Here is a 69,594-nt window from a genome sequence, read left to right on the forward strand (position 1 = left end):
TCATGGCTGATCTTCTAACTCAACTCCACTTTCCCACACTATGCCCATACCCCTCAATTTGCTTAGTATCCATAAATCCAATTACTGACTTAAATGTGTTCAATGACTGAGCATCCATGGCTCTCTGGGTATAGAGAATTCCAAAGATTTACAAATTTGAATGAAGAAATTTCTCACCTCACTCCTAAATTGCTGACACCTTATTCTGAGTCTGTGATCCTGTGCTTTAGACTCCCCTGCCAGGGGAACATCTTCTCAAATCTAAAGTTGTAAAGCCCTCCAATAATTTTCTGTTTCAATTAGGTCAGCTCTTATTCTTCTCCAATCCAGGGAATATAGGTCTCACCCATTGGCCATGAGACCCACTCTGTGATTGGTCAGTGCTGGAGATCCAAGAGAAAGTCCAATTAAATACTTTGGGATTTGAAGTGCTTTGAAAACATTTCCCTCAAAAAGCAAAATTGTGATTTGCAGCTTTCTTAACAAATGCCTCACACACTCATACAAAGTTAATCTTTGCATTACTTTAACTTTTCAGATAATGACTGCTTGTCCACTGGAGATGGGAAAAATGACCACTATCTTAAACTCAAATGCTGCTGGATCCTTTCCAACCATTGCAGGGGATGTAAGACAAACATCTTAATTAGCAGCGCATAAAACAAGTGAGCAATATCTTGTTGGCCAGGCTAAGTTGCTTTATCGGATTACCCATGGAAAGTAGCCAACAGCACAGGAAACAGTTAACTTTCTCAGGGTGGTAGGTCTGCCCAAAATGATGGCACAAGAATGGTCACTTTGAATTCAGAATCTTCATGAACAGAAAACAGTCCCATGCCATTAATTTGCAGAACAAAGTTATTTATGATAACACTAGCTACCTTGTGGTGGTAGCCATTATTTTGTGGAAATCAATGGTCACCACTATTTGAAAAGCCAGGATAAAGTGGCTGTTTGGAGACCACAGATATCCTTGGTCATGACTGGCCTGAGACAATGAAACCCAAGAGCTGGGCAGTATTATGAAGCGCAAACAGGGTCTCACGTTTTGAGGGACAAGGCTGTATAACACTGGCTTGATCTCAAAGATCCTTGCAGTCTGTTGCCCGTAGCAAAATTTTCCTACAAATGAGGCAATACTGTGGAGGGGAAGGTCCAGCATTGGTGGTGGGAGATACTAAGGCTGAGCTTAAAGTCTTGTCCACAAAACCACAGCTGCTGATAGGAGGAATCTTAAGGTAGATGTAACCAACACAGGTGTCCTTGACAGGCCTGTGAGATCAGAAAACTCCCAGGTTATAAAATTGTGAAACTCTTATGAAGGGTCTAGGCCCCTAGTGCAGAACAGCAAGTTGAGGAGAAATCATCAAGCTTAGGGCTTAAAATGCTATGGACTGTCATAGGAAGAGGAGATTGAGGGTGTTATATATGTTGTATTATCTGCAAATATCTGTAAAGAGCTAGGAGCTAATTAGCTAGTAATTAATTATTATGTGTAAGTCTTCCAGGGGGCCACATGTCAGGGCTGTACTAGAGCCTAATGTGATGTGTAACAGAGCCAGTTCAATCTGGTCCTTCTTGTGCACAAAGCAGCATAGCAAGTTAAAGATAAATAATTCTCATCTTTCCAAGCTTAAAAGTGTGATTGTTATCAATACCAGGGATCCAAAAGACATCAAGAACACATAGCAGATGGTATAAGGAGCTCCATGATACTGGCTCTGGGAGAGACAGTAGGGGATGATGCATCTTGACTTCAGCACAATGATGGTACAGGGAAGAGTAAAAACACATGGACTTAACATTTAATCCTCAACCCAATACCTAAAGAAACCCCAGATCACCTGGTCATTTATTTTCATTGCTGTTTGTGGGAATTTGCTGTGTGCAAATTGGCTGTTGCAATTCCTACATTGGCTATGAGCACCTGCCTGTCACTGGGACCTTCCGGTCCCGCCGCAAGTCAGTGGACTCCTGGCTGGAGCGCCGCCTCACCCAGGGTGGGTCCCACCCGTGGCTAGGCTGGAAAATCCCCTCCTATATTTCAAAGGCAGTTCACTTGTTGCAAAGAGCTTTTTGAGGAGCTGAGGTTGTGACATGTGCTTATAAACGCAACTCTCCCTTTCTCACACATCATTAATGAATTAATGTGCACTTCCATGCCCACTTCCTATAATACATGTCAATGGCATTGGTATAAAATTATAAAAATAATGAACTTTCTAATAATAAGCAAAGTTGAAAGCTTAGAAATTGCATGGTGTAATAAAATCCAAAGCAGTCACATGAAGTGAATTCATTATTGTGTTAGAGATATGAATCCATTTAAAATAAATCATTCAGGGCATCCACCCTTTAATATCATGTAGAGTAATCTCTACGTTTTAAGTATTTAAACATATACTTTCCTTCCAAATCTCATTAAGGAACTTGTTTTGTAGCTCTACAGATTGTATCAGTCATCTTCTAATATTGATGTAATATAGTTCTGAATCTCACTGTTGAGCACAGTTCTAAGCACAGGAAAAGGAGTCTTTAGTTTGAAATGCTGATTGTACCATTGAATAATTCATGGCCCTGATGCTGCAGAAACTGATCCTTCCTGTGCATATGCACCGAATCACGGCAGATTGAATGAAAGCCAATCTTCAAAGTGCAACCTCATCCCATCCCTGTCCTTTTCCACCTTCAGCCTCTCCTGCCTGCAGACACTAGTCTGTGAACGTTTAAAAGGAGCCAAAAATCTGAGCCTTGTTTGCTCGACCCACAAGCTAAGAAATGCAACTCAACCTCAGGCTAAGTGGATGCAGTGACCTCAAAACCCTATGGTAGTAGCTGCAACATTCACTCAGAACGGAGGGGCACAGAGCTATGAAGCAGAGAGAAAAAAAATTGGCAAATGCCCAGGCCTGCCACTTCTCAGTCCCTCAATAAAGTGGGACTCACTCACTTTGATTTATAAGTGCCACCTATATTGATGTATCTCCCTCTTAAAAAGCTCCTTGTGTTAAATTGCGTGTGAGCTGCCTCGCTGTTTCTAATCATAAATCTCACTCTTGATTTTGGCTGACATTGATTGCTCGGTAACTATATGAAATAAAAATGTTCCAGGGAGGCTCCCTGGAGATAAAAAGCAAACTTCAAACGCTTTGGGTGTGTATATATTTTGGGACAAAGCATAACTTAGTAATTACCTAAAGATGTTAATTAGATTTGCAAAATCAATGCGTATTGTGGCTAAATCGCTGAAAAATCGGCCAACGCCCTCGCTTTAAACAGCAGCAAGCGGCTAATGTCCTTTATAATGCAGGTTCACTACAGATAGCTTCATTTTTATTCCTCCAGATGTACTGATTCTCTGGGAGCCCTCTGAAACCTCGCCTGAGCCATCATTCTTCATTTTTGCACTCCTTGGGGAGTTGCTTTGGCTTCCATGTAGTGACTCCAGAGGAAGTCTCGGAAAAGCTCCAGGGAAGTAGTGGGCCAACAGCTATGTCAGGCCCACACCTTTTCCAGGAATTTCTCCGTTGGCTTGAAAGGGCAGAAACATTCAGTTTGCCTCTCGTAATGATGGGCTGGAGCGGGGCCATAGCTAGGGATATCCCTAGGCTGAGAGTTTCTGCTCATGCCAGAAAGAAAGACTTGCATTTATAAAGTACCTTTCATGACCACAGGGCATCCAAGCACTTTGCAGCCAATGAAGTACTTTTGAAGTGTGGTTACAGATATCATGTAGGAAATGCAGCAGCCAATTTGCGCACAGCAAGCTCCCACAAACAGCCATGTGACAATGTCCAGATAATCTGTTTTTGTGATGTTGACTGAGGGATAAATATTGTTTGGGACACCGAGGATAACTCTCCTGCTCTTCCACAAACCAATGCCATGGGAAATTTTTGTGTGCTGCTGAGAAAATAGACGGTCCTCGGTTTAACGTCTTATTTGAAAGAACTGTGCAGCACTAGGAGGCCAGTTTAGATTTTTGTATCAAATCAAGGAAGGGAAGCAGACGAAGAGGAGGATGGAGTTAGGGAAGGAATTCTACATCATGGGCCTAGAAGGCTGAAGGCACAAACCCTAATGGTGGAGTGAAGGGGCAAGGGGATCTATAGAGGGATGCACATGAGGTCTGGAGATTTTGGGAAGGGAAATAAGAACCCTCAGTTCTCTGCAAGAAGAAAGAGATTTTAGTTGAAAATGCAGAACGAGTTGCTGGTATTTAATTTGTCTTTAATATTGCAAAGACAATTATATTTATTGATAAGTAATTCCACTTGGATAAGCAAATAGTAACCCTAATAATACTCAAGGAATTTTGGAGACTAACTGCACCACAGAAGGCATTTGGAGTCTCAGTGATGGCCAATATATCAAGTGGGGGAGCAGTGGCAACTTACACAGGGTCCATTCAGGCTCCATCAAGGGATTCAGGCCTCAACCTCCAAAGAGCAAACGATTTCCTTTCACTGCACAAATTGTTCAATTGGTGTTTTTTTGCCCATTGACAATTTGGGACGGTTTGGGGAATTGGGCTGAGCTGGACAGCCTCTCCATTCAGGTACCAAATGGCCAATTTTCCACTGGCAGATATGCTCGTGGTGCTTGTGCCCACCTGCTCCACGTAGGAGTCCTCTCATTGACTCAGGGGTCGCCACCCGGGCAAATTGGCGGTCAGGCTTGGTGTCAGTAGACAATTCAACCACAGGTTGCAGGAGAGGACCCGATTCCTTCATCACTTTCCAGCAGGAGTCCCTGGACAATGAATCTTGGCAGACTTGCTTTTCTTAATCCAGGATTACTGAGGCTGCCTGTGACAAAACTACTGCCCCTGGCTGTTATCCAACAGCCCTACAACCTCCCTGGTCAAAGTGGCTCGCTCAATTCCACCCTCACCAATAAAGCTGTCAGGAGATAAAAGATTTTTCAGTGTTGTGGGAAATATTGATCCTGTGCTCAATGGTTAGATAAGATCTAACACAAAGACGATCAAACATGCACAAAGCACATGTTGAGAAATTCACAGCTCAAGTAACGGTATTAGTATTTTAGGCAATTTTATTGATTCAGTTAAACCTAGCTAAAGATATCAGGTTGATAAAATGTTAAGAGGCCAGAGTGTTTCTTTATTAAAGTCATTAGTGATATATAGCTTGCCATATTGAATGAGGCATGAGATCAGTCATTTCCCATGGTGTATCCTTAACACTCATATTGATGGATAATAAAGCAGTTGGGTGTTCAGTTTAACCCATACAAGTTTCAGCCTTGCTGTATCATCCAATTATAACAAAATTGAATCCAATGAAACTGCTTTTCTTTCGGAGAAAATGACAATCTAGTCTTGTGTCTCCATGCAATATTATTGGAACTTCAAGTAAAACATTACTTACTGTGCTTTTTCTGATGGGAGTCAGTTCTGAAAAAAAATCCATTTCATACTTTTTGCTCCTGATCTCAGTATTTTAACACACATTTAGATCTGTCAGCCATGGCTCAATGGGTGCCACTCCTGCATCGGGGTCAGAGAGTTCTGGGTTCATGACCTACCCCACAAGACCAGAGTACACGATCTGCATCGACATTCCAGTGGAGGTGTTATCTTTCAGATGAGATATTAAGCTAAGCCTCCATCTTTATTTTCTTCTTTCATGGGATCTGGGTGTCACTGGCAAGACCAGCATTTAGTTGCCCATCTCTAATTGCCCTAGAACCGAGTGACTTGCTCGACCATTTCAGCGGGCAGTTAACAGTCAACCACATTACTGTGGGGTCTGGGGTCACATGTAGGTAGACCACATAAGGATGGCAGATTTCCTTCTTTAAAGAGCGTTAGTGAACCAGATTTTAATAACAATCAGTAACAGTTACCATGATCACTATTACTGAGACTAGCTTTACAATTCCAGATTTATTAACGGAATTTAAATCCCACCAGCTGCCATTTTGAGGATTTGAACCCACGTCTCCAGATGATTAGCCTGGGCCTCCGGGTGGCTGGTTCAGTGACATTGTCACTACACAACCATTTCCCCATCTACTCGCTGACTGATGTGAAAGATTCCATCACACTTTTTTGAAAAAGATCAGGGGAGTTCTCCCCAATAGCCTGGTTAATATTTAATCCCTCAATCTACTTTGCTACAAATGGATTACCTGGTCATTTATATCCTTGCCCTTTGTGGGACCTTGCTTTGTGCAAATTGTCTGTCACATTTCCAACAGGAGTGACAACAGTTCAAAAGTATCTTATTAGCTGTAAAGTGCTTTGGGAAGTCATGAAGGGCACAGGATAAATGCAAGTTTTCCCCTTCTTCTCTCCCCCTACTCCACACTAGTGAGAAAGGGGTTGGGTTGATTAATTGGCAACAGATTAATTCCTAAAGTTGGCAGCCGCTGGAATGGCCACACATACACTGCGTTACATTGAAGCTGGAGTACCAACTCTATTGTGGCTCCATTACCTGCCGCTGTGAGATTCGCAATAGGAATTAATGTGCAATTTTGCAAAGATATTTGCTGTGAAATGAGACTCCAAATTCTAATTATTTCCACAATTTACAACTGCGTTCGGTAATGAAATTTGAAAAGGTTGCGTCTTCATGAAGAGGATTCATTAGTGCCGAGGCTTATTGGTTGAGTTCAAGCTTCTAGTCTTTGATGGACTGGATCCGAAACAAACTCTAGAATTTTGAGTCCACTCTTTCCTTCTCAAAAAGCCCAGAGTAGCAGTGAAATCAGCATGAAGTCAGCTGACTTACTTACTGGCCATTGCTTAAGCCTTCTCTGAGCTGAAGTTTTCTGGACAGGGCTGTGGAAAGTGCTTTGAACAGCAACTATTCCCACTCCCTCTGATATTCTTTCCCTTGTAATACAAATGTTAGAGTTCTTCCTGTTGTGTTTTATGCCTTGGAGGTACTCAGAGATGACACCAGTTTCTACATCTGCATTGGAGCTTTAGGTATAGTACTATTAAAATGTCTATAGTCACCAGCTTCTAGCTTCTTGCTTTAGGTTTTGATTCTCTTTCGCAAACCACACCCACAGGCTTGACTAGCAGCACAGAGAGCAGTCAACAGACACATACCATTGTTATGACCACAGTCGGTATTGATTGTTGCGCAAACCAAATTCCAGAGGAAAACTTGGCTTACCAGCCATACCCTTTTTTTTGTATTCTGAAAACGAGAAATCTCAGCAGTAAGAGGTTCAGGAATACTTTTGGGATTTAAAAAATTAAATGTAAAAGATTTATTAACAAGAATAAAAGAAAACTTAATCACACAAGATTACAATTGTACAATTAAAGTTAGTCCTACAAACATTCCCCCGACAAAGACTCTCCACCTGGTCAAATGCACAAGTGCACCTTCCATGCAACACTTTCTTATAGATATATAACTTTAAAAATCCAGTAATATTACCCAAGGCAAACTGCTGTAGCTTCAATAAAGGCATACCAAATGACCTGTAACTCATTTCCACTCTGCTGTGGAAAACCAAACTTCAGAATAAAACTGCTTTTTGTAGCCCAAGACTTTTCTGACTTGGCTGGATGGTTGATTCAAACTGCATCTCCTCCCAGCCCAGAGCTAACAACTCCCAATTCAACAGGTCAAACAGCTCCAGCTGCTGATCTCACAGCTCAAACAGTAGCCCCAGCTATAGCTACTCCAAGCTCTCCACAGTAACTTAAAATACATTTTTCCCCTTTCATCTAAGGTTCCATTGTTCTCACACCTCTTTGAAACTCAAACCCTACCAAATATAAAATCTTTCTTGTCTCCATCTTGGTTTTGCTTTTGGGTCAATAAAATATAATATCCACACTTCCTGTTTGCCTATGAGACTCCTGCAAAATGCAAACATGTTTCTTGTCAGCTCTGATTTCCCTTTAATATTCGTAACAAATTCTCAACTTATCTAAAAATGCAAATGTTAGATCTAACCTATTTACTTGTATTTCAAACATAACACCTCTATCCTTTTCATGTTTTAACCTCCCCAGACAACCTGGCTCCTATTAATCTTTCCCCAGCTTAATGAAATCATACATATGCATACACAGACACACACAGCCTTTTCCACAGAATAACACATTCCCCCCAAATGTTTTAAAAATCCATTTCTCACACAACCAAACACTGAACAATTGGATACTACATCTTTTCTTCCTTGTAAAACTAAAAGACTTTATTTTAAATTAAACCACCATAAAGAACAATACGTACATTGAGCAATTTCTTAGAGAAAACGGACATGCTGAACTCTAAGTACGGAAATAATCTTTGAGATATGAAGGTTGTTGATGATGGTGGTGAGATCTACGAACTTGAAGTTGTGGTTCAGTGTGATCATCTTGATGAGGCACATGATCAACATCACAGTCACTCATCAGGAAAGGAAGTGTATCCTCACAATTATTGTCCTCAAAATATCCTGACTATCAAGCATCTTGCAATCCACTTTATGTTGTCATCCAACAGATAAGCATAGGTACCGAGCAACCATTTGATCTGCTTTGGTCCTAATAGAAGCAATGCAAGATTTGGGGCAGGATTTGGCCACTTAATGCAAACCTAATCTCAAACTTCAATTCATGGTCTCCTTGCACACGTTTGCTTGTCGAAGTATGCTTTTGCTTTACCTTGTTGCTTTGCGACTTCTCCTGCTTTTGCCTCAACATTCTCATCGGATAGCGATGACGGCTTAAGAATAGTCAGCAGCATGCGAAAGCCATGACCAGTCATAAGATTGTCTGGCGTCTTTTGGTTAGGGACTGTGGGGTGCAGAGTAGAAGATGAATGGATTATTCAAACATTTTTTCATTCGACTGACTGTCCTTGGTCACCCTGTTGAATCATTTGACACCACCATTTGATTGCGGGTTGTATTGCAATGTCAGATGGTGGTGAATTCCGTAGTTTGTGAGGAACTCCATGAACTGACTGGAAACAATTGTGGTCCATTGGTTGTGGTGGAAGTCTCCAGCAAACCCTATTTTGTAAACAACTTCTCTAGAATTTCAGTGACTGAAGTAATGGTTATGGAATTTGTTATAGTGATTTCCAGTCATTTGCTATGTAGATCATGAACAACAAGCAAAGAAATGTTGATTCCATTTCTTCAAAAACATCTACTTGGAGTTGTTGCCATGGTTTAGTTGGCAAAGGGTTTGGTTGTAGAGGTGTGCGACACAGTTGAACAGGTTTCTCATGAGTGCACAAGCTACGCAGTTTCTAATGGACTCTTCCATGCAGCCAGCAATAGATTGCCATCAGGCTGCTTCACGGGGTCTTGTTTTATCTTAATAATGCCTGGATGTAAGATGCAATATACATTGCTGTAGCACCTTAAGGATAACCACTTGAGTTCTGCATGCAATACGTTGTCATCAAACAATGTGAGCTCATTGCTTATTCTGTGGTATGAGATCAGTTCTTCTATTGAATGAGGACACTTGGTTTTTAGGTACTGGCTTTCTTTATGCAGTATGCTGTCTGTTCCCACTTCTGTCTTCAACTCCCCTTGAACAAGATTCCTAACAAGATTCATGGTTGATAGTAGTACGGCTAAGGATGGCAGCTACTCGGTTGCATAAACCTGAGAGATACTCAACTTCAAAGTTGCACTGATGAAGACATCTCTCGAAGGGTCATGAGGACTCGAAACGTCAACTCTTTTCTTCTCCGCCGATGCTGCCAGACCTGCTGAGTTTTTCCAGGTAATTCTGTTTTTATCTTGACCATCTGTTGGCCAATCCTGATGTGGCTAACAATGTAGTTGGTACTTGGTTGAATGGTACACAGAGTGAACTTTGTACCATAGAGGTATGTGTGGCAATGCTCAAAAGTGCAGTTGCAGGCTGTGCTTTCCATACCCCAGTAGAATATTTGCATTCAGTTTCTGACAATGGGCATAATGTGTAAGTGATTAGCCTTTCACTTTCCTCAATGTATTGTGAGAGCACAGCTCTAATCGTGTTTCCTGATGCATCTGGCGTGACATATGTTTCCGTATGTGGGTTGAAATGTGTGAGGCAGAGATGCTAGTTTCACCTTTAATGTGTCAAATGCTGTTTGCTGTGTGATCATTCATTCCCATTGTGCACCTCTACACAGTAGCTTTCGAAACGGCTCCATGATCGCTGCGTATTTAGAAACAAATTTGTGATAAAAGATGGTAGTACTGAAGAATGATGCCAATTTTCACATTAGACAGGATCAGAAGCGCATGAATGGCTTTGATGTTGTTGTGTGTAGGCTTCATTCCAGCTGCTGTTACTCTGTACCCTAGAAAGTCGATCTTGGATGCTGTGAATGTGCATTTGTTCTTGCTGAGCGACAAACTGTGTTGTCCAAGTCAAGTGAGCACTGCTGAACATATTCTGCTTTGTCCCTTCCGTGGACAATGATGTCGTTGAGTAGGTTAAGTGTCCCCTCAGTGTCTGAAGAAATAATCTTTTCGCATGTGCTATGTGCTGAACTTAGTCCATTGGGCATTCTGTGGTACTGAAACACACTTTCATGAGCAAAAAAAGCTGTACGATATCGGCTTAGCTCTGATATTGGTATCTGAAGATAGCTTCATCGCTTGTCAAGCTTTGTGAAGACTGTAGAGTCATGAAATGATGCCAATAAGTCTTGGCCCATAGGAAGTGGATACTTGTCTGGGATGAAAGCTTTGTTGACCGCCTTCAGGTTGATGCAAAGTCTAAGTTCGCCATTTTTGCACTGTGCAATGACTAGGTTCGATATCCACGGTGATGAGTCGATTCACTGAACGAAACCATCTGTTTCAAGTTGTTTCAGCTGCTGTGACACTTTGGCATGGATTGCAAATGGCAACCATCTCAAATTTTGTGAAACTGGTGGATTTGGCATGTTAATGCGAGGAGTGTGACAGTGCCCCTTAATCTCCCCAAACCCTGTAAAAAAGGAAGGATACTGTTGCGCATAATATGTGTCATTGATCACATTAATGTTTGCTTCAGTGGGGTCTCCAAGTTGAAGCCAAGCCTACCGAAAATGTTCACCCTCATAAGGCTTCTGCCTTTGGCTAAATAGATGTGAAGCTGTCAAGGGTGATGTATATGTAGCACACTGGAGCTGTGATTGTTCTGAAAACTAGAATAATCGAGTCATTGTAAGCTTGAAGAGTGTCTGTCACAGGGGTGAGGGAAAGTTGTAAAAATAACAATGGTTGAATTTTTTGCTCAAAATAGATACTTTCACACCAACATCAAGGAAAAGTGACACTAAAATGCCCATGATCTCTCTCAACTGAACAATCCTTAAAATGACCTCGTGCTTTATCTTATGTGATGGTATATACATACCATATTTCTCTCTTAGGAATAGATTCTGTCATGAACCTAACATTTTTTTTATAATACTTTTCTGGTTTAAAGTGAAGTAGATTTATGGGGGTAAATATAGTTGGGTCTTTGTGTGATTTAATTACATTTGGGAGTCATGTAGACTGCAAGCTTAAACCATCAAAAGAAGCTAGGTGCTTGACATGCTAATGCATAAATATGGATGCTGTCTTAGCATGTAAGGTGTGAAGGGAATTTTCATTTTTAGATAAGTGAAGGGATATTTGGATTTCAAAGGGATCTTAGTCTGTTTACAACTAGCCAGATAAGCAAGACTAAGGAGTGTGTTTATTTTTCCTAAAGGTTACTGGCAATATTGGCACCATGAAAGTTTTTATGTTATGAAGAAGATACAGTTTCAAAGACATTTGGAACAGTAGAATTTACATATTAAAAAGAGAGAAACATATATAAAGGAGAATGAAAGGCTATGAAACAGAAGGCCATGTAAGACCTAACAGGAGTATGTGAAATAGCCTTAATGTAGCCTCCAACATTTGTGCAAAAGTCTGCTGTCTAACTAAATTGAAGTTGGGGGAATGCCATTTGGAATTCCACTCTCCAGGGTATTGAGTTAACTTGCTGAATTTGTTCTAAATCTAAAATTTATTTTGGACTGTTGCCTTAAAGGGAGTGTAACTGGGAATAAGGTTAATTAGGACTTTTAAGAGTTATTATAGTAGTAATTGTAATCTTATGTATGTGCTTGAAATCTTTTATTTTGTTAATAAATATTTTAGTTTACTTTTAAAATCTCAAAAGGTCTTGGTGGACTTATTACTTCTGAATTCAGTGCACACTTCTCGTAATTATTGTAAATTGCAAAACCATTGTGACAGTGCAACCAAGTTTTCCCTCGTGGACTTGGTCCACCTGGCACACATCATTCGCTATGTCATAACAATTCCGCCACGTATTGAACCGATGAAGCTGTCTTCTTTGACATCTGTACACCTTTGTGAAATTATTCCACTTTAAGCAGGAGTTACACTTTTTCCCTCGAGCTGGACAAGGTGCTGTGAATCGATAAGCACCTCTGCCGTTTGGGCACAGTTTTGAGTGTATCTGACTGTGACAGGGTACGTGTTGATGAGACTGTTGAGATCTCTTTGCCTGTAATCCTTGCACTTGAGCTGGTTGGGCAAACTGTCTGCAACTCTGAGTCTGAGGGTACATTTCTGAATAACCTCTTCAAATCTAACATGGCAGATTTAATTTGGGCTGCCAAGGTCATGGCTTTTTCCAAGGTTAAATCATCATCTTCCATGAGGCATTCGCTAATCCATGGAATTGAAGCATTTTCAATTAATTGGTCACAAGTTAGTTTGTTGGTTAGTGTGCCAAATTTACCTGTGGAAGTCAACAGCAGTGCTGCCACATATTGTTTTTTGGGCTCACCATTTCCCTGGCATCTCTGGTGGAGTGTGTATTGTGCGATCATCACACTTATCTTTGATGCAAAGTGTTTCTCGTGAGCACTTGCCGCCATATCAAACATCGACTAGTCTTCTGTGAGCTGCTCGAATACTTGCTGGCCTTCTGCTCTGAGACAATATACAAGCATTGCTTACTTATGGAACGCTGCTACATCTGAACTGTCCAAACCCGCAATCAGTAAGTAGGTCTTGAACTCCGGAAGTTACTGATCCGATGGCAGAGGTGGATGTCTTGATGAAGGAAAGGAAAGTGGCTGAAGCTGGTAAATTTTCTCCATCTCGTCGCCAATTGCTGTGTTTTATGCCTTGGAGATATGCAGAGATGACACCAATTTCTATGCCTGACAGGAGCTTTATTTACAGTGCTTCTAAATGTCACAAGGCTCTAGCTTCTTGCTTTCAGCTTTCTTTCTCTTTGTCTAACCACACCCACAGGCATGACTAGCAGCATAGAGAGCTCTCAACATACGTACATACTCAAGCAATGAACAAATGAACAGTACACCTCCAATTTCACTTCCAGGAAATTCTCTGCCTCAAGACTAAAATCATCTGCCAAATTTGCAGTCAAGGTTACAATGAAATAACTTTAGAAAAGAGGAGATCCTTTACGGAGTATTTGAATTACCCTTTAAATCAATATCATTTGCTTAGTGCAGCACGCTGTAACAATATATTTCAGCAGGCAAACTTCTCCCAGGCAAGGGTAGGGAGCTCGAAACAAATATGAGAAAGCAAGTGTCAAATCAATATAATAATATGTTATCCTGCAGCCTCACCCATTATTTGTTTACTGTGATGTGGAGGGAGTCTGCAAGTAGCATTGCTTACAGCTTGTTTAGAAGTTTTTGGTATTAAACTTTGCAAGGTTCCATTAAAGCTGCAGTGACAATACATTCGTCAATACTGCGCTGCTGCTGCACATTTGCAAATTCAGTGTTCTGCTTGATCAGTCTGTAGACATCAGGTTGGAATAAATATCTGAAGCAATCAAGCCGACAGGGTTTATTTTAATAAGGTGCAGCTCTCTCCTCAGTGTTTGGAGTATCTTGCGTAAGGTGGCAATCTTGATATGGGAGCCTTGACAGTGATTCTTGACAATGTCCTTTCACTGCACGTCCAGTGCCTCAACACACAGGTACACATGCTGATGTGCAAACACACACAAGCACACGTACACTAACATGCATGCTCACACATGTGCACACATATACTTTCCAGCAGGATTCACTGATCCATGATCAGGAGCAGGAAACCTGACCATTTCCCACCCTCATCTCCCCCCTTGCCAGGGAAAGTTCTCATCCAGTCATAGCGTTATACAGCACAGAAACAGGCCCTTAGGCCCATCGTGTCCGTGCCGGCCATCAAGCACCTGTCTATTCTAATCCCATTTTCCAGCACTTGGCCCGTGGGGGGATGAAGGTGTTACTTCCCATGATGTTTGACAGGTTCTGCTTGTACTCATCAGCTGTAGGGTAAAGCTACACTGTGTCCATATTCACTGAGGATGGACTTTGCACAGCTCTGGTTATTTATAGATAGATGTTATCTGGGCCTCTGACCTCGGAGAGGTAAACACAGGAAAGAACACTTTACTTCCCCTCAGGAAATACCAGGGATTCCTCGTACATTAGGTTACGAGTGATACACGATCAGATATTGTTCCTCCAGCCTGAAACCCTGACTGAAACGCTGGGCTGTTTCCTTCAGTTAATCACACAGCTGTATTAGTAAACAATATACTCAAATACTCTGTAAAGGATCTCCTCTTTTCTAAAGTTATACAACACCATGATTAAAGGGCCTGCCCGCATTTCCCAGAGAGCACTGGAGGTAGAACAGTGCAGGTTAACGGAGGAAATAAAGCTGTTGCCGTAGCTACATGATCAGCTGATTCAGCACAGGCCAACTTTCAAGGAAGAAGTCTGATCTCTCTGGGTAACCAAAGCACATGGTATACTTATCCACCAGAGCAGCGCAGTGGGGGAGGGAGTTCAGCCAATGCCTTCAGTGGAGATACTTCTCATACTATACGTAACTTCCAAGAATAACTACTGTTCAGTGTGTGACCATTTGTTAGGATGTTGTAATAGACTCATCAGATAAAAATACTCAGTTTTCATATGCAGGGAGTTGCATTCAAAACAATTAAAAGTAATTAAAAATCCAGTTAAGTTATTCTTATAAACAGTTCACAGAAAAAATGTATAATTGCTAGCTACTCAGGAAACAAAAGAGTTTCCACATGAGATTTGTGTGTGTGCTATATACTAATCCTTTCCTCTTACAGGAAATAATAAGAACATAAGCAATAGGAGCTAGAGTAGGCCATTTGGTCCTTTGAGCTTACTCCACCTTTCAATATGATCATACATACGAACAAGGAGCAGGAGTAGGCCATTCAGCCCCTCGAACCTGCTCTACCATTTAACTTCCAATGCATTTACATCTTTCCTTAAATAAGGTGACGAATGCTGTACACAGTACTCCAAATGTGGTCTCGCTTGTGCTCTGTAAAGCTGAAGCATAACCTCCCTATTTTTGTATTCAATTCCTCTCACAATAAATGTTAACATTCTATTAGCTTTCCTAATTACTTGCTGATCTTTGACTTCAACTCTACTTTCTCACCCGCTCCCCATATCCCCTTTGAGTTAATGCTTCTTGTTGTTTCTGGTTTACAGATTGATGCATTTTTTTCCACTATAGTCATCATACTCAAGAACCATTTGAGGCCACACACTGCCCGCAGGATCCATTTTGCTGCAAGGACCAAAACCTCAAAATATTTATCAGAAACAGGCTGAAAATATCGCTGGCAATGTTCTTGTTATTTTGAACTTTAACCAGATTGACAATGATGAAATGTTACATCTCCAGCTTTTGTACACAAAACAGCCTCATAAAGATTGTGGCATTTCCCCTGAGCTTTGGAACAAAACTGCAAAACCTCTTTACAAAGGACAAAGGAAAAATTCCCTCCTTCCCCCGCTCCCCCCACCACCAATCACATCCATAACGTTAACTCTGTCTTCCTCTCCACAGATGCTGTCAGACCTGCTGAGTTTTTGCAGCAATGTTTGTTTTTGTTTCAGGTTTCCAGCATCTGCAGTATTTTGCTTTTATGTGATTTTATCCTGTTGCTACTCTATATTTACACTGGTTCCATATGGCCCACCATTTCCCTGACCGACTTTGATGGACATTCTGCTCTCCACATCTGTCAACATTGAAGAAAAAGGAAGATTTGCATTTATATAGCACTTTTCACAACCACCAGGCGTCTCAACGCTGTTTTGAACCATAGAAAAGTCACAGCACGGAAGGAGGCCATTCGGCCCATCTTGTCCATGCCAGCCCAAGGACACCCAGGTGCCCTTTCTAATCCCACCTTCCTGCACCCGGCCCATTGCCCTGCAGCTTACAGCACTTAAGGTGCAGATCCAGGTACTTTTTAAAAGAGTTTAGAGTTTCTGCCTCTACCACCAACTTGGGCAGCGAATTCCAGACACCCACTACCCTCTGCGCAAAAAAGTTCTTCCTCATGTCCCTGCTACACCTTCTGCCACTTATCTTGAATCTATGTCCCCTGGTTCTAGAATTCTCCACCAAGGGAAACAATTTTATCCTGTCCACTCTATCTATTCCCCTCATAATTTGGTACACCTCAATCAAGTCACTTTGCAGAACACCTACGGTCTGTCCGCAAGAATGACCCAAACCTCCCTGTTGCTTGCCATTTTAACACTCCACCCTGCTCTCTTGCCCACATGTCTGTCCTTGGCTTGCTGCATTGTTCCAGTGAAGCCCAACGCAAACTGGAGGAACAACACCTTATCTTCCGACTAGGCACTTTTCAGCCTTCCGGACTGAATGTTGAATTCAAGAACTTTAGATCTTGAACTCCTTCCTCCATCCCCACCCCCTTTCTGTTTCTTCCCCTTTCCTTTTGTTTTTTCCAATAATTTATATAGATTTTTCTTTTCCCACCTATTTCCATTATTTTTAAATCTTTTATGCCCCCCCACCCCCACTAGAGCTGTACCTTGAGCGTCGTACCATCCATTCTTAATTAGCACATTCATTTAGATAATATCACCAACTTTAACAGCTGTGTTCTTTTGTTCTTTTGTCTGTGACATCTTTTGATTATCTGCTCCTATCACTGCTTGCTTGTCCCTACAACCAACCCCCCCCACACACACCCCCCGCCCACCACCACCCCCCCATCCCCCCCGACTTCTCTCCCCTTACCCAACGCCCCCCACCTTAAACCAGCTTATATTTGACCCCTCTCCTTGGATTCACCCAGTTCTGTTGAAGGGTCATGAGCACTCGAAACGTCAACTCTTTTCTTCTCCGCCAATGCTGCCAGACCTGCTGAGTTTTTCCAGGTAATTCTGTTTTTGTTTTGGATTTCCAGCATCCGCAGTTTTTTGTTTTTACCCCTCAGCCTTCTTTGTTCCGAGGAAAATAACCCCAACCTATCCAGTCTCTCCTCGTAGCTACACTTTTCTAACCCTGGCAACATAGTTTACAGCCTATGAAGTACATTTTGTTTCCAAACTAGGGAGTTGGATCCTAAGGAGAACCATCCTGACTTAGCTAAAAGCAAAATACTGAGGATGCTGAAAATCCAAAACAAAAAAAAATTAAAAATACCTGGAAAAACTCAGCAAGTCTGACAGCAACTGTAGAGAGGAACACGGTTAACGTTTTGAGTCCATATGACTCTTCAACAGAACTAAGGAAAAATAGAAGAGGTGAAATATAAGCTGGTTCAATGGTGGGGGGGTGGGGAGAGAGAGACAAATAGAGCTGGATAGAGGGCCAGTGATAGATGGAGATAACCAAAAGAATTCATAGACGAAAGGACAAAGAGGTGTTGAAGGTGGTGATATTATCTAAGGAATATGCTAATAGGTGACATTAAGGGTTGAAAGCAGGATGAGCAGGGTACAGATAGCCCTAGTGGGGGTGGGGTTGGGTTAAAGGAATCAAAATAGGCTAAAAAGTAGAGATAAAACAATGGATGGAAATACATTTAAAAATAATGGAAATAGGTGGGAAAAGAAAAATCTATATAAATTATTGGAAAAAAGGGGGATCGGAAAGGGGGTGGGGATGGTGGAGAGAGGTCATGATCTAAAATTGTTGAGCTCAATATTCAGTCCGGAAGGCTGTAAGGTGCCTAGTCGGAAGATGAGGTGCTATTTCTCCAGTTTGGGTTGAGCTTCACTGGAAAAATGCAACAGGCCAACGTCGGACATGTGGGCATGAGAGCAGGGTGGAGTGTTGAAATGGTAAGCGACAGGAAGGTCTGGGTTATGCTTGCAAACAGACCGAAGGTGTTCCGCAAAGCGGTCACCCAGTCTGCGTTTCATCTCTCCAATGTAGAGGAAACCGCATTGGGAGCAGCGATTGCAGTAGACTAAATTGAGGGAAATGCAAGTGAAATGCTGCTTCACTTGAAAGGAGTGTTTGGGCCCTTGGATGGTGAGGAGAGGCAAAGTAAAGGGGCAGGTTTGCACCTTCTGCAGTTGCATGGGAAGGTGCCGTGGGAGAGGGTTGAGGTATAGGGGGTGATGGAGGAGTGGACCAGGGTGTCCCGGGGGGAACGATCCCTGTGGAATACCGCCGGGGTGGGGGGGTGAAGGGAAGCTGTGTTTGGTGGTGGCATCATGCTGGAGTTGGCAGAAATGGCGGAGGATGATCCTTTGAATGCAGAGGCTGGTGGGGTGATAAGTGAGGACAAGGGAGACTCTATCATGGTTCTGGGAGGGAGAGGAAGGTGTGAGGGCGGATGCATGGGAGATGGGCCGGACACAGTTGAGGGCCCTGTCAACCACCATGGTTAACCTTGGTTAAGGAAGAAGGAAGACATGTCAGAGGAGCTGTTTTTGAAAGTGGCATCATCAGAACAGTTGCGACGGAGGTGAAGGAACTGAAAGAATGGGATGGAGTCCTTACAGGAAGCGGGGTGTGAGGAGCTGTAGTTGAGGTAGCTGTGGGAGTCGGTAGGCTTGTAATGAATAAAGATGGACAGTCTATCACCAGAAATTGAAACTGAGAGGTTAAGGAAGGGAAGGGAAGTGTCAGAGATGGACCATGTGAAAATGATGGAGGGGTGGAAATTGGAAGCAAAATTAATAAATTTTTCCAGGTCCAGACAAGAGCATGAAGCAGCATCGAAGTAATCATCGATGTACCAGAGAAAGAGTTGTGGGGGGGGGTCATTCTGACTTAGCCTTCATTTCCCCCACATTCCTGTGAGGAACTATAGACACAGATCGGACCAGGAACTCGTGTTGTACCAACTTGCATCATGCAACATCTTGTTGCATAAATAAACTATGCAAAGAGGTTGTCTGTATCCTTTGCAGTCCATGAAGATTAAGAGAGGACAGAGGAACATTGAGAAACATGCAAGCATTTAATTGTAGTTTGCAATGATTGAATAAACAACCTGCACCAGTGAGGTACTTTGCAAGTAACACAATTACTAGTGATGGAATGGAACAGTCCATGACCATGAGGTACTGATGTTTGTAATAGTGCTAGCAATGCAATGATGGTCTACATGTGCCATTCTAGTAAGATAGTGACCAAGAGTGTGATTTCTAACTAACTCTTTCTCCCTTTTGCCCATACATGTTGAAATAAAGAAAAACTGCATGTGTAAAATGCTTTTCTCACTGTAGCTTTACTCTCAGTGAAGTACTTTTGAAGTATAGTCACTCTTGTGATGTGGGAAACACAACATAAAGCTGTGCACAGCAGGTTCCTACAAACAGCTGTGCAAAAATGTCCAGATAACTTGTTTTTTATGATGTTGATTGAGGGATAGGTACCGGCCAGGACACAGGAGATAATTCTTCTTCAAAATAGTGCCATGGAATCTTTCACATCCGCCCAAGCAAGAGGATGGGGCCTCGGTTAAATGTCTCATCTGAAAGATAGCACCTCCAACAGTGCAGGGCTCCCTCAGTACTGCACTGCGGTGGCAGCCCTAACTTTGATGCTCAAGCCCTGAGTGCGACTTGACCCCAGACCCTGTGACTCAGAAGCAAGAGTTCTGCCAACTGACCCGTAGCTGACAATTGAAGCCAAGGTTGGCATTTCTAGTGGCAACCTGGCTGACTCAGAAAAACTAGCAGAGAGCAGGGATTGAACGTGTTCCTCCTATGTATGGATCAACTACTCACAGGATAAACTAAGTCACCAGGCTAAGATAAGATAATGCACACTCAGCCCACACACCCAATGATGTAACTGGTTAGTCCTCTCATTCCTTTAATTTGCAATGTTTACAGCCAGACACACCCGATGTGACCATCTTTTACTCCTGCATGTTGCTGTATTATTGCAAAATACTCCTACCTGGAAAATTCCACATATACCCAATACTTCTATTCCTGTTCTCTGTGTTAAATTGCTTAAGGTGCTTATTTTATCCTTCACATTTCAGCTCCTTAAATAGATTAATGTAATGATGAAAAAGCCTGAAAATATGGTACTAAAGGAACTATTTCATGGTTCAGGTATTCCAAGCTATCCAACTCCCACCCCTGCTAATCTCACACTTTGCTGTCCGACAGATTGTTAGTCAGAGTGCCGAATAATCGTGGAGGGTTTCATCAAAAGAAAGGAAGAAAAGCAAACAACATGACCTCATGTGTGGCAGTCACGTCATCCACAGATCTGCCTTTGCTTCCTTCATCCTCAATGTCCTTCATCCTCTTCAGCTTGCCTCAAGTCTCCACTCTGCAGTTTATTCCCCATTCTCATAAGCCTGCAAATGCACTTGCATTCATATAGCACCTTCCACAACCTCAGGGGTATCCAAAAGTGCTCTATAGCCAAATACTTTTGAAGTGCAGGAAAAGCAACACAGCAAAGTCGTGCAAACAGGGATCTGATAATTGACTAGATCTTAGACTCTGGTTAAGGCTGTCAGAATTTAGCTAGCCAGGTGGTGAAGGATACAACCGGAGCCTATTCTTTCTCCACTTACAGGCTTTTATTTACAGAAACACACATTGTATATTGTGCACCTCCAATCCAACAACCCCATTTGCACTCTGCTCGTACATATGTGAGCAGAGTGTTCCCAGTTAATGTCCACCACCCAAATAAAATCAGACACCCAATTGATAGAGAGACAGATATTGGCCAGGACACCAGGAAAAATACTCTGCTCTTCTTTGAAATAGTGCCATGGATTCTTCTTGCACCTGAGAGGGAAGATGGGGCCCCATTTTACCACCACTTCTGGAAAACTGTACCTCCAACAGTGGATCACTCCCTTGGCACTGCATTGATGTGCCAGCCTAGATTATGGGATTAAATCCCTGTCATGGGTTCTGAACCTAAACTTTCCTGTTTAAGAAAAGAGAATGCTACCAGCTGAGCAAAGGCTGTCACCTAAAGGGACAGATTTGTACAAGGTGTGTCATTCCTACTGAGCCTAATCAAATTTTTGGGGAGCTAACTAACATGTTAGGTAAGGGAGTATCTATGGATGTTGTTTATATGGGCTTCCAGAAGTTATTTGACAAGGTTCCAGGTTAGAGATTCAAAACAAGAGCATGTGGAATTGGAGGCACCCGACATGGGTAGGGAATCGGTTAACAGATGGGAGACAGTGAGTAGGTAAAATGGCAAGTACTCTGAGTGGGGCTCAGCTTTTAGTCACCTGGGGAGGCGAGGCTGGATTTGAGCCTGCCTTGAAAATAATATTCCCAATGGTGTAGGACATCTGACACACCGCAATTTTCAAAGGGAGGGTTGGGAGGCCAGTGAAGTGATATCAGCAACCTCCACGTCTCCCAATAACTTGCTGTTAGGCTCACTGAGGAGCTTTTTAATGGGCTGGAGAGGGATAGAATAGAATTCTCAAAGAACAGGAAAAGTTAAACATTCCGGGACACGTTGGTGTGCAGCACTCGGGAGTACAGCGGGGAGCTTTTATTGATTGTGGCTGGGGGGTTTAAAATCATAGGATGGTCAAACTAAGATGCTCGTGTGCTGCCATTGCGTGAGCAGAGTGGATTAAATACCTGAGGAGTGAATGTTTGGATGCTTGTTTAGACTGCAAGGCTATGGCCCGCTGCTCTCTTGCCTGCTCCATTCCCCACAGCAACTTCAAAGTCCAGCCACGGCTACCATCTGGCTTTGAGCTGCCCTCCAGAGACTGACTTAGCCTCATTAGGACCTTATGTATATCAAAACTCATGTGACATGGGGGTGGGACCTGAAAATCCAGCCCCATGGCATCCCCAGGGATTTGCATCAGGGTCTCAGATTTTCACTCTACTTAGAAATGGCTTTGATGAAGGAACAGAGAACAGTATATTTGTTGGCAACATCATATTCAGTGATATAGTAAATAATGCAAATGGGAACAGAAAGTTGCAAAGGGACATTTGATAGATTAAGCAAAAGGACACATCTGTGGCAGATGTACTTCAATGTGGGGAAGTATGACATCTTCTGCTTTAGATCCATGAGAGGTCGATCTGAGTATTTTCTAAATGGCGATAAGCTAGGAACTCCAAATTACCACCTCCTCCAAAACAGACACTCGTTGCTCTTTGCTCTCTCGGCTTCTCCAATACTGCACGCTTTGTTCCCGCACCCCTGGTCTATCATCTGTAGGTGCACTTTCAGCTATGAAATCTCAGCCTTCTGGATGCTTTTAAATCTCACTGTCATGCCATGTCCCTTGATTTTAAAAAGGCTCCTAATCTGCCTGGAAGTGTGCTGAGGCAGGTTCAATTGAGGCATTCAAGAGGGCATTAGATTGTTTCCATTAAATAATGTGTAAGGCACTAAGTCATGATGCTCATTCGGAGGGCCGGTGTAGACATGATGGGCCAAATAGCCTCCTGCTGCACCGTAACAATTCTGTGAAATTCTCCTCTTCTTAGCCGTGCCTTTCTTGCTCCAACTTACCACCCTTCTTCATTTCAGCCTTGTTCAATGTCCACTTTCTTTTCCCCTCCACCCTATAAGGACATCACTCAATACAAAGAGCATTATAAAAATTTACTGTTCTTGTTCGAGGAGGTTCTGTGAAAGAAGCAAATGATGGAGCAAGCAATGTAAAGAGGAGTTTATTTTAACCAAAATGTAGTATATTGTGGTTATTCGAAATAACAAAGGATGCCTATTCAGATCACAAAAAAAGTTAAATAACCCAGAAACTCTGAATTTCACTCAGCATTGGATAAGAGAGAGTGTGTTTCCATTACAGGCAGAAAGATGTAATGTGCCACTTGAATTCTACAATTCAAAGCCTGAGTTTCTGGGAAAACAGTCACATCTGTTACTTTAAATTAAAAAATGCGATGACTATACAACCCTGTGACACAAATATGGAATGAGAAAAGACCAGCTGGCCCATCGAGTCAATTGGATTCTCCACCCGGGGACTGGAATTGGAATATGGACCTTTACTGATGTGGGGTCAGAATTTCCTCCTCCTCATTTTCCTTAAAAGGGAGACAGAAAAGAAAAGTCCCTGGAGTCTTCTTCTTAGTGGATCAGTGATGGTGTGCCATGTGCTATCTTTGCTAACCAAGTTCAGTGTAAATAGATAGGCCAGGACATATCAGATAGAAGGATATGCTAATAGCTGTCAGAAGTAAGGTGGAAGGAGGTTTGTATAGAGCATAGAAGCTAGCAATGATCAGTTGGGCCAAATAGCCCGTTTCTGTACTTTAACTTCTATGCAACATGGTGTGACTACAAAGTTATTTCTAAGGGGAGAGGCAGCAGGCAACTTCAGTGACAAAAATGCAACATGGCAAAAGTGAAAGAATGTTCATCCTCATAAATACTCGTACAGGATTACTGATAATTATTCAAAGATGCCATGGAAACCTGAAACTGCAGCATGTGAGTCTGGTCAATCTACTATATGTAAATAGTGACAAAAATAAATACAAAAAAACTACCAAAATCTGTCCTCTAATTAAAGGGAGTGACTTACGCAATACATGTGAAAAACAAGGGTGTGATTTCTATTATGATGCAACTTATTCTTCAGATTTTACAGCAAAACATGCAGTTGATACTTCATTGTTAAAACATAAGAAAGCAGCTCCAAATGTAAAAATGCATACTCACTAAAATGCCACAGAATAGGCAATATATTCACTGCTTAGAAAGTGTATTCTTTGGCTAACATAGGAATACAGGTACTGAAGTTGTTACAAATTGCACCTATTAAACCAATTCGTACCTAATAAACAAACTTTTGAATCAGGTACGAGAAAAAAATTATTGCTGAGCTCCTAGTTTCATAAAAAATAACCTAAGGGCCATATTTTCCTCTTTTGTAGAAAATGGTGACCTTAAATGACAACAGCAAGTGAACAATTTTGTTGTCAAAGTTAAAATCTAACCCAACTTTATCAAGGCAAACTGTCAGTCGCAACACACCTGTTTTACTGCTACTTACATAAAGGCTACTGCTTGGATGCTTGAGAATTAACGGTATAAAATTAAATCATTTCCTCAGCCAACTCAAGAGTGCACGAGACTTGGTCCAAAATGACACAGCCACTGCGGAGGTGCTGAGTGTCACTCACCAGGCAGGTACTGCCGGTGTGGATCAGACACCCTTCCACAGGAAGGAAAAGCGCCAACTGCCAGCTCACTGCTCACAATGAAAGTATAAAAGCCTCCAGTAAAAATCCCATTGCAGCGCTCAGAAAGTTTTGAGTCCTTCATAGACAGCAAATCACATATCAGGGGGATGGAGGGCAGTGTAGGAGAGAACCTTATGTGAAGGATGTGAAGATTATGGCAGCCAGTCAGCAGTTAAGATTAAATGACTGGGTTTACAATAAAAAAAATATTTGGGAGGTCTGTAAGAAGTTCCATGCTTTGAAAATGTGCAAAGCGGTGGTGGTGATGGTGATATCTAACAGTTGCTTTTAATAGTCAAATAAGTGTAGGTAATGCCAGGTGGCACATTAACTTTACTTCACATGAGACGAAAGACATAAGTGACCACATATACAAGTGATTAATAGATCATGTGATGCAAAAACATTACCCCACGGAGAACCATATTTAGATGTTAATAATGTCCTGTTATCATCGAGGAAGAGGGAAAACCCAGGGCAAAAACAAAAGAACAGGTCACAACGTCAGCCATCATCCCCATAGTTCCTAAAGTAGAAGCCTAGATACAGCCAAACTTCTGAATGCATTCCCCTAGTGTAAAGTCTCACCAATCAGCAGCTAAAGTCAGTAAATCATGAATGCACCATTATCCAGCCAGCCCATGATTTGCCAACGTACTTCCAAAGTGCGCACACAGAAAAACAGCCCTGCATGTCCACAATTCAGTTAGAGGAAGAAATCAGCACAGGTTGAAACCAGGGCATTGGTACACAAGGATTTCCCTTCCGTAAGCTCATTCCGGATTAGGAGCAAGGTGCAGAATCAAAACAGAAGGAGCGTGGTGTCTTGCTCTGGCCTGCTGTTGTTCCACTGTCATTCATTTTTTATATTTTACAAGTAGAGGAAAATATGGCCCTGAGAAATTCCTAGAATCTCTCAATCGTGTCCTTCTGTGATAGATTTAGACTTTGAAGGCTATCCCCATATAACAGTACTGTTATAGCCTATTCCCATGGATAGTGTAATATAGCAGTAAAGACTGTCATCTCATCACTTGTACACATAATGCCACAATGCTTACACTAATAAAAGATGCAATATTTCTTGCCAATGAAATTAAGCATTGTTGTTTCACGAAGCAGTACTTTGCATTGAAAAACATGTTTTTTTTGTTAATTTTGATTGTTTAGTGACCTATGTTTCAAGATCCTGCTGCAGGCTCCACACTTTGAGCCTACACTGCAGAAATAAGATGGCAAATACTCTACTAGTCTGTAAGACTAAGGGAATAGCAGTCTGAGTCTTGACACAGCACAACTTCAACCTGAAGAAGCACAGGCAATTCCAAAATGTGTGTTACATTCCATCAGCTGATAATCCTTCAGATGGTTTAAACACAAAGTGGACTGTTTCTGTATTAAGCATTGTGACCGAGTCATGTCGCAGGAGTGAATTGTAGTCTGATAAAAGGAGTCCAGCCAGAGCATTAAACCCATCTCCCTTTTACATAGTGAGGAACCTGGTTCTCTCTTCAGCATGAGCTAGAGGGTCTTCAAGGATCTTTTGATGGAAATCCATGTCCCACATCTCCCTGTTTGTGACTCAGGAAGCAGGAGAGCGATACAGAGGTTGTCACATGCATATTTACAAGACATTGTACTGGAAAGGTGATTGTCACTGCCTGATTACTGCCTTATTACTCATCATGCTTCGACATTTTTTACTCATTCGCAGGATGTGGATTTTGCAGCTTTTATTGCCCCATCTGCAATCGCGCTTGAGGAGGTGGTGGTGAGCCTCCTTCTCGAACTGCGGCAGTCCATGTGGTGCAGGGACACCCACAGTGCTGCTAGGAAGGGAGCTCCAGGGACGATGAAGGAACGGTGGCATAGTTCCAAGTCAGGATGGTGTGTAGCTTGGAGGGCAAATTGAAGCTGGTGGTATTCCCATGCATCTGCTGCCCTTGTCCTTCTGGGTGATAAAGGTCAGGGGTTTGGGAAAACTGTTCAGCAAAAAGACAGCAAAGATACTGCTTAACGTGCATAGAGAGCAAGCAGCGACAGTTCAGTTCTCCTCCATGTTTTGTGTGGTTACTCACTCACTGTGACTTGACTCGTAGTTACTAAACAAAATGCTTAAATCCAATTGCTTGGTGGTTTTCTTCAGGAAATGATCCCTCTTGTTTTCCGCTAAATGCCATATCAACAGGATTTTCCTCCCTCTAATCCAGTGTCACTCACAGAATTAAAAAGGGAGCATCAGCAAAGACCCGAAGCTGCAGTTTTTGGTTTTATCATGAAGGGTCGACAGAGAGACTCCTTTCACCACAGAGATTTTCCATATTGGGAGTCGACCTGTTTACATCAAGAGAAAAGATGGGTTGTTAAGGCTGATGGGATCAAAAATCCATCCTCATTTTACTAGAAGAGAGAGTGTTCTATAAAATAAACCATTCAAGTTAGTAACATGTTGCCATTCCCCCATGTTAGTTCAGAATGAACACTTGACCAGACAGCAAATAGAATTAAAATGAGAAATGACCCAAATATATAGCAAGAGGCACAGGTCCCTTGGATAAGAATTCCTCTGGTCTCTTTTCTCTGAGGGTCATTTGTGCCATTGTGAAAATTCCCTCTGTTTGCTTCTCCGGGTGGCATTCCAAGGGAATGGGGGTTTAATTTCATTAACCTTTCAGCAGCAAAATCTCACAATCCATCTACATTTGTATTTGTTTTAAATTTTTGATGGAAGAAGGACAATAATTGTCACAGAGCCATTTGTAATATTTCCACAAATGGCGCATTGACAGATATTTATCCATATGGTTTTGATAACTAAACGTTTAATGAGCATGTTACAAATTCCAAATTCAGGGGAGAGGGTCGTGAAGGACCCTCCCCCACCGGCCTATCACTATAGAGAGTGGGAACTTGGAAACTATAAACGTTGAATTAACAAAGAGCCTTCATCTGAAGCTGGTGGTGGGGGTGGGGTGGGGGGTGGGGGGGTGGGGGGGGGCGGGGGGGTGTGTGTGGCAAGGGGCAGCAGGGGGTTGGAATTTGAATGTATATTTTGGAAAATGAGTCAATGGACCAATTGAAAACCATGCCAACATTAATACAGGACCAGTTTGCAGTGCTACAGTTGCGTTTCAGAATATTAACCAGGCTGGTTGTTCAGTCCAAATAATATGCCGAGTATTTGGACTGAAATGTTTTCTTTCAAACAAAAATTGTAATTTTTGATGCCAGGAACGTGGTATCTGTGATTGTTTAAGCTTATTGTATCATATGGGGTGGTTATGCACCATTTAAGAGCTCTTCCAGGAATGTAAAAAAAACCTCCTAGTGAACAGGGTCAGAACATAAATTAAACAGAGTTACTCAGTGAAACTGGTAACATGAGGCGACATGTACTAACCTGCTCCCCTTCATAGTGATGCCTGGCTCCTCCTTCTGTTAGCTGAACAAATGTGAAGTAGGAAGGACCAGCAATTATTATGAATCAGTCTTTTTTATTTCTAATTCTTTCATGGAATGTGGGCGTCGCTGGCAAGGTCAGCATTTATTGCCCTTCCCCAACTGCCCACGAAATCTCAGCTGGGGCTTTAACAGGAAGAACATAATGTGCATTTATGTGGACTTTTGCCTGAAAATTTCGACTCAGAACCACAAACGGGCCACGGGAGGAGATTGAAAAGAGGATTGGAGCAAAGCCAAAGTCTTTAATTGATTGCAGATTTTCCAAATATACTAGGCAGGTACAGTTAAGTAATAATCAAACACACTGTCTTAAGGAAAAGTGGGAAGGCTGGGGGCCCCTCATGGTATTCCATAAGTTTCATACACAGGATGTGAATCTCTCACTTCAATGATAAATGCCCTAGAGTTGTAACACATTGTTTTGTCACTGGAAGCCAGCATTGAACCTTTGCTTCCTAGGGGCAGGTCCTAAACTTTGATGGAAGGCACCTGTCTTTTATTGCCCAAGTCCAGGGTGTAGGCATCTCAGGGCTCGTTTTTCAGGGCTTCATTTATGGATGCGAATGTCACTGACCCCTGGCCAGCTTTTACTGCCCAGCCCTAATTGCCCTTGAAGGCTCTCACCACCAGCTTCTCCTGAACTGTGACAGTCCAACTGGTGTAGATACACCCAGGGTGCTGTTAGGGAGGGATTTTCAGGATTGTGATCCAGCAACAGTGAAGGAACAGCGATATAGTTCAAAGGCAGGATGGTGTGTGGCTTGGAGGGGAACTTGCAAGTGCAGGCACTTCCACGCATCTGCTGCCCTTGTCCTTTGAGCTGGTAGAGGCTTAGGGTTTGGAAGGTGCTGCCAAAGAAGCCTTGGTGAGTTCTGGCAGTGCTTCTTGTAGATGGCACACACTGTTGCCACTGTGCCTCGGTAGGGGAGGGGCTGAATGTTTAAGGTGGCAGATGGGGTGTCAATCAAGCGGGCTGCTTTGTCCTGGATGGTGTTGAGCTTCTTGAGTGTTGTTGGAGCTGCACTCATCCAGGCCAGTGGGGGAATATTTCATCACACTCGTGGCTTGTGCCTTGTAGATGGTGAGCAGGCTTTGGCGAGTCAGGAGGTGAGTTATTCACCACCGAATTCACAGTCTCTGACCTGCTCTTGGAGCCAGTGTTTATTTGGCTGGTCCAGATTAGAGGAGATATATTGTGATGTGATCAGGTGACACACAGCTTGGGTTTTAAAAGACTAAGTTATAGGTGGGTTTAAGAATTTCTAGTTTTAACATTCTTAGACAGAACAAGTTAACTTCTGATTTGGAAAAAAGCTGTTTGCCCTCAAACAGAAAACAAGTAGCTGAGAAAGAGATATTTTAGACCTCTAAAAGCAAGAGTATCTCGTCTATAGTGTTGGAGCCAAAAGACATACCCAATACCTTTCCCTGCTCCCCCACCCAACCTCAGCATGTTATCTTCTTGACTGAATCATTGACATGCATCTCTTTCCAGTGACCTTTAACACTTATAGTTAATTAGTTTTACTTGGCTAACAGCTTCATTTACACATTGTCTAGGGGTCCCCAGGATAGCCACAAACACACAGATACAGATTGAAAGCCATACATTTTGTCGGTCGTCTCTCTGCGGTCATGCAAGCAGGTGTTAAAATGTCCGTCCCTTGCTACCCTCTTGCTGGGCAGGCTGCCTGGTCTCGGCTGTAAATGCATCCTCAGCGCGGAGAGTGGAGGCGTTACTGGAAAACGCCGACTGGTTAATGGTGACCCTCGGGATATAATGGTCATAGGGATTTTCTAACGACTTGAAGAACAAAACAAAAAGGTGCAAATAAAAATCTAAGAATAACGAAAAGTTATGACCATGCCGGTGTTACAGTGTAAGCACCCATAATGAAAATAAACACAGTTTTCAACTGCAAAATTTCAACGCAAAACAATTGTCCACGCATAAATTAAGAAAGGTAATGGTTTGTATTTTGTTAGACATGGCGTAGTACTATTTTAATTAGAACTATTACAGCGTATCTGTAGGAATGCTATTGGTGGTTTCTCTATAAAACTGCTGGGTTTAGTTCTAGCAATTAAGGCATCATTTCTCTATGTTTACTTGCCAATTGATTCTTCTCTGGAGGCTCTGCTGGTATTGGCCCCCTGGTCTGAGACTGGACAGTTACTAACCGCAGACCAGTCGGCTGTGGGTGGTGGGGGAGTGGGAGGTCACCCAAGTGTCATCATGCCCTGACCTCCAAGGTCCAAACATGTTCATCTCCAGCAGAACTCTGGTGGTTTTCTGATTCTCCGAGTGGTTTGAGGGAAGCCTCTCACCCCCACCACCGGATTGGCTGACAGTGGCCGCACTCATGAAAACCTGGTCTGCTCGTGGCCACAACCAGCAAGACAGGGTTTTAAGATTTAACCAACTACGTGCTCCTTCTGATCCCACATTCAAAGAACACAGGCCGCTGCTAGCCACTGATCCTACTCCACTAGCCCCCCCTCGCCTCTGATTGGCACTATCTCTCCAACACCTTCCCCCCTGCATTCACTGTCTCCACCTCTTGACTTTTCCTGGCTTACTCAAGGGCTGCTGCAACACCAGGATCCATACATCCCATATAAAACAGATCAGATGCCTGTTGGTGTATCCAGCTCAATGGAAATGAGTCTCAAAGACCAATATTGGTTACTCATTCACTATTCAGGCCCTGCCTCCCCAAAAGCCCAGCAATGGGTGGACTAGAGTTTCTAGGCCAGAATATCTGACTGGAACAGGAGTGGGCTACGCTGGTCACATTCATAAACATGGCATCCATTCCTGTTCCTACCAAGCGTCAGGTCAGACTCCCCTAATCGATCATAGCTCCTTTGATTCCTTACCAAGATGAACTAACCTTATTTTTTTCAAAAATGAAGACCAGATTTTTTTCAATCTGGTTATAACGGGTAGTAAACCAGGCTACCTATAGATTTGTAATAACAGTTTACAAATGTATTTGATTTATAGGAATTCTTGCATCTAACCTAGCATGCCTATTTATTATCCACAATCATGAATAATTTTAAATAAAAAGGTGAAAATTTGGCAAGGTTTCCAATGGTCTAACGAAGGGAATACTCATCTACAATAACTGAAGCTTCTGCTGTCAGCCATAAACATCTTGTGTCCTAGCAATGGCTGCAGTGTTTAATACTGAGCATGAGTAGCAAGGTCAGAATCAATAGCCAAGAACTAAAACGAGAGAGAGGAAAACCTAAGCTGACCTACAGGGTTAAGATTTCCAAATTGAAAGTATTTGTTTGTTGAAATTGGACATCAGACATTAAATCTTGGGACGAGTTTATACTTCGCTTTTACAGTGTCTCTTTGTTCCTTGCCAGCAGATTTTGGCAGGACTTGTGAAAGGGTGAAGGGTGAACAAGCAAAAGCAACGAAACAGCAGCCCAAATACGGAAAAAATAAGGGAAGCCTTCATCAAAATAAGCAATAAATTTGCTGGTAGTGTCATGCTATCTAAAATATCCTTACAGATAGCTCGAACTGAGATCTGCGCTGTCACAGAAAACAAACAAGGGCTCCCAGCTGAGCCCATATGTTGACAAAGGCTTCTCAGCATTGTTCCTTGTGCAGCTCTGTAAAGTTTACTGTGACATACCTCGAGGATTCTGTTCTGTTGTGGCTGACAAAGCGCCCTGCTATTTCAGCATGAGTGGCTTCAGTCTTATGCAGGTATATGACCATCCCTGAAAGGCTATGGTAATAGGACAGTCTGATGTGTCAGGGTAGATAGTTTACACAGCCCCCCCTTACCGTAAAGATACTTCAAACCCAAGGCTGGTCAAAGCAAGCACAGTAAATAAGCACTTATCCAAGGCCATGTAAACTTTTCTAGCTCGGAGCTATTCTCCCAGCAGAGCACCTGGCTAAACATCTTATCCCACTGACGTTACACGGTTCCTTTGAAACCGAAGGTGAAAAGACAGTCACAAGTTTTTTGCAAAAAGAACTTCCTAAAAGATGGGGGGTGTACAAAATCTTGTAAGGTATGACTCGAAAAGCTGAAGCACTGCAACTGTGACACTTTCAGAGATTCATGGTTCTGTCATTGTCAATGTTCTTCCCTTTCACGTGACAATGCATTTAACATCGAGGCAGAGGTACTGGGAGATGTTAGCAATTAGAAACTGAACTGTTTCCTTTGTAGCTTTTTAATAATACCCCACCTCCAACAACTTTCCTCTGTTGTCCAGCTCTGTTGCTCTGCCCTTGTATTCAATTGTAGCTCAACCATTTCGCTTCACTCTCCCCTCCTTCATGCCCTTTAGTGACAACCTGCAAAGACATGGGGAACAGCTCCACTTCTTAGCTGACAGCGTTCAGTTCCCACCTTTCTACCTCTCTCAACCCCTCCACTGCCTCAGATAGATTAGAACTTGCCCCACGTCCAGTTTTTCAATTGTCTCCAGGTAAACACTGAGCAGACTCTAGCCACCACCCTTTCCCTGGGCCACTGTCTCAGGCTGAACCAAACTTTTTGCCATCTCTCTACTTGGCCTTCAAGGTGAGTCCCACATCCTCTCCATGCAAAGACTGTTTATTCATCACGGTAAAATCACCCACCTCCCCACTTACCTCAGCTCATCAGCCACTGAAACAGTCATCCATTCCTTTATCATCTGCAGGCTTCACCATTCCTGCCCACCCTCCACCATTCCTGCCCACCCTCCCACCTCTATAAACTTCAGCTCATCTAAAATCCTCCTCCCATATCCTATCCTCCATCAAGTCTCATTCACCAAGGACTCATGTCTTTGCTGTCCTGGATTGAAGCCTTTTGGAAGTCAGAATCCAATGTCAAATTCTCAGAATTGGATCTCTTCACAGCCACAGTCCTCCCTATCTCCAGTCCTACAACCTTCCCAAACTCTTCACTCCTGACATAGGCTTTCCTGCTTCCCTCCTCCTCCCTCTTATAACCTTATCATTGACAGTTGTGCCTTCAGCCCTCTAGGTCCTAAAGTGCTCACATTTCTGTCCTGAACCCTCTGCTTCTCTACCTCCCTCCCCTCCTTTAAGCTCCTCCTTAAAACCTATTATTTAACCAAACTTTTGGTCACCCTTCCAATATCATCTGCATTGCCTCGAGGTCCATTCTCTCTCATTATTCCTCTAATGCACCTTGGGGCGCATTTCTATATAAATCCACGTGGTTGCTGTCAGACGCAGCACACTTGTCATTGAATATCACAAAAATGATTTTCTATAAGTGAATAAAGTCCAGAAAACGAGGTGTTTTTTCCTCCCCCCAGCTTTCAAAAGAAATGCTAAGTTATTGAAAGAACCATTATATGCTGATGCAACAGTTTGTCATTAACTTTTTGTAGCAAACCTAACTGCACAGGTCAAAGTAGTGTCATGTTGCACAGTTTAGTGTCTTGTTAAATATTTGAACTGTAACAACTGTCCAGTGGTGTCGTGGAGTTTGTTACTGTGCTCTGAGCACCGCTAGCAGAAGGTCGTGGGATCACACCCACGATTTCTATCCTGCAGCGAGCTCACAATCTCACCCTCTGGGTGCCCCTCCCAGCTAAGTTACCATTGTGTCAATATTTCGCAGCCCTTGGCTGAAATGAAGTTTAGTGAGAGATTCGGGATCACATCCTTTGGGCCTTTTCTCAGTTCAAGAAGTGACATCTTGATACAGAGGAGCATTAAGAGAAACCATAAATTCAAATTAAATTAGAACAAGATCTTTACTGGAGTTAGAAAGAATGATTTGCATTTATATAGCATTTTCTCAAGCACCTGACATCTCAAAGCGCTTTCTACCCAATGAAGTATTTTTGATGGTGTAGGTAACACGGCAGCCATTTTGCACACAGTAAACCTCCACATACAGCAATGTGATAATGACCAGATAATCTGCACGCAAGGATATTGGGGATAATTCACCTGCTCTTCTTTGAAATAGTGCCATAGGAGTTTTTACATTCACCCAGGCAGATAGAGTCTCGGTTTAATGTCTCATCTGAAAGACAGCACCTCCGACAGTGCAGTATTCTCTCGGTACTGCACTGGAATATCAGCCTTGATTTTTATCCCCAAGCCTAGAGTGGGACTTGAACCACGAACGTTGTGATTCAGAGGCGAGAATGCTATCGACTGAACCACGGCAGACACTGAGGGGGAGGCTGTGGGAGGGAGAGATTCAGACGTCACTGGCTTTTAATTGTTCTGTTTTCTTAAACTGAATGACGCTTTTTAAAAAAAAGTTGCAAAAATGAAACACCACATTTCAAATTCAGATGAGAGTGACTGATTATGGCAGAAGATGCTATTTATAGGGGCAGAGAGCAGTGCATGTCGAAGACAACTTCTGAGAAAAGGAATTGCTGTAAAGTGCCAACTTCAGCTTCAAGGTTATAAGACAGCAGCTCATCTTTCTACACACAACAGCTCAAACTTAATATACACTGGACAGCCAAGGTTTCTGACAAGTGTGGACAGATGATAAAGACACACAGGAGTACAGCGGACAAGAGTGGCAGCTAGATGCCAATGGTGCTGTAGAAGAAGGGGAGAGAAATAGCTGAAGAATCTATAATTCTTGAAAACCATTAGAGTGGGTACAGCTAACTTACTTTACTTCACATTAACTTACACAGTCAAAGCCTAGCACATGGAGCTCTCTTCCTGAAACAGATCATTAAAATGAGCAATCAGACTCTGTGTTCAATTTCTCAGGTACGACATCTGACACCATGTAATCTCTCTCCAACTTTGTGTTTGCTGCAGAGACTTGCTTTATTGATGCCATAAATCTTTCAATGTGAGGTTTGATACAGATTTGTTCCTAATTTAGTAAAGTTTATTATGCCTGTACTCGTACCATTTATCTGATGTCAACATCAGAACTAGTTATTGAACCCACCTGTTAAAAAATGCAATGTATGGACTACAGTTGGTGTCTGTTGTGATGCTTTAATGGTTTTATGCACAGAACTGCCCTTGCTACCTCCCCTCCCCCCAATCATTTTGACTTACTGTGTGCAAAATGGCTGCCGTTTTAACCACACCATCAAAAATACTTCATTGGGTGGAAAGCGCTTTGAGATGTCTGAGAAAATGCTATATAAATGCAAATCTTTCTTTCATTCTTTCTAACTCCAGTAAAGATCTTGTTCTAATTTAATTTGAATTTATGGTTTCTCTTAATGCTCCTCTGTATCAGGATGTCACTTCTTGAACTGAGAAAAGGCCCAAAGGATGTGATTTGTCAATTTATATTTGAAACAGTGAGGTGAGCTGCAGCACTGCGTCCCCACTGTTCAGATCCACAGATTTCTAAAAACTTGCTTTCTTTTCAAGCTTTGATTACTTTTAATGGCCTTTTTTGCCACAAGCTCACAATTCAATGCCAATCAAAAATTAATTAAGCATAGCACTAAAAATCCAATTTCACTTTAAAAGGCACAATTAATGGCTCTGAGGTGAAGTCTCCATCCCTGAACAATGCAGACCAGGAAGGCACCAGATGTAATCAGCGCTGAGTGTCAAATTACCTGGAGGCAGTCAGTCACCTGTGCAACCTCAACATAAAGGACAGCCTAAGCAGTGACAAGCAGGTAAAGAAAGAACTTGCACTTCTATAGCCCCTCTCATGACTGCACGATATCCCAAACCACTTTACAGCCAATCAAGCACTTTTTGAAGTACAGTCACTGTTGAAACATAGGAAATGTAGCAGCCAATTTATGCACTGTAAGTTCCCACAAATAACAATAAGGATCAAATAATCCATTTTAGTGTTGTCATTTGAGGAATAAGTATTGGCCAGTACACTATGAGGAATTCCCCTGCATTTTTTCAAAACAGTGCTATGGGATCTTTCACATTCACCTCAAAGGGCAGGAGAGGGTGTCCTTGGTTTAATCTCTCTTCCGACAGCACCTTTAACAGTGTATCACTTCATTAACCAGCCAAGTGCTGCCTCTTCTAGTTTCAACTGTATGCCAATCGCGCAGTGCTCATTTGAACTAGAGTTGGCAGATTAGGAGTAGCTATTTTTTTAACGCAGTCATTTACTAATGAGCAGCATACTTAAATTTAAACCGTCACTTACAGTTAAACATAGTAACTAATTTTGATATAATGTGAAGGCACAAAATCTCTCTCAAATGTTTCTTTCTGTTTTTTGAAGGCATTAGTGGTGAACTTCTGATGAAGTGCACGTATGAACACTTGAATGGACATTTTTGTTTCATTCATTAAACATTCATATGCAAACTTTGCCAATGAGAGTTTCTACTTTCTTTCTTACTTACTATTCCCTGAGCTCTCATATCCGTGTCAAGTGCCATTATACCCGAGAGAGTCTGGACAGCAAGGAGATTATATAACTATGAAGGATAAATTCAACTAAAATTAATCTGATTCCCACTCAACATTCAGAAGTACACAAGTTCCAGCAGATGTGCTTGGAGAAGGATCAGGACCAGGAGCCTGGATGTTTATTCCTGCCTTTCTCTAGTCTACAGAGTTCAACCGTAATGCTCCTAAATTTACATAGATTGAATGGCAAACCTCAGACATCATTGGGTATTCATGGGATTAAGTGGGGTTATTTTCACATGCATGTTCAACCCACCAATGGCACTAGAAATGAGGAGTTCAAACACATCCCTTTTGAACAAACTGTAAGGCAGCAGATAACAGTGTAAGCACTTGGCCCTTTACATCAGAGCACACTACACCATTATAAGCATGAGCTACAGTGAGATGCAAGTAAAGGGAAGTGTGTCTGTTTGCTGTTCATAATTTGGATTTTCTTAGAATTGCTTTTCAAAACAACCCAAGTAAAATAAACTCAGGCTGTCCAGCTACAGTCAGTCATCATTAACCACTCAGCTGATGATTAACATGGTAATGAGTATTTCTTTAATGTGCTAATGCTGGTAAATCCACAGTGGGACAATGTCAATAATAAATTCAAAGACTGTCTTGTGCAGAAAGTGCTGGTGACTCATTTACCAATCACGCCTCTTTTGACTATTGCATATTGTAATACATTGTTTGTGCTTCATATCTAGACAGAGGAAAAGAAATCTTGTAGTTAATATTTTCAAAATACCAATAAATCAAGATAACTTACATTGGTTTTGTTCATCAATGCCATCTCAGTGGGCTGATATACGCTGTTCCGAAGCTGTCCATTGTATCCAGTGTAACCACTGTAAGGAGATTTGGATTTGTTTGCTAGGAAAATAAATTGACAAAGTCATATTTTTCACAGAAAAACAATTGTCTACCTGACTTTAAACGTCGTTTGGCTCTCAGCAAGTTCATCCCTCATGCAATTTAACCATGCAAGTTCTCAAATTCAATTCCTGGTGTAGGCTGAATTAGTTAAACTCAGTCAGAAGGAGGGGTGATGGAAATTCTGCAATTGGTCTGTGTTCGAGAGAGGAAAACTGGTCAGGGTTTCTGCTTCTGATGGTTATCCATTATCCCCTGCTGGAGGCTGGGATCAGGGTCCATTGTGAAGCCCTCCGCAGTTTTACAACGTGCTGGTGTTCACTGCTGAAGCGTCAAAATAAATAATGGTCAAAATAAATAATGGGTCAGCTACCAGAGAACACCTCCAACACTTTTTATTTGCTCCTAGAATATGTGAGTAACAGTGACAGGGCCATCCCTATAGTTGCCCTGAGAAGACAGTGATGGGCTTTCTTCCTAAAGCAACTACATGGCTCACTAGGCCACTTCACAGGGCGGTAAAGAGTCAGTTGCGCTAATGTGGACAGGAGTCACATAGAGACCAGATGTTTCAAGGAAGGCAGGTTTCCTTCCCTCAAGGGCATTAGTGAATTAAAAAACAAAAATTGCTGGAAAAACTCAGCAGGTCTGACAGCATCTGTGGAAAGGAAGACAGAGTTAACGTTTCGAGTCCGTATGACTCTTCATGCATTAGTGAATTAGTTGGGTTTTTAAAACACGTTCCAGAAAAGCTTCACGGTCACTTTTAAAGGTGCCAGCCTTTTGTCTCCAAGTTTAAAAGAAATGAAAATTCGCAAAATATCATGTTGTTATCTGAATTTACATTCTTTAGATTAGTTCATGGTTAGGATGATCAGGCCAATAGCCAATAAAATAGAGTTGTTAAGGGGTGGGATTTGGGATTACCTCTTCACTCTGGGTTAATTTTTTCTGGTATTAATAATTTAGTTTAAGGCATGGTTGGAGCATTCTACTCTTTGATACTGGACTCCTGCCCTTTACTGAGGGCAGGGAAGAAGCAAGGATGATGATAAAAACAGATGGGAAATCCCTTGCACCAGGAACACTTCATGGTTAAGAGTTTTTCTGCTCTTGTTTCTATTAGTTCTACCTGACTTGTTATGAAGGATGATAATTTCACCATTGAATAAATTGCCAGCCTTATAAAAACCATTTAACCAGACAAAAATTGTCACATTGGTTTGCTTGGATTATTTGTTTTTCAGTGTTCTCTCTTTTGCTACCTCCATAATTTTGCTGATGGGATCTCTGTCCTCTTTTATAATATCCCCAAGACTGTCCACCCTGGGGCCACATTTCCAAAGAATAAATCAAACATCTAGTTTCTGAAGATGGAGCACTCAGTTCAGTGAGGGACTCATCTAGGCAAGTTTGAGTGACAGGCAACTCTGAGACATGAACTTCTGGTTCAGAGAGTGTGATTCAATAATTTGAGATAGCAAACCAATTATTAATTTAAAAATATATATTGGGTAAAAGAATGAAATTCCTTCGTACTTTTTTTGAAATGTTACTGCCACTTTGGAAGATTTCAGGAGTCTCATTTTTTCTTACTGAGGGGGGTCTATGTAATCTGTCTCCCATTGACCTCGGAGAAAGTTCAGAAGTTCATTGCACAGCAGAAGCTACAATTTGTAAAAACTACAATACAAACTTCTGCAATACAGCTTTTCGTTTTTAACGCTGGTGCTCATCATATTGATGAACTTCGTTTAACAAACTGGCACTTTAGCCATCTACTCAATTAACTGCAGCAGCATGGTTAAATAAACTATCTGCCAAACGCTAGTGTAATTACAGGGAACAACTTGCAGCAATGGTGACTGATATTTATGCTGCGGGATGCGGTGAAGCCACACAGGACGGCCTGTCAATCAAACCTTCGATGGCTAAAGCCGAAAAAATGTTTGTTAGGTTCGTACAAGGCCGCTTGGTGCCAATTTCTAGCAGAGACAGCCCCAGCCCCAGGTGGTCAGCTAATGAGAACTGGTATCTTCACCTCTAAACTTCGAAGGGTCTAGAACAAATTTGGCTAACCTGCATTGGGTTCATCCATTGAGAAGGCCTTGTTTTCGATGTACATGTGCTGGGCTTGCTGCTCCTTTAAGATAGTCTCATAGCCCACTCCTCTTGTTGGATACACCTCTTCAACGTAATTCTGCTCCATGCTGGCTTTTGTGAGGTGGCAGATTTCTGGGATGATGTAAATAAAGATAAACACCCAGGCATTGGCAACCAGTGCAATGGCAAGTGTTGGATCTTTCCAGGATCGGTGTCCGACTTTCTCATTCCCATAAACATACATCACAATCCACACAATCCAGATGGCAATGGAGAAGCCAACTGTGACAAGGATAAATATGCCGTGTTTCTTCCAGTGTTTAAAATGACCCCACTGAGTGGACACAGCAAGTCCAAATGTAACTACGATGAGAAGCATAACATAAATTAAAGCCATGGCAAAGTCCATGTTAGCAATATTGCAAGGATCTCCAACTGGTACAAAATTGGTACCATTATACCTTACAACAGTGATTATCAACCATTCAGTATTTATTATTACTTCCACAAGGGTGAGAGAAAGTGCCAGGATAAAAATTTGCCAAGCTTTAGGACCATTGTTCTTCCTTACAAGCAAATTCAGTCTGAAAGAGTGTGCCAACAAGCAGGAGAAGCAGATTGCAAACAGAACCCCAAACAGGAACCTTCTGGATGCACAGGTTGCAAAATCCTCGTTGATAACGAAATCAAAAACCAGGCAAAAGAGCCCACATGTGCCAAAAATGAAAAAGAGCTGAATTCCAATTGTGCTCCTCCTTTTGCCATCTTGAACAAAGGGTATGCTCGCTAGTAAAACCAACGTGAGCACAAAGCAACTTAGAATGCCAGCGCTGGCTAGAGCTTGTAACACAATCCCCCAGACAGCTGATAAATCACAGAGGTTGAAGTAAAGTGAGTTAAGGCTAGCAGCACACCCCAATGGTGCAGTGGCTGCAGTCACAGGGAGGAGACCGATCCACAAAGGGAACTGCAGTGCGCTCGGCCTCATCTTCCACTCAAGTCGGTCGATCTGAGAATGGATTTCGCCACGTACCTAGACAAGGAAAGAGGACAGGGTATAGGTTATCAAATTACACTGCAGTCTGCCATCGAAAGATTACTGGCTTGGGTCAGTGGGATATGAAAGTGGGCATTACTGTTTAAAGTGACAATGGACATTTTTGCCCATTTTAAAATAAAACAGATCATGACTATATAAATTCTGCCCAGGTATTGGAATAAAACAATTTATTTGCATACTCAGGAATGTTTTTCTGATTTTAAAAAATTGCTATGCAAGCTCTTTTTGTTAAAATAAACGTATTCTGATACAAGAAATTCAAGAGGCTTCATGAACAATGAGCGCAATTAGATTATCAAAAGGAGTAAACTGCTGGTTCCTCTATTCCCATTTATTTCCCTGCTGTATTTCCATTCTCCGTTCCTGAGCTTGCGGAGTCACACATGACTACATCTGCATGGGCAGCAATGTTCTTTGATGTTGAGCTAACCCAAATGGCCAGTCCAGATCCCATGGATCAAATGTTAATACAAAATTCTGCAGAAATTTGATCTGACTGCATCAATGTTCAAAATCTGATTGTCTGACGAACCCAGCCAGAGGGGAAATCTCCCTCATCTCATCCTACTGCTGGGGCTTTTGAAATTAAAGCTTGATCATTAGAATCTCGAATAATGAAAACAAAAACAATGTATATGTATATATTTATAGAGCTGATCCCAGTCTGTTATTTACATATGAGATTTGTCCGATTTCTCAGTCACTTAAGAACACAGCTGGTGTTTGTAGCCATAGTTACAGTCTCCCAGTGAGTCAAAAAAAATCCCCTCCCAGGTGACCATCTCCAGATCAACCAGCAGCCTCAGTGATCACTGCCACTACTGCCCATGTAATGGGGCGCTCTGCCGGCTGAGATTTGTGCCACCCATTTCATCTCATTCATTCTAAAATCGGAAAGTGGCTGAGTGGAAAAAAAGTGTTTTTGAGTCATAGAGTAGATCTTGACTTTGAGAGTTGGCAGCTCATTTTATATCTCTGTGAGGTCAAGAGAAACAAAAAGCATGAGGGATGCAAAACTCGTTATCAGCCTGTTTTACATGGTCACACAAAGCAGAATTTCAGGGCACAGAAGGCGACATCCTGCCTGTGCTGGCCCTTTGAAAGAGCTGTCCAATTAGTTCCACGCCCCCTGCTCTTTCCCTATTACCCTGCATTTCTTCCCCCTTCAAGTATGTACCTAAGTCTCTCCATCAAAAATAAATTAGATTTACAAACTGCCAGTTTATTTCTAATAGCATGTGTGAAAAGTGCTAAAGCTAAAGTTCTTAATTTTTTTTTTGAAACAAGTTAGAAGCTAGAACTATTCCCCTCATTGTGGTCACTCTGTAAGTCAGTAAAATAAATCCTGGTATCACTACTTATCAAATCACTCGATTAGACGACAGCAGCCCCAACTAGTCTGCCTCCATTTGCTACGACATTTCAACAGATACCACATAAAAAAAGGAAATGGTGAGAGATATTTATAATTCTGTACATTGTACAGATACACCAAACACATAACTCACAACTGAATAACACTGGTGAACATCATGTTCTTTAGCTTCCAGTTAGTTACAGAAGCTGAAAACCTGTGTGTTACTATTTGGTAGCACAAAGCATCTTGTCCTGCACTTTATTAATGCTTTTTTTGTTGATCAATGAAAAAAGTCCATGAAAAGAATGCACCATCAGCAAAGTGTGCCAGACAATGAAGAACAAAACAGACAGGTTAATGAAATTTTCATTTGTCCAGAGTTATGATATATTAGACAAAGTGTAAACTCAAATTAGTCTAAATCAAAACCAGCAGTGGGTGTGTAACAACTCCATAGGATTAAGAAGAGGAAAACGCGTCCAGGTGCTTACTTGTGACTTTTATCCAATGATCATTATTGATTGAAAGATGTGTGTATGTAAACAGTGAAGAACAGGGTCAAGCTTTGCTTTGTTTTCCCAATAGCTTGCTCAGTGTTAAGTTTCTGAGGTGAGGAATCACTATTCAAGGGGAAGATACTTTGTGAAAAATGTTAAGGCTAGCACACCAGTTGTACCCTTGCTTCAGAGTTTGAAGGTTTTAGGTTCATGATCACTGCGAGACTTCAGCAGATAATTAAAACTCACACTTTGGCATAGGACTTAGAGAATACTACATCTTTCAGGTGAGGTGTTAAAGCGAGGCTCTATCTGCCTGTGCAGATGGATGTAAAAGCTGTCACTGTATCGTTTGAAGAGGAGTCGGGACTTTTCCAAGTGACCTGATCACTGTGCAATGCTCAATCAATGCTACAAGATTCCCCAGCAGTTATCTCACTGGTTCTTGTTGGACCTTGCTGTCTGCCAATTGGCTGCTATGTTTGCCTACAAACAATGACCAGTTCATTTCACAAATAATTCACTGGCTGTGAAGTAATTTGGATGTCCGAAGGATATTAAACACACAGCAGAAATGGAAATACTTTCTAGTTTTGAAGAGTTAATGACACTGTAACCACAGCAGGAAAATTTCCTACCCAAACTATATCTAACAACTTCTATTTATATATTGCCTTTGACGTAATATGATATCACAAGGCACTGCACAGGAGCGATATAAAGAAAAATCTGAAACTGAATCGTGTAAGGAGATATCAGGACAAATGACCAAAAGCTTGGTCAAAGAGGCAAGTTTCAAGAAATGCCTTCAAGGAGGGGAGGTAGGGGGGAGAGTGGATTGGAGAGAGAATGCCAAAATTTAGTGGCTTGGTTTGGAGTAGCAATTAAAAATCATGGATGCTCAAGAGACTGGGATAAGGAGTGCAGATATCTCGGAGGCTTGTAGGGCTGGAAGAGTTCACAGTGATAGGGAGGGGAAAATTGCAAAATAAAAAGATTACAATTTACTAGCACTGGAGACAATCTTTCTGCTCTGCAAAACGATGTTACCAACTCATAAGGACCACTGGACCCACCACTGCACATGTTGAGATATGAGAAAGTTGTAACGACAAACCAGCGAGGGAGTGGAGAACAGGGTAGGAAGAATGCAAACTTAGTCGCCATGTAAAACTGAACTAATTCAGGTTGCCCATGCGGCTTCCGAGTGCAGAGCCACTCACTGCCACTGTACAACACTCAACGATAATAAATACTGAACTATTTATTCAGTCTCCAGCGGAATAAAAGGTGCATTCAGTCTTAGAGACTGCACTTTCAGAACTCCGAATGTGAACACGAACTCATGCTTTAGTATAAAGCCTGTGCATTATAAAAGCCCGTTTACTGTTTACCCTCTTGAAGACCTCGTAATTATTGTAAACGTTTGGAAAAAAAATTACAATTTGCAAAACTAATCCGATCTCTAAATTTACATTCAAGGTCTGTGCATGAACGAGTTTCTTGTTGCTGCAGTGCTGGTCTGTTGAAATTGTTTCGGTACACACACACACACACACACACACAGAGCAAGCCTGTTCTGGGCTAGAGCCGGTGTTCAGTGTCTGCGCTCTTACCTCCGCTTCTCGCAGCGACCCGCAATGCCGCACGGGGCCTTGCTTCTCCACAAAAACACAAGAGGAAGTCTGAGTTAGAACTAGGAGCTTGCAGCAAACAGAAGTCCTGCTTCAGTGCACTCACTTGTCCCAATGCACTCGCTGGGTGTTTTCTAGTTATTGTAGAAGGGAGAAATGATTTGCCCTGTTAATAGTCGAAAGGAATTCAGCTTTTGAAGACTTATAGGTGAAGCTCACACCCACAGTGATTGACTGACACTCTCCAACTCTCTGCCTCTCCAGCTGAGCCTGTGTATTGACATCAGTATGACGTCTACCTTGGTATTCAGCTCATTCTCTGGTTTAAAACAACCCTATCACTGAGGTAACTGGTAACTTCTTTCAGACACTTTTTTCCCCCCCAGGATTGTCACTCATGAGCAATTTGTCTTCTGCTGTCCTACTCAAAGGCTTTTTTTTTAAAGAACAATGCTGTTAGTTTACAAGTTTAATATCATTCTGCAGCAAAATGTGTAGGATTATCTGAGGCATTTAGTTTGCTTGTACTTGGATTTGGTGTACTGCCTGGATGAAACTTTCCCTTTGGTTTAAAAGCAATGTGCAGAGACAAGTGACAAACATTTCATTCCCAGACTTCCCCCACAATGTTTCACCCTCCTGACTTTCCTTGAAGATTTTCATTCCCTCCTGGGCTTTGGGTTCTTTGACTGTGGTTAACCTAACATTACCTTGACCAACTGACCATTGTTCAGTTAAGTGTCAGCAGACTACCAGAACGGTAGGAAATATTAGCCCAGTCTAGACCTGTCTTCAACACAAAAGCAAAATACTGCAGATGCTGAAAATCGGGAATAAAAACAGAAATTGCTGGGAAAAGCACTTCTGTGAACAGAAACAGAGTTAATATCTCAAATTGATGACCTTTCGTCACAGCTGAAACATTCATGTTTCCTGTTTAATTAGTTAGTTAGTTAATTCCTATTATTGCCTGACTTTCGCACATGTCCAGTGTTCAATAGGGGCTCACTGAGCACAGTGCCAGGTAGGAACGGGAACGCCTGTCGTTGTCTCCTCCACCTCTAGGGGAGCTAAAGTCAATTGGAACAAAAAAATACCTGGAAAAACTCAGCAGGTCTGACAGCATCTGCGGAGAGAGATACAGCTAAAGTTTCGAGTCCGAATGAGTCTTCATCAGAACTAAGGAAAAATAGAAAAGAGGTTAAATATAAACTGGTTTAAGGGGGGGGGGGTGCAGGTGGGACAAGAAGAGCTGGATAGAGGGCCAGTGATTGGTGGAGATTGCCAAAAGATGTCAGAGACAAAAGGACAAAGAGGTGTTGACGGTGGTGATATTAGCTAAGAAATGTGCTAATGGGGACATTAAGGGCAGAAAGCAAGACGAGCGAGGGACAGATAGCCCTAGTGGGGGTGGGGTGGGGGGGAAATCGAAATAGGCTAAAAGGTAGAGATAAAACAATGGATGGAAATACTTTTAAAAATAATGGAAATAGGTGGGCAAAGAAAAATATATATAAATTATTGGAAAAATAATTGTCCATCCTTGGCCTGCTGCAATGTTCCAATGAAGCTCAAAGCAAACTGGAGGAACAGCACCTCATCTTCCGACTAGGTACTTCAAAGCCTTCCGGACTGAATATTGAGTTCAACAACTTTAGATCATGACCTCCCTCCTCCTTCCCCACCCCCTTTCTGATCCTCCTTTTTCCAATAATTTATATATATTTTTCTTTTCCCACCTATTTCCATTATTTTTAAATGTATTTCCATCCATTGTTTTATCTCTACCTTTTAGCCTATTTCGATTTCTCCCCCCACCCCCCCCCCCACCCCCACTAGGGCTATCTGTACCCTGCTTGTCCTGCTTTCCAACCTTAATGTCCCCATTAGCACAATTCTTAGCTAATATCACCACCGTCAACACATCTTTGTCCTTTTGTCTATGACATCTTTTGGCAATCTCCTCCTATCACTGACCCTCTATCCAGCTCTACCTGTCCCACCCCCCTCTTAAACCAGCTTATATTTCACCTCTTTTCTATTTCTCCTTAGTTCTGATGAAGAGTCATTCGGACTCGAAACGTTAACTGTATCTCTCTCCGCAGATGCTGTCAGACCTGCTGAGTTTTTCCAGGTATTTTTGTTTTTGTTTTAGATTTCCAGCATCCGCAGTATTTTGCTTTTAACTTAAAGTCAGTTGGAGTTGAGGTTATTCATTCACACGATATGGGTGTCACTGGCAAGCCCAGGATTTATTGCCCATCTCTAATTGCCTTGAGAAGGTACTGGTGAATGACTACAGTCCATGAGGTGAAGGTACTCCCACTGCGCTGTTAGGTATGGAGTTCCAGCATTTTGACCCAGTGACAATGAAGGAATGGCGATATATTTCCAAGTCAGGACAGTGTGTGACTTGGAGGGGAAACCTGGAGGTAATGATATTCCCATGTGCCTGCTTCCCTTGTCTTTCTAGGTGGTAGGGATTACAGCTTTGGGCGATGCTGTCAAAGGAGCCTTAGCAAATTGCTGAGTTGAGAATAGAATAGATTGAAAGGATTTTTAACACTTTATTTTTCAAACATAACATTGAATAACACTGAGACTATTATAATTATTTATTTTATATATTTTTAATGAAAACCAATGATATATTTTGTGGCCTATGAAGGCATCGATTGTGCAATGCGTTTCAATCTAAATCCAACCCAGGTTAAGATTGAATTTTTCTGTTTCTGTTGAGGGTTAGGTAAACAGTATGCATTTGGAAAATTTTATATCAACTGCTAGTGGACTCACAACATAAAATGACCTCTATCGCAGCACTACGTTTATAGCCTCACTCAGATAAGTCACAGCGATGGCCTATTCAATAAATACAAAAACGTTGCAGAAGAGAATGGAAGGTGCTCTCTTAAGGACATTAGACACATTATTCTGGCAGAGTAGAGGGAGTCTTACTCCACATCCAACTGTCCTATACTTGATCTGGGATGTTCAGTGTTGACATTGAGTGGAAATGCAGTGTAGTTTTCCCCAGCATTGACATCCTTCACCTTGTTGGGTATAAAATGCATGCACCAAAGAAAAAGTTGGAAACCCACGTTGCAAAAAATAAGCACCATGAGAGAAATACTTGTTTCATTTAGTAACCAACATAGCGAAATGAAAGCAGGAATCCGGAGCAGACTATTGCTAAATCTGTGCATGAGCTTCCAGGTGTGGTCTATGTGACCTCCTCAATACCTAGTGAATCACATTTATAGATCCAGGTTTCACACTGGTGATGCAAAGGCCAACAAATATAAAATATAATGTCATAATCAATAACAGCTGAAATAAGTGCTGAAATGCTGCAAAAACTCAGCAGGTTAAACAATGTTTGTGGAGTGAGGGAGGTAAGGGTGACCTTGAAACAGAAATATTACTGAAAGGTTAATCTGGCTCCAGTATTTGCAATATTTTGCTTTTTGTTTTATTAATAGGGCAGGTTGATAAAGTGGCTTATGGGATCCTTAGCTTTATAAATAAAGGTATAGAATACAAAAGCGTGAACCTTATGATGAACCCTTAAAACACTGGTTCAGCCTCAGCTGGAGTCTGTGTCCAATTCTGGGCACCACACTTTAGGAAGGGTGTGAAGACTTCAGAAAGGATGCAAAAAAGATTTACGAGAATGGTTCCAGGGATGATGGACTTCAGTTATGAGAATAGATTGGAGAACTGGGACTGATCACCTGAGAGGGCTGAGAGGAAATTTGATAGAGGTGTTCAAAATCATGAGGGGTCTAGACAGAGTGGATAGGGAGAGCCTTTCCCCATTGGTGGACGAGGCTAAGAACTAAAGGGCACTGACTTAAAGTGATTGGCATGAAAGGAAAAACCTTTTATATGCAGCGAGTGGTTAGGCTGTGGAATGCATAGTCTGAAAGAACGGTGAAGGTAGATTCAATTATGAAAGTACAATGGAGTTGAGATAGCAACCAGATTGGCTGTGATCTCAAAGAGCTGAACGGCCTACTCCTGCTCCACAGCCCTATGTTCCCATGTTCGAAAGGGAATTGGATAAACCCTTAAAGGAAAAAAAATTGCAGGGCCATGGGGAATGGACGGAGAATGTGACTAACAGAGTTGCTCTAGTAGAATGCTTGATGGGCCAAATAGCCTCTTTTTGTGTTGTGACCATTCTATAATTCTATCCTATCATATCTAACACTTATTTGTTGAATGTGTTTTCAATATTTTTGGTACTTGTTTTCAAATCTTTAAGGCTGATCAGATATTACTGTTTAAACTCATTGTATAAGCGCAGATCCTTGTAAGAAATGAAAGGATAACCCATGAGATTATAAATAGTGATGAGAAACTCTTTTGACTTATCTTGCATTCTGCTAGAGGTGGGTTCTTCTTTCCGGACACCTTCACTAAAACTACCAGGACTCTAGGAGGCCTGAGAAGCACAAGACGACTGGGGACTGAGAGCAAGAGTCAGCATTAAAGACTAAAAACAAACCTTATGTGCCAGGATTTAAAAATACACAGACATTAAAACATTTCAAAAATACAGCAGAAATGTATAGGGAAGGGATGATGAAATACATCAGGATTCTTTATAACTGCTGTTTTAAATAGAATGATAATGGATGAGGCTACCTGATTAAATACTTCCCCCAAATGCCCAGCTTACATCATTTGCTGCAGCAGCATTCCCTTTTGTTTTCAAAACTCGTTCCCTTAAAACCAATTATAGCTGCAAATATGCCATGTGGAGTTAAAAGCGCCAGATGATGACCTCTACCTATTATAACAGCAAATGGAATATGCAGTTTAAACAATTCATAAAGAATATTAAAAAAAAGTCTTAAAACGAGAACTATGGCTATAATTGGTTTAAAGGAATGAGTTTTTGAAATGTTTTAATGTCTGTGTACTTTTAAATCCTGGCGCATAAGTTTTTGGCAAAATAACAAATGGTTTCCCATGTCATTATGTTTTCGGGATAGTTATTATAGCAAGTATATTTTGACGTTATGGATGTTATGTTCAAGGCAAAGCAACCCCGCTTGATTGGCAGCCCCTCCACAAACATTCACGCCCTCCACCACTGACACACAGTAGCAGCAGTGTGTGTACCATCTACAAGATGCACTGCAGGAACTCATCAAGGCTCTTTAGACAGCACCTTCCAAACCCATGGCTGCTACCATCCAGAAGGACAAGGGCGACAGACACATGGGAACATCACCACCTGGAAGTTCCACTCCAAGTCACTCGCCATCCTGACTTGGAAATATATCACCGTTCCTTCACTGTCGCTGGGTCAAAATCCTGGAACTCCCTCCCTAACAGCACCGTGGGTGTACCTACATCACAGGGACTGCAGCGGTTCAAGAAGGCAGCTCACCACCACCTTCTCAAGGGCAATTAAGGATGGGCAATAAATGCTGGCCCAACCAGCGACCCCCACATCCCGTGAATGAATTAAAACAAAATTTTGGATAATAACTAAATAATAGAGTGGCCAGAGTTTATATCTCAGCCGGTATTTTTTTGAACCGAAGTGAATTGTCCCCTTAACAAGGGCAATTAGGGATGGGCAATGAAATCTGGCCTAGCCAGCAACATCCAGCAATGTCCACATCCCATGAATGAATTTTTAAAATCTGTGACTTGTGTTAGCATTGTAGAATTAAATAGTTTTACTCTACAAGTTTGATTAACATGACCTGTTTCTATAAAGTTCTGAAATTTTAAGCTGAGTACAATATGTGGAAGGATGTAGCTCAGAGAGTTGCAACCTAGTATTAAGAGTTTGAAGTATATCAAGAGGAATTAGATGGAACAGGGAATAAGAGGGACAGCCATAGTCCTTTTTTTAGCACAGATTATCCCCACCTTTTCCTCCCCCTGTGATTGCATTTGTAACCCTGATGTTTCAGTAATTGATTGTGTGACAACTACAACGTGACAATTACATTTTTCCATTATAGCATCACAGTGTGAATTGCAGATAGAAGGGAAGGATATAACCTCAATGAATATAACCTTTCAAATCACGATAGAATTGTTCAGCCAATACTTCCAATTTCAAAGGCTGAAAGAAGGAGCTTCTAAGCTATATCTTCAGAAGTGAGAGTGTTCTCTGTAACCCCGTGGATTTGGGGTTTGGGGATTTTTTTCGTGAGGAAAGTCATAGATTTTAAAAATTCATTCTTGGGATGTGGGCATTGCTGGATGTTGCTGGCTAAGCCAGTGTTCATTGCCCATCCCTAATTGCCCTTGTTAAGGGGGCATTTCTTTTTTAAGGAGTCAACCACATTGCTGGGGCCTGGAGACACGTGTAGACCAGACCAGGTAAGGGTGGCAGATTTCCTTCCCTTAAGGGCATTAGTGAACCAGATGGGTTTTTACAACAATCGTTTCATGGTCATCATCAGACTTTTTTAATTCTAGGTTTTTATTGAATTCAAATTTCACCATCTGCCGTGGTGGGATTTGAACCCAGAGCATTACTCTGAGTCTCTGGAATGCCAGTCCAGCGACAATACCACTATGCCACCACCTCCTTTAAAAATGCATTCTTTCATGGGATGTGGCCCGCATTTGTTGCCCATCCCTAATTGCCCTTCAACTCAGAGGCTTGTCCAGCCATTTCAGAGGGCAGTTAAAACTCAACCATATTGCTGTGGGTCTGGAGTCATGTGTAGACCAGGTAAGGGTGGCAGATTTCCTTCCCTAAAGGGTATTAGTGAACCAGATGGGTTTTATGACAATTTCACAGTCGCCATTCATGAGACTATCTTTCAACTCCAGATTATATTATTTGAATTCAACTTCCACCAGCTGCTCTGGTGAGGTTTGAAACCAAGTCCCCAGAGAATTAGCCTGAGCCTCTGGGTTACTAACCCAGTGATGTTACCACTATACCACCATCTCCCCTCATGGCTGCTTGTCCATGTAAGAAAATGAGTTGGTATTGCAGGTGGGATGTTAAATTGAGGCACTGTCTACCCTCTTGGGTGGATGTACACATTCCCTGGTATTATTTTGAAAAAGAGGAGGGGAATTCTCCCCATGTCCTGGCCAATATTTATTCCTCAATTGACATCACTAAAACAGATTCTCTGGCTGTTATCACATTGCTTATTGCAGCATATCACTCTTCCTCCTCTTCCTCTTAGGCAGCCCCTCAGGATGGAGGGTGATTTGCCTCCACTCCAGTTTGATGGATTCTGAGATGGTTGAAAACTCCAAATGTACCATTTGCCGCAGGCGGAGAAGGTAATGCTTGGAGGGTCGGGTAACTGAGTTGTTTGGAGGTTTCTGTGCTCTCTCTCCAATGCCTCAACTTCGCCCCCTGCACCTTCTTGACAAAGTCCCTCGATGTGTTCAGTGCCCTCCCGGCTGAACTTTCTCCATTCTGGTCAGTCACAAGCCAGGGGCTCCCACGAGTCAGCGGGGATGTTTGACCTCTTCACGGATGCTTTGAGGACTTCCTTACCTCCCAGAGGGTAAATTCGCTGCTGCCTTACCTACAGTACAATAATAATGACACTTCAAAAGCACAGCATTGGCTGTAAAACACTTTGCGACATCTGGAGGATGTGAAAGGCGTTATATAAATGCAAGACTTTGGGCGGGATTTTCCACGCCCACCCACCACTGGGATCTTCTGGCCCCACTGCGGTCAGTTGGTCCCACCCGTGACAAGGCCGGAAAATCCTATGCTACAGTAAGAAACAAAAAGTCTCTGACAGATGCTTAATCCACAGGCCCCAAGAGAACCAGGCAGCATTTCTGCCACAAATATTAATACCATGAGCTAACAGTTTTAGCTTGTTCAGAAAACAGAATTAATCCCTTTTCGCATGTAGTGCTGTCAAAAAAAAAAATAAAACCATTTCACCAATTCTGATGTACAAATTATTAAAAGTTGTGGGTGTCTGGAAGCATTACTAAGGATGTAATCTCATGTTTGAATTAGAGAAATATATACAAAACTGAATCTGTCTGGGAGATGGTTACCCAGTTATCTGTGATCGCCTGTTCATTCTTTAAATTTTCTGCACTGAAATCATCCCACCTCCAACCTAAATTCCAAGGTGTGGGCTTCATGACAGGATCAATTCAAATGTAACACAGTGCAAACAGTCACCGATTCCCAGCTACATTACTTGCATATCACATCTCGCTCTATTCTGACCACCTCCTCCATTCTATTTTGTCTGCTATGTCTGTTGTTTTGCTGCTGTGTATACCCCGGCTGCTGTTTGATAGGAAACTGCACTAGGTTGACCTACCATCTGATGTGCACACGCATACATATGCACTTGAGTCAAAACATGTTTTCTGAAGAGTCATATTTGACTCTGTTTCTCTCTCCAAAGATGTTGCCTGACCTGCTGCGTTTTTCCAGCACTTTCTGTATTTATTTCACGTTTCCAGCATCTGCAGTGTTTTGCCTTTCTTTTAGATTTGAAAGCACGCTCGCCGCTAGAAACTGCAGTCATTTCACACTCAATTTACGAAATAGCAATTTAAAATTGCTCTTCTGCTAGATCTGCCCTGGCTTTATATTACAATGGAAGTGGAAGAACAGGAGGAAGAGAAGCAACTTTTGATGAATTGCCCATGGGACTCGCTCCTCTCCAGAACCCACAAAGCCCCATGAATGGAAAGGGCTTTGACTCCCTCAGAATTGAGGTGATCTGCAGCGAATGTCTGTATATCCTGCATGTGAACCGGGGTGGGGGGCTACCACCGTGTGTACATTGAACGCAGATTGATCATTGCACAGATTATCAGGGGGTGGGGGGAGGGGTGTGCACAGCGGAAGGATGGATTATTGGTGATGAGGATTACCCCTTGCTGCCATGACAGATGGCACCTTTTTACATTCCAGGGTCAAAGCAGAGGAGAAGTACAATCAGGTATGTGCATCCACAAGGCAGCTAGGTGAGAGGGCCATTAGGGTACATGAAGAGCTGCCTCAGAAGATTGGATAAGTCTGGGGCATCCTCCAATTGTTATAAATGTTGAACTTTACAAAACAATTATGTTCTAAAATGTCTCCTTTTAATTTAAGGTGATATAGAATGTTCTGGATAAGGGGCTGCTGTTCATACTAAACCTCACCCTGTATACAGGCTCATGTGATCCGGTTCTCACCAAATCGAAACCTATTGAAAATCAAGTGACAGTTTTCACACTTTGACACAGAGACCCATAGAGAGAGAAACAAAAGCAGCCACTGCTTTGAAGAGCGGGAGAAAGACTGTTTTTGTGTTAGCTAGCAAGTTGCATGCTGGTGAGAGCAGCTTTTCTCTCTGAAAAGAGGAGAACAGAACAGGCTGGATTTCTGGAGATTTAAGGAACAAGGAGTCGCCAAGGTGGGCTTTGTTGGTGAAAGTCAGTTCTAGAATGCTCAGGCTGAGTGGAAAAATTTTCAAAGGACATCAGAAGATTCGACCTGATGTCTCAGGAAGAAATGAGCCTGCTAGAAATCTGGGAGTAACTTGGGACTTAATCTTTTTATTGCTACACATCTGCCAGCAATGTGGGGCACAGAAAAGGGGATTGCCTTAATTAGTTAATGTGAAAGTTTGGTGTATTCATTGTCCATGAAGTAACGTTTGAACTAAGTTGATTTCAGCTTGTTTGTTACAGTAAAAGTCTTAAAACATGAAATCTTGTCCACTGATTATTTCCATCAGTTGGTGGGAAATGCATCTCTTTTAAAAAGTTAGTGGTCTCTTTGGGGATCATAACACAATACTCCCAGAAAGAGTAGGGAAGATAGTCAACTTCTGCTGTGCCCTGCACAATTTTGCCATAACAGAAGGTATGAAAATACCACATTATGGGAATCAGAAACAAGGGACATGGTGTGTCACAGGAGATATTGCTTTACGAAGGTAGGGGAATCTGTGTGCTTGTGGTGCAGCCTTTTCCAATGAACCCCCACCTCTGCAGAGGTCACAATGACAAGAAGGCTCTAGCCCAGCTCGCTTTAACTTCAGACAGCGTTTTCTTACAGAAATATTTCATAACCTAAGGAGCAAATTGTTATTAAATCTTACCATTGTTGTTTGAAAAAGTTGAATTATTCTTAGAAATTCCAAATTTGCTTAACCAGATGCTGAGAAACTTGTTTAAATTAGGAGGGTTTTTTTGTGCAATGTTAAGCACAGTTTTAGCGTTTGAACAACTATTTACAGGAAGCCACCTTTGATCAACAATAATAAACATTACAAACCTTTGGAAACCTGAGCTCAAACGTTGTAAATTTTGGAAATGTTGTACAATTGTTGCAACCTTTAAAAGACTTACATAAACATTTAACTCATGGAAATAAGCAATTTCTTCCAGCAACAACACATCAAAAATAACAAGAGTGACCATCAGGAAATTTCAGCCAGGTCAGTTCCCTTCACAACAAAGGAAGAGAAAGGGAGGACAATAGAAACATGAACTACATTCCCCTGACTCCCTCAAGGCACCCCACTTAGCCCCAGTGTCTAGGTGAACTTTTTAGACAGCTCCTCCCAAGTCCTGTGTCCTTGTAAACCTGGGATCAGAAAACTGGGCCATGGTGGAATGATGCCAGACTGATGAGTCTTGACCTTAGGGCTGGTGCATGCTGATGGCCATATGCTCCGGTCTCAGGGCTACTACTGCCTGTGCCCCAGCTGGGAGCTCCTGAGCTGCCTTGAGCATCTTGTCATGCACAAATGGCACCCTTCCTGTGTTGAGATATGGGAATTTCTGCTGATGCTGCCCAGATAGGTGTCAGCCAAAGGCCTCGGGACTACACCCCAACCCCCAATGACCTTCCACTGTGCTTTGGATATGCAGATCTCTGGTCCACAGGATTAACATCTGTTAACTTGATTAGCACAAAATTCACAAAATAGAACTCAAACTATGCACCTAATAGAACACCTAATCTGTTCTAGGAAATGAAGACCCATCATCACAATGACTTGGCCTTTTGTGTCCATGTACTGACCATTTCTATCTTTGTTGCAGTCTTTTTCTTCCCCAGCCGGTTTTGTTTACCTTGCTTGTCTCCTCGATCCGGTTGAGATGCCCTGATATTTACTTACTTATCTATATTCCTCCTGTTGGTAATAATAGGGGATTTTTCAACCCGCAGTGCTTTTCTCCACAATCTTTGGCAGTTTTGGGGACATGTGTTGAATGTTTGTCTGAAGAGAGGATTTTTTAAACACTGAGGAGTTGTTGCTATTTGTAAACATTATACTGTCTGCCTTCGGCAAGACATAAAGCCTAGCAATGTGAATTCAGTTATGCCAAACTAACCTTTTCTTAATTTATTCGTTCTTGGGTTGTGGGTGTCGCTGGCTAGACCAGCATTTATTGACCATCCCTAATTGCCCTTGCGAAAGTGGTGGTGAGCTGCCTTCTTAAACTGTTGCTGTCCATATGTTGCAGGTACACCCACAATGCTGAGAGGGAGGGAGTTCCAGGATTTTGACCCAGCAACAGTGAAGGAAAGGCTATATAGTTCCAAGTTAGGATGGTGTGTAGCTTGGATGAGAACTTGCAGGTGGTGGTGTTCCCATGCATCTGCTGCCCTTGTTCTACTAGGTGGCAGAGGTCACAGGTTGAGAAGGTGCTGCTGAAGGAGCCTTAGTGAGTTCCTGCAGTGCATCTTGGAGATGGTACACACTGCTGATACTGTGTGTCAGTGCATCTTGTAGCTGCTACTGTGCATCAGTGGCAGAGGGAGTGAATGTTTGTGGATGGGGTGCCAAACAAGCAGGCTGCTTTGTCCTAGATGGTGTCAAGCTTCTTGAGAGTTGCCGGAGGTGTACTCATCCAGGCAAGTGGAGAGTATTCTAACACGCTCCTGACTTGAGCCTTGTCGATGGTGGACAGGCTTTGGGGAGTCAGGAGGTGAGTTATTTGCCGCAGACTGCCCAGCCTCTGACCTGCTCTTCTCGCCGTAGTGTATATATGGCTGGTCCAGTTTAGTTTCTGGTCAATGGTAAACTCCAGGATGTTTATGTCTCTGAACTCAAGTGTACAAAGACATAAACTAAAGATTACTATACCAGTTCTGTTGAACAATTGATGTCACTGGAGCCCTTCTACAGCCAAAGGACACCAATGGTAACTTTAAGTAATTCAGGGCTAGTATTAAGGATTCCAAGGATTCTTGTTCTGATGAAGAGTCATATTGGACTTGAATCGTTAACTCTGTTTCTCTCTCCAAAGATGCTGCCAGACCAGCTGAGTTTTTCCAGCATTTCCTGTTTTTATTTCAGATTTCCAGCATCTGCAGTATTTTGCTTTTAATCTAGTGTTAAGGATGTCACTCTCACACCCACTCATTGACAATGCTGCAATGCATTGGCACCATTTTGAAGAATAGCAGGGGAGTTATCCTCGTGTCCCGGCCAATATCAATTCCTAAATCAACAACACAAAAAGACATGATCTGGTCATTATCACGTTGCTGTTTTGTGTGCAAAGTGGTTGTCACATTTCCACATTAGAACAGTGACTACACTTCAAAAGCGTAAAGTGCTGTGTGCTACAGAAACACAAGTATTTATTTTTTATTTATTTTGAAAGGTTCGCAGTTTTCTCTCCGTCATTTTAATTGTAGTGCCAAGCAATGTTGTGATGTGGACACTAAGGAATATTAAGGAAGAAACGCCAGCCATGCTCTCACATCTTGTCGTTGTGTTAGACCAGAGAAGGAAGAAGAGAAAAACTTAAATGTTGAAAATCTGAGGTACAAATACCACTTTCCCTCTGGTATCTCAGCCAAGTGTCCACTCTTTTATGAACGTAGACAGTGAGTGAGTTTATGAACCTAGACCAACTGTTGCCACCTGACATCATTGTACATGTGCTTCCAGCAAAAACCTCAGCACGGATTTACTCTAATTTACAACAATGTTAAGCACTATTCAGTTAGCATCGCTCGCCACCCAATGGCAGTTTTAGGAAATGAAAAATTTCAAAGTGCTACCTCATAACTGTCCTATAAATTTCTTCCAAAATTCTAAAATCCTTCATCAAAACACCTCTTACGTATAAGCCTAGCTTATGCAACTTCTCATAACCTAACCTTTGGAGATCTTGTAACATTCAGGTGAATCTGCACTGTATTCCCTTCTAAGGTGCTGTGGCCAGAACAGTCCATAACAGTCTAGGTGTGATCTATCCAGTGCTTTGTATGCATAGCTATAGCAAAACTTCCTCCCTTTTGTATTCCAGCCCTCAGTTTATAAAGGCTCACATTTCATTAGCCTTTCTGATTATTTTAATTATTTGTGTACATGGACCTGAAAAACCTCTTTGAATTTCCATGGTTCAAACATTTTATAATTTATAAAACTATTTTTATTTTTGGTCTAGAGTGAATGAACTCATACTTAGCTGCATTAAAATCCATATGCCACAGTTTTGCTATTCAATTAATCTACCAATTTCTCAAATGTTATGCTCCTGCCTATACTACCTGCTGTGCCACTGATCTTTGTGTCATCAGTAACCTTGGATAAATGGCTCTCAATTGCTTTATCTAATTCATTAATAAACATGGTGAACCATTAGATGTCACAGCACAGATCCTTGTGGGACACCACTAGTCACTTCATCCAAATTCAAGTACACACCCTAATCTCTGTCTTCTGCATCTAATCAATCTCTTAGCAAAGTCAATAATTTGCCTTGAATTTGATGAACTTTAGGTGTAACCAACTGTCTTGTAAGTGGAAGTTTATTGAATGTCTTCTGAAAATCCACATAAACTATATCCATAAAGATTTTTATGCGAGCGTCAACTCACAGACACTTCCTCCTACCTCCCCCTGGACCATGACCCCACCACTGAACATCAAGCCATTGTTTCCAGGACTGTCACTGACCTCATCTCCTCTGGAGATCTTCTGTCCACAGCTTCCAACCTCATAGTTTCCCAACCTCGGACGGCCCGCTTCTACCTCCTACCTAAAATCCACAAACAGGACTGTCCCGGCAGATCGATCATGTCAGCTCGTTCCTGCCCCACGGAACTCATTTCTTGCTATCTTGACTCCATTCGCTCTCCCCTTGTCCAGTCTTCCCACCTACATCCGTGATTCCTCTGACACCCTACATCATATCAACAATTTCCAGTTCCCTGGCCCCCAACCGCTTCCTCTTCACCATGGACGTCCAATCCCTCTACACCTCCATCCTCTACTGGGATGGTCTGATGGTTCTCTGCTTCTTCCTCGAACAGAGGCCCGAACAATCCCCATCCACCACTACTCTCCTCCGTCTGGCTGAACTTGTTCTCACACTGAACAATTTCTCCTTAAACTCCTCTCACTTCCTCCAAATAAAAGATGTGGCTATGGGTACCCGCATGGGCCTCAGCTATGCCTGTCTCTTTATGGGGTATGTGGAACATTCCTTGTTCTAGTCCTACTCCTGCCCCCTCCCACAACTTTTTCTCCGGTACATCGATGATTACTTCGGTGCTGCTTCATGTTCTCGTCTGGACCTGGAAAAATTTATTAATTTTGCTTCCAATTTCCACCCCTCCATCATTTTCACGTGGTCCATCTCTGACACTTCCCTTCCCTTCCTTGGCCTCTCTGTCTCAATTTCTGGTGATAGACTGTCCACCAATATCCATTACAAGCCTACCGACTCCCACAGCTACCTCGACAATAGCTCCTCACACCCCGCTTCCTGTAAGGACTCCATCCCATTCTCTCAGTTCCTTCGCCTCCGTCGCATCTGTTCTGATGATGCCACTTTCAAAAACAGTTCCTCTGACATGTCCTCCTTCTTCCTTAACCAAAATTTTCCACCCACAGTGGTTGACAGGGCCCTCAACCATGTCCGGCCCATCTCCCGTGCATCCGCCCTCACACATTCCTCTCCCTCCCAGAAACATGATAGGGTCCCCCCTGTCCTCACTTATCACTCCACCAGCCTCCGCATTCAAAAGATCATCCTCCGCCATTTCCGCCAACTCCAGCATGATGTCACCACCAAACATATCTTCCCTTCACCCGCCCCCCCCCCCGGCCCCCGGTCGGCATTCCATAGGGATCGTTCCCTCTGGGACACCCTGGTCCACTCCTCCATCACCCCCTATACCTCAACACTCTCCCACGGCACCTTCCCATGCAACTGCAGAAGGTGCAAACCTGCCCCTTTACTTCCCTTCTCCTCACCATCCAAGGGCCCAAACACTCCTTTCAAGTGAAGCAGCATTTCACTTGCACTTCCCTCAATTTAGTCTACTGCATTCGTTGCCCCCAATGTAGTTTCCTCTACATTGGAGAGACCATACGCAGACTGGGTGACCGCTTTGCAGAACGCCTTCAGTCTGTCCGCAAGCATTACCCAGACCTCCCTGTCACTTGCCATTTCAACACTCCACCCTGCTCTCGTGCCCACATGTTCGTCCTTGGCTTGCTGCATTGTTCCAGTGAAGCTCAACGCAAACTGGAGGAACAGCACCTCATCTTCTGACTAGGCACTTTACAGCCTTCCGGACTGAGTTCAACAATTTTAGATCATGAACTCTCTCATCCATCCCTACCCCCCTTTCCGATTCCCCCCCTTTTTTTCCAATAATTTATATAGATTTTTCTTTTCCCACCTATTTCCATTATTTTTAAATGTATTTCCATCCATTGTTTTATCTCTACCTTTTAGCCTTTTTCAATTCCTTCACCCCACCCCCACTAGGGCTATCTGTACCTTGCTTGTCCTGCTTTCTACCCTTAATTAGCACATTCCTTAGATAATATCACCACCTTCAACACCTCTTTGTCTTTTTGTCTGTGACATCTTTTGGTTATCTCCACCTATCACTGGCCCTCTATCCAGCTTTACCTGTCCCACACCCACCCCCCCCTTAAACCAGCTTATATTTCACATCTTTTCTATTTTTACTTAGTTCTATTGAAGGGTCATTCGGACTCGAAACGTTAACTGTGTTCCTCTCCGCCGATGCTGCCAGACCTGCTGAGTTTTTCCAGGTATTTTGGTTTTTGTTTTGGATTTCCAGCATCCACAGTTTTTTGCTTTTATCCATAAAGATTTTCCTACCTGTTACATTAGTTATTTCCTCAAAAATTCAGTTAGTTGTTAGACATGATTTACCCTTTTCCAATCCATGTTGGTGGTCTCTAATCAGCTCAAACTTCTCTCAGTGCTCAGTCACTCTGGCCTTAATTATGGAGATTACAATAACTCACCCACAATAAGTGTTACACTAGAAGCATCTGCAGTTTCCTTACCTACTGCCTTTGAAACCCTGGATGGAAACTATCAGGTCCTGGGGATTTGTCAGTCTTCAGTGTCGTTATTTTATCAATGCTGCTTTTTTACTTTAGTGAAGTTAACTTTAGTGAATTCAAGTTGATTCCAGTTTATTAGTTTCCCTGGGATGTCCGGTATATTATCTTCTTCCTCTACTAAGATGATTGACACAAATAATTAGTTGCCAAGACTCCCATTACCTTATTTTCATTTACAAAATCACCTGCATCTGTTTTTAAAGGGAGCTGAACTATCATTTTTTCTAATATCATTGTTAAAAACTTCCTTTTGAGTTAATTTTTATATCCCTTTGCATTCCTTTATGCAGCTCTTACTATCTTTCTTGCCTTCCTTTGTAGTTCTACATATCTATCCCAGTCCCTTGGATTTACACTATTTACATTTTTGTCTGCTCTTTCCTATAGTTTTATGTTATCTCTTGACTGTTTTGTTGACCAAGACTGCTTATTTTGCTATGAACTCTTGTCCCTTACTGATATATATGGGTCCCATATTAAGCTAACTTCTTTTTCAAACTCTTCCACTGTTCAACTATAATTTTGCCCGATAGCAGTTCTGACCAATTTGCTGTTGTCAGGCTTTGCCTCATTCTGTTGCAGTTAACCTTACTAGAATTATTCTTGCCACAGTTATTTAGGGCTGGTAATTCATGTTGTAACGGCCCTGTTAATTGATTTGTGGCTCTTTTTTCATTCATGGGATGTGGGTGTCGTTTGCTGGGCCAGCATTTATTGCCCATCCCTAGTTGCCCTTGAGAAGGTTGTGGTGAGCTGTCTTCTTGAACCATTGCAGTCCGTGTCGTATATGTACACCCACAGTGCTGTTAGGAAGGGAGTTCCAGGATTTTGATCCAGCGACAGTGAATGAATGGTGATATATTTCCAAGTCAGGATGGTGAGTGACTTGGAGGGGAACTTCTAAGTGGCGGTGTTCCTATCTATCTGCTGCCCTTGCCTTTCTAGATGGTAGTGGCCATGGGTTTGGAAGGTGCTTTTGAAGAAGCCTTGGTGAATTCTAACCCTAAGCCTACCACAACTCCTAACCCTAACCCTAACTGAAGAAAAATGGTAAATGATGTTTAAGTTCTCCTCTCCCCCCAAACAAGAGAGTAGTTTGCAATAATTTTTAATTGATTATCTCCCTTTTAAATTTTTTTCAATTGCAATGATCCTTATTGTCCAGCAGGTGATCCCACTTCATACTTTTACCTATTGCAAGATCAAATAGCAATGTGAGTATATTATTTCAGAGATTTTTGAATAATATAAAATCATAACTAAATTTTTGTTGAAATGATAACAGTTGTATTTCTTCTGCCTTATACTTAACCAATTAGTTTTCTTCAATCCCTGTTGTAGGGAAACAGGCAAAATCAGAAAACAATTAATTTTTGATTTTCAAAAAATACTATAGCTGGAAAATTATACTTGTAATAGTAAGCCTTTAAATCTTAAAATAAATGAATTAATGCATTATAAAATAATAGACCGAACAATTTGACGCAAAAATGTTATAGCATTTTTCTGGTAAAGACGAAGAACTTCCATTTATACAGTGCCTTTCACAATCTCAGGATATCCCAATGCATTTTACATTCAACGAAGTACCTTTGAAGTGTAGCCACTGTTGTAATATAGGAAAACACAGCAGCCAAATTGTGCACAGCAAGCTCCCATAAGCAGTAATGTGACAATGATTAGGTAACCTGTTTTAGTGCTGTTGGTTGGATATAGTGATATTGGTCAGATACCAAGAACACCACTATTCTTCTTCAAATTAATGCCATGGGATCAAGGAACATTAATTTTAACATCTCAATTGAAAGCTGGCATTCTGACAGTGCAGCACTCCCTCAGTACTGTACTGAAGAGTCAGCCTAGATTTTGTGTGCATGTCTTTGGAGTGGGAATCAACCTTCTGACCCACTTTCATGTTTATGATTTATGTATATAAAATACATATTTTATGGTGGGGTGTTGATTATTTCTAAAGTAACATTTCAAAGTGAAGAAATGGACTTTGATGTTAGAAAACTCCTCTCAAGCCACTGAAGACATACTTGTGTTGGGTCCCTGGGACATGAAAAGAAAGCCAGAACTCTATCCTTATTTTTTAATAAATGGATTTCCTGCTGAACCAACAAGATGGCTGTTACAAGTCACATGACCAAAAGGTTGGCCCTTTGTTGTAGGAGCTACACCCAGCAGTTACAAGAGCAAAAGAATTCTTTTCTTAGCCAGTGGTATCTCACACCTCAACGTACAGACCCCCTGTCATCACAAAAACCAGGAGACCTGCCCATCGAAACTTGTTATGCTTTCAGAGCTGCTAACAAACTCATATCACACCTGGACTGTCCAGGCCCATTTCTAAAGCGAACCAAAGAGATGTAATTTGCATCTGATAAGCTCACATTGCTAGCAGTCAGTGGATCTGCCTGGACAACAGCATTTCCCAACACCAGTCCCTCCATATGAATGGTAACTCTTTCAATAACTAATGACTGGGACATTATCGGTCCTGAAATCAAAGCCAGTTCCAGACACTGGATAAACATCCCTTTTGGAAGTCATTGTGGAGAAAGAAGGTCACATGACTCAAGTGACCAATTTGAAATCTCTATATGCTTTTGAAAACTGAGACATCCTCAGACTGCTGTTTTAACATTAACTGGAAAAGACTCCAGCTGCTCAGCTGAGCAAGTAGTCAGTTTCTGCCCCTCAACTCCACAAAGTCTGCTCAATTTTAAAAGTACTTGATCAATGCCTGCCAAGTGGTCTAAGCACAGAAAACCAAAGTGCTGCAGCATTGTTTGTTTCGAGGATTTTTGTATTGTTATCACCAACCAGAAACTCATCAGAACTGATCCCCACCATGAAGGAAACACCCTCTGGCTTCACGGACTCTGGCAATCATATGAACTAATATTCATTTCCATGGTTCTCTTACTGTAAAACTCCTTTTTTCTATCCCCCCTCTGCAATGTATGCATGCGTGTGTGCGCATGTGCATTTGCATGTGTGTGTGTGTGTGTTTAGTGGGAAGTTGCGGACACTCCTCTCTCGGTTTTTTTGAATGTGAAATAATCTAACCTTCTGAGTAAATCGTAATGCAAGCTTGCTGCAGATTATTAGTAAATTCAATCACACAAACTGAGGGATTGGGAAACCACACCACCTCTAAAGCTAATTCAAAACACCTTCTGCTTACAGATAGGAGAGGGGAAGAAATCTGTGCAGTTTGCCCATCTCTTTCCTGTCCGTAACACTTGTTGATACTTGTTTTGAATGTATTGTAAATGGAGGAGCTTTAATTGTGCCATTCACAATCGAGGGTGCCAACCTCACTAGGCACGGAAGTAGATGGAGCGAGTGGATTCAACAAAGAGGCAGTTTGTGGCCAGGAATTCCTCTTTTCTCACATTTATCCCATGGATTAAAGGATAGTGGGACATCACTTTCCAATTGATAAACGTAATGAATGGCAAATGCCCAGCTATAGATAACTTGCAGAAGAAAGAAGCTCCTGAGGAGTTAGTGAGAAGCTGGGCACAGGAGGCTGACCTAATTGCCTTTGTTGTTCCAAAGAATAGTTCTGCTTATCTCAGGTTTCAAATTCTTTTCATTTTGGTGGTGAAGCATTTTTCTCACATTCTTTATTCATCGTCCTTAACCCACCGCGTGATATTTCAGAACAAAATCCCTCAGGCAAATCTGTGTCTTTTAACTTTATAAATAATGGAACTGAGTGCTCAGTTGCAATGTTTGTCAGTTTGGAGATCTTCCTTTTATTCTGCTAATACAAAGAGAAGAGCTTATCATCAAATCCCTTGTGCACGAACAGCCTGGTGCGTTTTGCCTGCAAGCACTAAAAGCTGAGCCAATTTGGATGAAAAGTGAGGTTTTGAATGGACGGTTAGTCGAAGACAGTTGCTGTGCTTCAGGTTCTTTTTTCTGGTGGAGACCTTTTATTTTGTGCAGGCGTGTCATTTATTTCACTCCATGAAATGCTGAAACAAACAAAATAAGAACATTGTGGATGTATACAGCTGGTCCATTAGCACATATCAAGTGAGATTAAACTTTCATCAGAATTTATCAAGGTGTTTAGATGAAGGATCTGAACACAAAGCATTAATCTAGCTTTTCTTTATATAGATGCTGACAAACCTGATATGTATTTCCAGCACTTTGCGATTTTATTTCCTTCTGTACATTAGTTGTCTGTCCTTATTAGTCCAGAGTGTTTCATTAATATTACTACTTTTTCTAACAATTGCTTTTGTCATTTTAAAGTGAGCTTTAATGTTGCTTGGCTTTGCAGTATTCTCTGAATTATTTTGAATGTTCATTAGAATGCAGTTAAAAATTGAATAAACTGCTTTTAGTTATCAGAAAATCAAGGATTTCTCACACTCTGACTCTGGACTTTTCTTCAATATCTTCCTGTCCCAGTTCTCCATCAATTTATTGCCTCTTCCTACTTTTAAGTTTGGCTTCAGTCTTATTTATTTGATTTTGTTTCTTTCCTCAACAATTTTCTGCTCCTTTTCCTCCCCTCTTGAGGACATTAGTTTGTTGTTCTACCCTCCCGCCAGTGGTCACTGGTCCTGTGAGTTGTCAGTGAGCTTTGACAGATTGATCATCCAGAGAAACGTTACAGACCAGTCCAAACCTGCCCTCTCTTGGCACCCATAGCTGTGCATTTCAATCAGTGATTGATTTGACAGACTATTCAACGACTCCAGAGACTTAGGCCTGCATTTTCCAGCCACGTCATAGTGGAACCTGCCACAGGAGATTCAGCGGCCCAGTCAACAGTCCATTGACTTTCAGTGGGACCGGACGATCCTAGCAGCGGGCAGGGGTGGAAGATCCCACTTTTGAGCACGGAATCAGTGCAGCACTGACAGAGTGTTGCACTGCTGGAAGTGCCTTCTTTCAGGTGCGATGTTAAACCAAAGGCCCCTCTTCCCTGTCATGTAGACGTAAAAAGATCCTATACCACTATTTGGAAGAAGAGCAGGTAAATTCTCCCTGTTACCCTGGCCAATTTTTATCCCTCAATCCACAGCACTAGTCAGATTATCCAGTCACTATCAAAATTATGTTTATGGGATCTTGCTCTGTACAAATTGGCTTACACATGTTCTATATGACTACACTAGAAAATGACTTGACTGGCTGTTAAGTTCTTTGCGACATTCTGAGATCATGAAAGGTGCCGTATAAATGCAAATCTTTTTTTAATAGTGTTCTCTGTACAGTTAAAATTTTGAAAATATATTGCCCACAGGACAAACCTAAACTCACTCCAGGAATGACAAGATGATTAATGAAGGCAGAAAAATAACAAGATGCCTGAAAAAAAAGGTCAGCCACATAAAATCATTAATTTGGACTGGGATTATTCTTTAACAGAGAAGGACCTTATTTTTAATAAGTGTGAAAAACGCTGTTTAATATGTTCCAACAAAAACAATTAACGTCAATGTGCTTTTTCACAAGTTGTGCACCTTAGCAAATTAAATAATAGCATGATAATAATAGTATATGCAAGTAAGGATCTGTGCGAAATGTACAAGGGTGAACAATGAGAAAATAAATTTGATGGAACAAGTAATAAGTTATTAGCCATTTCTCATTTTTGTCCTGACATATTTTTGCTGTCACTGTTTATTCAGATACTGAAGGCAGCGATATCTCAATGTGGGAGCTAATGATTATTTACTACTACAGAGATTACGGGTGAGCTGTAAAATAAATAATATCAGATTCAATCTGATAAATCAGAAAGCAAACTGGCATGTGCACATTTTCTTACCTAATTGGAAATTCAGAATTTACACTTCAGTCATGGTGCCGAGGATACCTGGTGTAAGTGGAATCATGAAGCTGTGCCATGTACAGTTTTACTATTTCTTCTCCACTCCGATTATACGGAATAAAACCCCAGTTTCAGGAAGTTATCTTGCCGGTAAAAAAAGGATAAGAGCAGATTTGATAGGAGAAGGGTTCAGACAGGGCAGAACCTTCTAGTTCGGCGAGCGGGGAGGGGGCGGGGCCTAGTCGCCGATGCGTAAAATGACGCGAGGATATGTCGGGCGTGCGTCCCAGCATCACCCCACGTCATTCAGATTTTGAGGTTGGCAGGCGCGTAGCCAGCCACCAACCTGTCAACGGCTTATTAAGGCCGTTAAAAAACTAATTGAAACCATTAATGGACCTGCCCACCCAACCTTAAGGTTGGCGGGCAGGCTGGGAGCCCTGGCGGGCTTCAGAAAAAGCAGGAAGCCTCATCCACCGGCGGGATGAGGTTTTCATGAGTGATTTAAAAAAATCTCAGAACATTTCAAAATAAAAGTTATGGACAGGTCCCAACTCACATGACAGGATCACATGAGGGGACACGGCCGCGAAATTTTTCTCTCACCTTTATTTGAAGTTTCAAACCTAAGCCGATCTCCCTGAGGCAGCACTTTGCCTCAGGGAGATCTGTGCACTCTTCTGTGTGAACGCATGAAAGGACGCACTCCCGGCTGAGGGAATCCCACCGCCACCCCCACCCCACCCCCCCCCCCCCCCCCCCCCACCCACACACGGAGCGCATAGTGCTTTCAGGCGGATGTCACGCTGGGCGGGCCTTAATTGGCCCACCCACATAAAATGGCAGCGCGCCCCCAACTGGTGGCACTGATCCGGAACCCGCCCGCCTGCGCCCGCTCCCACACATCTCCCCCCCCCCAATAGAGGGGAAGTGATGGCCAAAGAATAAATAAAGAGAAACTGTTTCCTGTGGCTAAAGGTTGGATAGTCAGTGTGCTCAGATTTTGGGTGAATGGCACACTTACATAGAAGTGGTTCAGTTTGACTGCTTGATAAAGGTGCAGCAATTGTTTTGTAATTGATATTTACTAATTGATGGCCATTAACCTTTGCTCACATCTCCCCACACCCCCCATCCACCCCTTCCTCCCAACATTGTTCCTGGTAATAAACAATATTAACACATGAATCTAGTGTTAATTTTTTTTAACTGAAGTATCAATTAGTGGGAAATGTGCACTCACAATCTAACCTGTTTATAGTGTTAGTTTTCCCACAATTAAAACCACCATTGAAGTACCAAAGGGTACTGATGGAGTTCAAGAAGTGACTAAAGTAGATGTAGTGCTGTGATGTAATGATATAAAGGCATCAATTGCTCATAAGGGATTGTGCAAACATGTTGTGAGTTAATTTATTGTGACTAGGCGCATGGGAGCATTTATACTGAGGAATAAAGCTTAAAGATATCAGAACTGCAGAGTTGTTTGTGTGTGTGTGCTCTGCTTAAAAGCAAAAGTGAAACTAAAACTGGATCGCGTGACACACTTCCTTTCTAGTGATGTCATGCTACAATCCCTTAAAGGCATATATTACAACAGTAAGAAATAGCTGGGTCCCCGTTGCTCTTCCAGATGTTAGGGCACATGTTGCCACTCTCTCAAGCTGTTCACAGGACATTCGTCAGTGAGCAAGCTCTTCAGGATCTACTCTTTCCCTGCGCACAGCCAAATTTCTGCACCGCCCGCCCCGACTTAGCGTTATCAATGGAGCTTGCACTCCTACTAGTATGGTACAATAGTATAAGAAGCTGGTCCAGATTAGCTATTGAATTGTGCATTTGCTGCAATGAAATCAGTGACTGCCCTCAATAGATTTGTGCATTGCTATGAGGATAAACAATAACATGTATTAATATTTCACACTTTATGTAGCAAATTATCCAAAGGTGTTTCACCAAAGGGTAATCAGAGAGACGTTGGACGGAATTGTAAGCTGGCAGGATTTTATGGTCCCGCTGAAGTCAATGGACTTTTGACTGGCCCATCCCCCACCTCAATGGGGCTGTAAAATTCCACCCACTGTAACTAAAGGAAGTGGCACTAGAGGGTGTACCTAAAAACTTGATCAAAGAGGCAGATTTTAAGGATGGTGTAAATGGTGGAGAAGGAGATAGAGAGGTGAAATGATTTAGATCTTAGATGGCAGAAGGCATGATGGCCAATGGTGTGTCCAAAGGAATGGGGGTGCAGTAAAATAGGAAGAAAAAAATAACTCTTATTTTACACACAATGGGCAAAACTTTATGCCGACCCGATCGGACATGAAATCGCGTGGGATGACATCGGGCAAGCATCCCTGACATCATCCCGCACTCACGCGATATTTTGGTCGGTGGGCGTGCGCAGAAGTCAGAGGCATGCCCGCCAACAATTAAGAGGGCAATTAAGCCCATTAACGGAGCAATTGACCCCGATTTTTCGTGGTCCATCCAACCTTACGGTTGGTGGATGGACAAATCGGCCAGGCGGCCTTTATATTTTTCATGAAACCTCGTCGGCGGGCAGAATGAGGTTTCCGTGATGAAATAAATTATAAATAAATGTCTGTGGACAGCATTTTCAGGAGCTAAATTTTCAGGTGATTTATTGCCTTGCATGGACACTTTCATTCGTCTTCTGAAACCTTTACTTTTGATTTTTAAGGTTTTCAGCTCCCTCTGGCAGCTCTCTGCCTTCAGGGAGCTTTCTCTCAGCGCTGGCCCGCTCCCGCGTTGATATCAGCGCCCGCCCTCTTCCCTGCCCCTACCCTCGGGCAGTGCTGAGCTTCTCAGGGTACACTTCACGCTGGTTAGCCATTATTTGGCCAATCCTGGGCCTGCCGATCGCACCCGACTGCCAACCTAAAAATTCAGGCCAATAAGTGCACCAAAACTAAGCCACATTTATGCCTGTGGAGTATGTTTCTTTATCAGTGCAAAATCTATCAAAATAAGTTACCATTGGTTACATTTCATTTAATGCAGGCAGGTAGGTTTCAGCCTGAATGAGGGAGTTCTAAAAATAATAAATATAGGCTCAAGTGTACATAAAATATTCCCTTACTTAGATATGTATTAAAATTGCACTATTTTACAATAGCTGTACAAAGCTGCTTTGCTTTGGTGAGCAACTTCACATGTCATAAGAGCATTGACAAACTAGATGGTCTAAATGCTGAGAAGTCTGTCCACTAACATCATTTGCAAACATGTTAGAGACACTTGTGGAACATAGGCACCTCTTCAGCCTCAACAAGTCATGTCTTTCTCTGGTTTAATTACTTTTCTTAAATAGGAGCAATCATTCAGATTCCCCAGCATGTGTCGGTTGGTACACTTCAGTGGTATACTCCTTTTACATTAATTTGGAAAATATTTCTGCACTTTTCTGATGTAAATATAGATAATCTCTGTTTTAAATAGGAAGGCCTATTAGAAGAGTACAACCAGTGACAATAGTCACGAGCGTAATTGTCATACAATATTAACATCAGCGCTTTCCGGGAGTGCAGAGAGACTATAACCCTATCAGCATGGCCTTCTATTCCTTTCTCCCTCATGTTTTTATCTAGC

The 69,594-nt window shown here is 42.1% G+C and overlaps 1 protein-coding gene across 1 annotated transcript; it reads right to left on the reverse strand.

Moving 5' to 3' along the window:
- Positions 1–22,912: 22,912 nt before the first annotated feature.
- On the reverse strand, positions 22,913–44,121 carry gprc5c (G protein-coupled receptor, class C, group 5, member C). Its single transcript, XM_041217024.1, has 5 exons — positions 43,819–44,121; positions 39,265–40,321; positions 37,082–37,185; positions 29,539–29,733; positions 22,913–26,801 (listed from the first exon to the last, which is right to left on the reverse strand). The coding sequence occupies exons 2-4, from the start codon at positions 40,274–40,276 to the stop codon at positions 29,578–29,580; spliced, it is 1,272 nt and encodes a 423-aa protein (XP_041072958.1). The 5' UTR covers positions 40,277–40,321; positions 43,819–44,121; the 3' UTR covers positions 22,913–26,801; positions 29,539–29,577.
- Between the last annotated feature and the right edge of the window lie 25,473 nt (positions 44,122–69,594).

This window comes from Carcharodon carcharias, chromosome 22, assembly GCF_017639515.1.
Source record: "Carcharodon carcharias isolate sCarCar2 chromosome 22, sCarCar2.pri, whole genome shotgun sequence".
In the NCBI taxonomy this organism is placed as follows: domain Eukaryota; kingdom Metazoa; phylum Chordata; class Chondrichthyes; order Lamniformes; family Lamnidae; genus Carcharodon; species Carcharodon carcharias.

Excerpts from the sequence above, each read along its gene's own strand:
- gprc5c (XM_041217024.1), bottom strand. The coding sequence starts at position 40,276 with ATGAGGCCGAGCGCACTGCAGTTCCCTTTGTGGATCGGTCTCCTCCCT. Across the intron at positions 37,186-39,264 it reads AATGGATGAACCCAATGCAG|CAAACAAATCCAAATCTCCT; the intron begins GTTAGCCAAATT and ends TTATTTTCCTAG. Across the intron at positions 29,734-37,081 it reads CATTGATGAACAAAACCAAT|TCGTTAGAAAATCCCTATGA; the intron begins GTAAGTTATCTT and ends TTGTTCTTCAAG.